This window comes from Cervus canadensis, chromosome 20, assembly GCF_019320065.1.
Source record: "Cervus canadensis isolate Bull #8, Minnesota chromosome 20, ASM1932006v1, whole genome shotgun sequence".
Lineage (NCBI taxonomy): Eukaryota > Metazoa > Chordata > Mammalia > Artiodactyla > Cervidae > Cervus > Cervus canadensis.
The window spans coordinates 9,323,705-9,395,793 of record NC_057405.1 but is presented as its reverse complement, the minus strand read 5'-3'; positions in this window follow the sequence as shown (position 1 = coordinate 9,395,793).

Sequence of the window (72,089 nt, the reverse complement as noted above, 5' to 3'; positions counted from 1 at the left end):
GGCTTCTTTTCATGTATATTTTATTCAACTTGTTTAAAATTACCATCAGTATGAGTGTCTCTGGCAGCTAACAGGTAGCCTGGCGCATCTGAAATAGTGCTGGTGGGAAGAACAGGTGTCTCTACCTGCATGATGAGTCTGTTTGCTGGTATGATTGGAAGCAGTCCCGCACACTTGTTTCTGGGGACGGCTGATCCAGTCCTTATTAATTACTTAGTCCTCCTAACTGCCTCACTGGTTATCCTCATTTTCTGAAGTACTTTGGAGAGGCAAATGAATAGCCTGGCATACTTTCCAATGAGAAAAAAATGCAGCTTGGGCAACAATGATGTGGCTAAGGCCAATCTCTTTCTATAAGTAGAATGCTTAGTATAGAAACAATTTTTTGTATGTTTCAGTGTTCATAATTATTTAGAAGTGAGTGGTACACACATTCATGTGGATGCATGCTCTCACATGCACACATACACATATAGATTCCTTTCAGAATATTATAGAAACTACATGGTACCAAAAGATACTTATATTTTTAAAACATGCTGGGGCTTTTGGCATTAATTGTTTTTGTACAGATGATGAGAGTGGACTCTGAATTCCCTATCAACACTGTAATGTCACTTGTCTTTGGTTAGAAGGGATAAATTTTCCCTCTGGTGCTGATTGACACAATGATGTTTTTATTGCTGTGTTGACTGTTTCAAAAATATGATTTCTAGGTTGGCAAATATTATCACAGGTGTACTAATGTTACATGGAGCACTTGTAGAAGTATTTGAATAGCTAAACTATTAAATCTTTTTTGGTTTATTGGGGGAACTGGCTCATTACCTTCGGTTTTCTAAGCATTGATACTTTTTGAGTTACTTTTTATACTCTGCACTGGTTGTGAAATGATAACCAGGCCTGACTTTGAGATTTCAGAAATGGTGCTCAGTTCAGTTCAGTTTTCATTCCAATCCCAAAGAAAGGCAATCCCAAAGAATGCTCAGACTACCGCACAATTGCACTCATCTCACACGCTAGTAAAGTAATGCTCAAAATTCTCCAAGCCAGGCTTCAACAGTACATGAACCATGAACTTCCAGATGTTCAAGCTGGTTTTAGAAAAGGCAGAGGAACCAGAGATCAAATTGCCAACATCTGCTGGATCATCGAAAAAGCAAAAGCTCCAGAAAAACATCTATTTCTGCCTTATTGACTATGCCAAAGCCTTTGACTGTGTGGATCAGAAAAAACTGGAAAATTCTTCAAGAGATGGGAATACCAGACCACCTGACCTGCCCCTTGAGAAACCTGTACGCAGGTCAGGAAGCAACAGTTAGAACTGGACATGGAACAACAGACTGGTTCCAAATCGGGAAAGGAGTATGTCAAGGCTGTATACTGTCACCCTGCTTATTTAACTTACATGCAGAGTACATCGTGAGAAATGCTGGGCTGGAAGAAGCACAGGCTGGAATCAAGATTGCTGGGAGAAATATCAATAACCTCAGAAATGGTGCTAAACATTATTAATTTTATCCCTATGTATTATTGTTTTCTCTGTCTACATCATAGCTTCTGTTATGTTTCCTGAATATTTCTATACTATGTACTTTTCCTTAACCCATGATATTTTTCAAATTTGTAACAGAAATAAATGAGATACTGGGGGAGAAATGAGCTCTAAAAAATTTTGCACTTCTCAAAAATTTCTGCCCCTGAGCATGGATACCTGATGTCAGGTGAGCGGTCTTTATTCACCTTTTAGAGAACAGTTTTCACTCCTCCTGTTATGCACTGTGATCTGTGGGACTGAACCAAGATTTCAATCCTGATTTCTTTTCTGGTTGTAAACATGATTATATAGTACTAGCTGTTCATACAACCTTTCTCCTAACTAACACAAAAGATTTTCCTATCCCTCACCTCTGTTATTACCTATGAGCAATCACAGCTGTACATATTTTTCCATGTCACAAAAAGGGAGAAATGCAGAGAAAATGATAAAAGGGTTTGTTTGTCATCATAGTGACAGTCTAGGTTTGAGCCTTGTTCAATCCCTGGGTCGGGAAGATCCCCTGGAGAAGGAATTGGCAATCCACTCCAGTACTCTTGCCTGGAGAATTACATGGACAGAGAAGCCTGGCAGGCTACAGTTCGTAGGATCGCAAAGAACTGGACACGACTGAGCAACTAACTTTCACTTTTTTTAAAAATTTTTATTGAATCTCATACCCTTCCTTCTATTAAACAACTCCTCAGTAAGAGAGTAGATAAAGGGGGATAGGAGTGGGAGGAGAGTGGATGTAACATGATAGATTGGAAGATATTCTGATAGGTCTCCCGGAATGCCATCTGTAGAAATCCCTCCTGATTCGGAATGATCCTGGTCTAAAGTTGTTGCAGGAAGAAGAACCCTCTTCTGGGACCCAAGAGTGGGCTCTTGTCTAACACTTGGAAATAAATTTGTCTGAGGAGACATACACGCTGACAAAGCATGATAATTTATTGGGAAGGGGTGCCAGAGAAGAGGGCCGCAAGAGTAAGGGGACTAAGGAGGACTGCTTCGCCACTTGGCCTGAAGTCTCAGGTATTATGGTAATAAAGTTAGTTTCTGTGTTGTCTCTTGCCACTTATGTCAGATCTCACTCTTGCTGTGTGTGAAATGGCAGGATTAGGTGTATGCATTATTAAAACTCTGGATTCTTAAAGATTACTGTAGGGAATAGGAATTTATGTCTTGATCATAAGGTGAACTATCAATCAGAAGCCTACAGAGATGACTTTTATTTATATGGGTTAATTTTTTAACCATAGATTGGGATTTAAGTGCTCATTTAATTTCAAGTTCTAATTCTAACCAGAACTTCCCTTGATATTTATTGCCAAAAGTGACAACTCCATTACAGAAAAGCATACATTTCTTGATATATATTTGTTTTGCTGTGTTTTGCAAACCAAACTCCTTTATAAATATGTTTTCCCTATGTTTACTGCCTGCGGAGCCATCTGGCAAGGTGTAAACAGACTCACAATGCACATTGACGGAAGCTTGGTATGTCAGCAGAAAATTAATAGTTGTTTTGTTTTTGTTGCTAATACAACTGATCATATGAAGCTATGTAATTTTTTGTTTATCTCCAAGGTTTTCCACGTTATTAACACCTTGGTTTTCCTTTCTTTTAATTATAAAAATTAATGAAATCTATAATAATCCTTTGTGTGAAATACTGCTTAATACAGCAAGGATGTATCAGGGCATTATTATCTCTTCCTTGTGTCTGTACCATGAAAATAACTTTTAGTACATTTCTATTTTTTGATCACAGAATTCTACACATAAAGAGCACAATACACATGAGAAGTACCAAAATCAGGAATAGATGATATCAGTGAACCTCCAGCACTTACAAAATATTGTCCAAATTGTCCTTTAATACTCATTGGACATTACTGTTTGAGAGAAGAAAACAATCAGGTCTAGAGTATAAATTATGCAGTGAACAAAACAGATGAAATCAATAGTAGAAAAAGCATTCACATATTTTTATTAGTAGATACTCATAGCATGCTGGGAATTTCTACTACCTCTCCTCTTTTAAGGTTATTCTTTGGCCCTATCATTTTAGGAAAGTTTGACAATGGCGGGACAACATTATAATTGAAATAATCTCTTCTCAACCCTTAAAAAATTGGCAGAGTAGTCATTTTTTCCCAGTGGTTAATGATATTATTTGGTAGAGCCTTATCTGAAGATACTGATTTTTAGCTTTGATGGTCTATATGACTTCAAATATCATTCATTTTCTCAACCTCCCAAAAGTGATAAAAATTTCCTCCTAAAACTCTCTGATTAAAGATGATTATGTAGTAACACCTTTTGTCCTCTATTTTTATAAAGCCTACTGCCAAAAAAAGGAAATAAACTCTCTTCAGCAAAGCAAGAAAGTAGCTATAGCTGTCAAACAAACTATAAAAGCCCACTGCAAATATGGCAATGTTCGAAGTAAGGCTGGAAAGGACACGAAGGGTCAACAGAGCTCTGGTGAACGTTTAAGTTTCTCCAAGAGCCAGTGGAGCAAGAGATCCAGGCCGTGACCTGGCAATGGACAGTGTGGTTAAACTGTCATGGACATAATGCTGAAGGAGACCCCTGGAGCCGATGAGGGAGGAAAGCAGAGTGAGGGGCAGTCCCTGCTGGAGCTGTGACTTAAGACACAGAGACTTTTTTTTTGCATTTTTACGGAAGCATAGTTGATTTACAATGCTGTGTTAGTTTCTGCCATACAACACAGTGAGTCAGTCACACATGCATATGAGTGAAAGTCGCTCAGTCGTGTCCGACTCTTTGTGACCCCATGGACTATACAGTCCATGGAATTCTCCAGACCAGAATCCTGGAATGGGTAGTGTTTCCCTTCTCCAAGGGAGCTTCCCAACCCAGGGATCAAACCCAGACCTCCCACATTGCAGGCGGATTCTTTACCAGCTGAGGCACCAGGGAAGCCCAAGAATACTGGAGTGAAGAAGCCCACTGAAGCCCACTCCAGTGAAGAAGCCTATCCCTTCTTCAGTGAATCTTCCTGACCCAGGAATCGAACTGGGGTCTCCTGCATTGCAGATGGGGTCTTGACCAACTGAGCTAACAGGGAAGCCCTATGTACACATCTTTTTTAAGGTACTTTTCTCATATAGGCCATTACAGAGTACTGAGTGGAGTTCCCTGCGCTATAAATAGGGCCTAATTAGTTATCAATTTTATGTATAATAGTGTGTATACATTGAGCCCAGTCTCCCAATTATCCCTCCGTTCCCCTTACTGTTACCACATGGCAACAGTAAGTTTGTTTTCTACATGTGTAATTCTATTTCTGTTTTGTAGATAAGTTCATTTGTACCTTTTTTAGATTCCACATATAACTGATATCATGTATTTGTTTTTTTCCTGTCTGATTTCACTCAGTATGAATCTCTATGCTCAGGAACATTTTGAATGAAGAAAACCTAGATATATACAATCCCAGGTAAAAGGAAATAACAGATTTAATAAGATACTAATCCTGATAGTGTCTAACTTGAATCAAAGCTCCAAGTTTCCTCTAGTTTGTTCTCAGACTCCCCTACTGGTCTTCAGTAAATAATCATCTCAGCTCAATGACAGGCCATATAACGAATTTGGCCTTTTAAAACTGCATTCAGCAAAGGACAGTCTGAAACAAAGACTGAAGAACATATATCACAAGAGGATTTACACAAGCCAGTAAGTGAAGAATTTTAAAATAGGGTTCTATTTCTCAAAGAATCATAGTTGACATAATCTCTCTTTAGAAGGTTTAAAAAGAGGCTATAAGGAGACACTGACAAGTAAGGATAAGTACATATAATAAATAAATAAAGACCAATGAACACTGAGCCACAAAGGGCATACAGCAAAAAGAGAATTTTCATCAGGAAAATAGACAATACATCTGAACGTTCAAATTCCTTTCTGATTGTTTGCAATGAAAGCAATCTGCTTGGAATAAGTGATTTCAGTTGATTGGGGGGATTTATGGAGAGTATGTTTCCATAAAATGCACAATTCCTGAAGTACTACATTTAAAGCTAAGATATATAAAGCCATAAAAAGGTAAATTTTCTATTCAAAACACATTTTAAACTTTATAGGGAATTTTCCATGTGTATTAGGAAAAATTATCTGTTCAGATTGATTACATTATTAAGCTCACAGTGCAATAGCAGTAGCCAAGGGATAAGCTTTTTTTTTTGAAGTAAACTTCCAAACCTCAATTCCTGCAAGATGGCACAAAAAGGACCAAGTGACCCCTGTGCCTGCAATGAATTGCACGACAGTAAAGGAACCCTGAGCTTAGTGACCATGAAACTTTAATAATGGATAAGAAGCTTGTCTTGTGTTTACTTCAGAGGAAGACACTCTATCTTCCAGGACCGCCCGCGACGCTGTTCGCTATACAGACACCTGTGAACAAATAATCTGGAAGAAACACTAGTCAGTCTTTTGCCCATAAAATCTGCAGAAAACCAAGAGGCCTATAGAGAAATGATGCCAACAATGATCTACCCCTCATTTCTTTGTCTCTTGACTTGTGAAATTTCCCATGAGTACATCACACTGCAAGCTACTCTAATTATTCTGGCTGATGAAATGGGGCCATATTTGTTCAATTTGTCATTTAGGGTTTGGCACAAGTGGGACCTCTATCAGTCAAGGGGTGCAATGTGACAATGCTTCCAATGTCATTTCTTGGCTCTCTGATAAGCCTTAGGGTTCCCAATCAGTTTAAATAATCATGTCTAGCCTTTGCTGCTGAAGAAACCACTTGAGGGTATCCATGTTAGCAGCCAGGCTGTGTTAGTCTGTGCTGTGGAATGACTGACCAACAGTTACAGAAACGTGGGATGGAGAAGGCATTCAGGTGTTTTGCATGAGAGTTGCAAATACAGAGGCTATCCTCTGCTGTTTGTGATACATTTTTCAGGAAGTCTAAGAGTTATGGCAGTCAAATTTTTGTCAGAGTTGTTTGTCAGGGAATGGCAGACCTAATTCCAAGGTGGTTCAGTGGTAAAAGAATCTGCTTGCTGGTGCAGGAGACACAGGAGATATAGGTTCAATCCCTGGGTTAGGAAGATCCCCTGGATGAGGAAATGGCAACCCACTCCAGTATTCTTGCCTCGAGGATCCTGTGGAAAGAGGAGCCCGGGGGGCTATAGTCTATAGTGTCACAAATAGTTGAATGGAAGTCAGTCGGACTGACCCAAGGGTCAGTTTAATTTAAGGTGTTTGCAATGGTTTGGGAGAGCAATGTCAGGCATAGCTTGAGTGAACAGCTGCAGAATTCAATTCTGAACGATGAAAATTATTAATGTTCTTTCCTCTGTTCCCAGGTCCCAGGGTCACTCTTACCCCTCCACTGCCGCAAAATAAGTGTGTTGCATCTCCCAGTCTAGTGGACATAGTTTCACCTTTCTTGCAAGCATCCCCTACTTACTCTATTGGCTGGGAGGATCAGGTGCAAGAGGGACAAAGACACTTTTCTAAAGCTTACAGAAATCACTATTTTCTTACTTTAGCCTCCACGAAGCACTGTAGGGGGCCTCAACAAGAAGTGTCCTTGGACAAGTGGTTATTATCTTGTGGTCAAGCACCATGTCAGTCCAAATAGAAAATCCAGGTGACTGAACCAGAATTAACCTTGAATCCTCTAAGCCCATTTTAAAAGAGTGTAGCAATACGCTGGCCTAAAGTTGCTGGATTCTGGTGAGAGCTCTTCTCCTGACTTACAGATGGCTGCCCTCATGCTCTGTGTTCAAATAGCCTGTCCTTGGTATCCACTCAGAGAGAGAGAGAGGGAGAGGAATCTCTTTCTCTGCTTAGAAACCCACCAAATCTAATGGCTTATGACCTTACCCATGTGACCTTATTTAATCTTTATTAGGTCCTAAAAGCTACATCTTCAAAAACCGTCACATTGAGAGTGAGGGCTTCAACATATGAATTTGAGGGGGGGTGGGGGACAATGTAGGCCATACTACAGAATACATTTTTATTAAATAGTCTTAGCTTTGCTGTGTTAGCAAATATGTCCTGAAACCTCAGTGAACTGGCACAGTAAAACTTTATTTCTCTGTCAGACGCAGAGATCTAGACTTCTTCAGTCCTGTGATTCATCCATCTCAAATGTGATTTTCAGGGACACTTCAGCAAGGAAAAGACAGTGTGGAACTGGAAAACCAAATATTGAATAATTCCTTTATAACCATAAAATTATAAAACTGGAGGGGGAAATAGAATCAAGTCCAATATTTTTATCTATATTTTATAGGTGAGTAAAAGGAGCATAAAAAGGATAGATGAGTCACGCAGAACGAGATGGTGACTGGGTAGAAGTTGAATCCAGATGTCCTAGCTTAGTATGAGTTAACCAGTAGTTAACCAGTCTCATCTGGTTGAGATATTAGGTCCTGGAAATCAGAAAAACAAAGTAAATATACTTTTAAGTCTAATTCTAGCCTAAAAGTATTATAGAAAAATTTACATTCAAGAAATTTAACTAATTTACAAATTTGTTTCTGATGTAGGTCTTGGTAATGATTTTTTGAGTCTGACACCAAAGGTAAAAAAAATAACAAAAGCAAAAAACAAAAACAAAACCCAGAACTACATCAAACTAAAGGACTTCTGCACAGCAAAGGAAGCCATGGGAGGAAATGTTGCAAATCGTGAGTTAATATTCAAAATATAGAGGGCTTGCCAGGTGGAGCAGTGGTAAAGAATCCACTTGCCAATGCAGGAGATGTCGGTTCGATCCCTGGGTTGAGAAGATTCGCTGGAGAAGGAAATGGCAACCCAACATAACTAACTCATACAACTCAATAGCAAAAAAAAGAAAAACCTAACAAAGTGGTGAGAAGATCTGAAGAGATTTTTTTCCAAAAAGACATACAGATGGCTAACCAGGTACATGAAAAGATGCTCAACATTGTTAACCATCAGGGAAATGCAAATCAAAACTACAGTGTGATTTCACCACATATTTTTCAGAAAGGTTGTTGTCAACAAGACAAGAAATAAGTTCTGGCAAAGATGTGGGAAAAAAGGGAACCCTTGTTCACTGCTGGTAGGAATGTAAATTGGTGTAGGTACTATTGAAAATGATATGGAGGTTCTGTGAAAAATTAAAAATAGAGAAATATGTGATCCAGCAATTCTACTTTTGGGCATTGATCTGAAGAGAAGGAAAACATTAACTTGAAAATATATATGGTCTCTCATACTCATTGCAGCATTATTTACAATATCCAAAATCTGGAAACAGTGGATGAATAGGTAAAGAAATAGTGATATATATATATATATATATATATATATATATATATATGTACATATATGTGGAACATTTCCTCTATATGTAATATTCAGTCATTAAAGATTTAAAGGAATAAAATCTTGCCATTTGAGACAAAATGGATGAACTTCAAGGGCATTTCATTAAGTGAAATGAATCAGACAGGGAAATAAATGCTGTATTATTTCTGTTATATGTGGAATCTGAAGGGAGAAATGCTCATAGAGTCAGAAGAGAGATTAGCAGTTGCCCCAGAAACAGTGGAGTTGGAGGGGAGAAATAGGTGAATTTTTTTTTTTTTTGATTTAACTATATTGAATTACATTTTAAAATTATTTGTCCCCAGATTTCCATAAATTTAACAGTATCATACAAACAAAAACTTGGGTTGATATATTATCATCTGGAAAAAATTTTGTTGGTCTTATTTTTTCAATAGTTTTGTTTTCTGATTTCTAGTTGCAGAATATATTTAACCACAGTTTCTTTCTATCCTCTGTGTCTACAATATGCTTTGTAAGTAGAAACTTGACCTTGTTAGAGCTTTCTGAAAACTTATAATGTACCATAATAGCAAAAATTCATTTCTAAGACAAATTCTTCTAATAAATGGAACTCAAGGTAATTCAATTACTTATAAAATATATTCATTATTATTTCTAGTATGTATGGCATATTGGATTTCTTTTACATAGGAAGGGAAATGAAATCAAACCCACCAATTCTGTATCTATTCAACGATTCTTAATTGTGTTCTCCTGTGTTGCCGTTTTAATCATTAAAGAAATAATTCTAAGACTCAGGCATTAGACATAAATATCAAACCCATTTCAAAGACTTTTTGTTGATATAAAATAATTTAGAATTTTATTCTGTTGCTATCTTTTGACTAGCAAGAAAGGAAACTCTTGTCCTTGTGAATCACAGATATTTTGAATATTTTATAAATTGAGTATGGATCATCTCTGAGCAGAGAGTTGAACCATTTCTTCAGCATGACCTTGGAGCAGAAAGACCAAATGGGCCTCAGTTCAGTTTAACTTCAGTATTTCCAGAGTTTGTTAGCTGTGTGACTGTTTTAGACTACAAATGTTGCCATAACAAAATAACATAAACTTGGTGGCTTAAACAACAGAAATTGATTTCTTATAGTGCTAGAGGCTGGAAATGCAAGATCAATGTTTTGAGCAGGCTTAGTTTCTCCTGAGGACTTTCTTCTTGACTTGCTGGTGGCCATCTCCTAGCTGTCTTCACAGGGCCTTTTATGCAGATATACATCTCCAGTCTCTTCTCATAAGGAGACTGGTCCTGTTAGGTTAGAACTCTACCCCACAACCTCATTAAATGTTTATCGTCTCCTCAAAGGCCCTATCTCCAAATATAGTCAACACATGAGTTTAGAAGTGACAGAGTTCAGTTCATAACAATGACCCTAGGCAAATAATCTACCCATGAGCCTCCTTTTTCCTGGTGTGTACAATGGAGATATTAAAAATTGCTATGCAGAGTTATTATTAAATGGCATACTATGTATCAAGTTACTGACACAATATCTATGCTTAATAAATAATATACATATGACTGCTATTCTAATTGTAAATTTGCTATGTCCACCCCTGATTTTCCATCTACTACTGGTTGTTGCATGGGTATTAAGGAAGCAAAAGACAATAAAGTTATGGTTTTGTCTTATTAAAAATATGTAACTTATGGCATTTGAGACAGTGGTATTTATAATAAAAAGGATATTTTATTATAGGTATACAGATGAGATTTATAGTGACTGGAGATTTGATAGGTCATGACATTATAACATTTGCAGTAAAAATTAAAGGATGAATATTATTTTGATATATACAGAGATATGGGAAATGGGGTATACATTGGGAGATTGGAAGGGTATTCTACAACAGCTTTATCAAAGAAGCATGAAAATAAAAGCAATATGCAGGTATCGTGGGTATGAAACTTACAGACTTTATGACTATCTTTAAGAAAAAGAACACACATTTGAGAGTAAAAATTAGAGGCAAAAGTAAGTATTAGAAAAAAAAAAAGTAAATCCTACTAAATTACTAGAAGCTTATAGATCATGACTTTTCCCTAGTAGGCAGTTTATCAGAAATGGTACAGAGAAATCCCTCCTGATTGCAACCTGAATTCCAGATCCTCTCTTGAACTATTTATAACTCCCAGCAACTTCTAGTCTTGGAGATGCTTGTGCAATTAAGAGTCCGTGGTATATCAAGTTCATCCGGGTCAAGGTAAATCTCAGTGTGGTTAGGAATGGTAAGGCTATATACGTAGAACAGCAGGGGCAAAGGCAGGAGGGGTGGGGAGAGTAGGCTATCTAAGATAAAATTGAAATGGGGATAAATGAGGCCAATCATGGGATGCCTTAAAAGCTTTCTAAGATCTTTTGGCTTAAGATCTTTTTCTAAGATCTCTTTTCATTGAAAGAACCTATCAGGAGTTTGGAGAAGGAATTCTTATATTTCAGGACTATGTTCTTATAATACAAAGCTCAGAAAATGATTTGCAGATTTATCATTCTTTCATGGCGTTAAAGTGGAATATGTATTCACATAGGAATTGATTTGACCTCTACTCCAATCTAATGTGTGCTATATATAGTAAGATGACTTATGATGGTGTTTTAAGGTCTATTTTCAGTGCTTATAAAAATATATTTTTCATTTTTATGCCTTTAAAAGACCAAAGGTACTCAGCAAAAAAGAAATTTGATGAAATGTTCATTATTTCCTTATTTTCTTTAAAAGTGATTTTACTTTAATGATAGTTTTAGATAATGGGATTAAACAACTGAATTTCATGATATGCTACTTTGATGGAGACAATTGTTTTCATTATTAATCTCCCATGCATAAGAGCAGATAAATAGTAAAGAAAGATGACAAATTAGCAAGTAATTTTTTTCTTAATTAGAAATAAGAATACAGTTGCATATTTGGGGAAAGTGAAAGAGCTAAAGCTAAGCAAGCTAAACTTTATCTCTTTCCTGTTGAATGCCCCATTTGCTCTGTAGGAATTAAAGATCAAAGTCCCTATGGGATGACACTCAAAATACTTATGTAGCTTGGAAATTATCTGTCATGATGAATCATTAAAGGGAAACTTTATCCTAGTAGAGTCGATTCCTGCCAAGTGAGGATAGCTCGTGGGTGTTCACATTCTCTATAGATCTAAGACTCTTCTGTGTAAGGAGGGGTGGGGTGGGGTGGCGTTTCCACAATGGGCATCTATTTTGCACCAAATTGTTGGACAGGAAATGTGCAGCCTATCTCCTTCCGGTCTGCACCAGCTCCCCTCACATATCACAGCTTGCTCTCCTGCTCACATAGGTCTTCACTCTTCCCAGGCAGGCTGTCCCTAGAACCTGATGCTGTCTGCTTTGATTTTTAGAGTGTTATATTCAGACCTCCGAAATCTTAATGACTGGGAGAATTTGTTAAAATGGAGACTATCCGGGACCTGAGTCCAGAATAGGATCTAGAAATCTGTACTTTTCACAAGCAACTTGGAGGTTTTTTGAGTTTCAACTTTGAAAGCCTCTGTTCATGACTAAAATGCCAAGTTGAAAGTCAGAAGACTCAAATCCTACCTCACCAATATTCATCAGTGGTGTACATCACTTTGAGTTTGTATGACTCGTTTTTCCTATTGGATAGAGGCTTATACACAAGCACTGTGAGTTTTCTAACACTAAAGATCTATGTGCTAAGTCAGGCTGTGGAACACTCTCTTTTAGTCCTTCCTTATTACCCTTTCTACACCATTTCCTAATCCAGTGGTTCTCAATGTGTATCCTGAGACCAGTACTACCAGCATCACCTGGAAGCTTACTAGAAATGCACATTTTTGGACCCCATTCCAATTCATCTGAACCAAGAAAACAGGTGTGGCACACCCTCCCAAAGATTTTCATACTGCTAAAGTTGAAGAACCACTGATCTAGTCAGTTCCTTTGAGTCCATCTCAGTGCCTACTGATAGGGGGGGAAAAGGAATCTGTTAAATTAATTCACATTGAGTTTTAAGGATATTTGTATTTCAATAGAAAATCCTGGTAAAGAGAGTGTTGAACCCACAGAAATCTAGTAATAGAAGAATTCATGTTATAGATCCTGGAAGGAAAGTACTTTAATGAGAGGTTGCTTGGGAGTGCTATCAAGCAATTATATACTCTATAATTAAACTACACCTGAGGGCATCCTGTTTCCAGTACCTATTTCTGTGTAGATACATCAGAATCTGTTATGCTGTGCTTAGTCACTCTGTCGGGTCTGACTCTACGACCCCATGGACTGCAGCCCACCAGGCTCCTCTGTCCATGGGATTCTCCAGGCAAGAGTACTGGAGTGGGTAGCCATGCCCTCCTCCAGTGGATCTTCCCAACCCAGGGACTGAAACCATATCTCCTGCGTTGCAAGCAGATTCTTTAACATCTGAGCCACCAGGAATCCTATGTTACCTTTCCTTGTTCTCTTCTCTATACAGAAAAAAATTAATGGATAAACTAATCCATGTTGATATACAAATATTTTACTGGCCTTAAGTAACTTCTGTTTTCACAGGGGTCTTCTGGAGATCTCTTAGTCTCATGAGCTGGAAAGATCTAGATAACATGGTAGATTGACGAGATAGAAAGATTCCATTAAGTTCGCTCTATCTCCTCGTGACTCTGATATTTTCTTTCTTCCTTTAAAGGAGAGTTTAGATTTGTGTCTGGTATATTTACCATAAAAAAAAAAAGAATATAGGAAAATCTAACTGCTTTATTACCTTATTTGATGTGCAGTTAAAAAGTATTAAATTTACTCTGAAATTTATAGGAATGCATATTTCTACTCAGTATAAGGAAGAATTTTCTAAGAACTAAAGTTGTTCATCTGGAAAGCTCAAAGACACATAGCTTAGATATTAAGAGCACATTCTTTGAAAGCAAAAGGAACTGAGTTCATATCAATTCTTTGACCTTGAACAAATTAGTAAGTGTTCTAAACCTCAGTTGTCTAAAAAAATGATGATAATGTCTTCTTCATAAGGTCATTACGAAGATTAAATGGGATAATTATGAAGTACTTAATACAGTGACTACTTAGAAATGGTAGCTCTTTTTAAAAAAAATGTTATCTTTTAATTGGAGGGAAATTGCTTTACAATATTGTGTTGGTTTCTGCTGTACAACAATGCAAATGAACCGTAATTATACATATATCACCTCCCTCTTAAGCCTCCCTCCCCTCCCTGACCCCATCCCCCCAGGTCATCACAGAGTGCCAGACGGGGCTCCCGGTGTTATATCGCAAATTCCTACCAGCTATCTATTTGACACATGATAGTGCATATATGTCAAGGCTACTTTATCCATTAGTCCCACCCTCTCCTTCCCCCACTGTGTCTACAAGTCCATTCTCTACACCTGCATCTCCATTCTTTCCCTGCAGATTGACTCATCGATACCATTTTTCTAGATTCCTTATATATGCATTAATATATTTGTTTTCTCTTTCTGACTTCACCCTGTATAACAGGCTCTAGATTCATCCACCTCTCTAGAACTGATTCAAATTTGTTCTCTTTATGGCTGAGTAATATTCCATTGAATATATGTACCACAGCTTCTTTATCCATTCGTCTCTCCATGGACATGTAGGTGCTTCCATGTCCTTCCTGGCTATTGTAAATAGTGGTGCAATGAATATTGGGGTACACGTGTCTTTTAGAATTGTGGTTTTCTCAGGGTATATGCCTAGTAGTGAGATTTCTAGGTCATATAGTAGATTTATTTCTAATTTTTTAAAGGAACCTCCATACCGTTCTCCATAATGGCTGTATCAGTTTACATTCCTATCAACAATGCAGGAGGGTTCCCTTTTCTCCACATCCTCATCAGCATTTATTATTTGTAGATTTTTGATAATGACCATTTTGATTTGTTGACATGATTCCTCATTGTACTTTTGATTTGCATTTCTCTAATAATTAGTAATGTTAAGCATTTTTTCATGTGTTTATTAGCCATCTGTATGTCTTCTCTGAAGAAATTTTTTGTTGTTGTTTTTCTGGTATTGAACTGTGTGAGCTGCTTATATATTTTGGAGACTGATCTTTTGTCAGTTGCTTCATTGGCAACTATTTTCTCCCATTCTGAGGGTTGTCTTTTCATCTTGTTTATTTTTTCCTTTGCTGTGCAAAAGCCTTGAAGTTTAATTAGGTCCCTTTTTTTTTTTTTAATTTCCATTACCCTAGGAGGTGGATCAAAGAGGATCTTGCTGTGACTTATGTCAAAGAGTGTTCTGGCTGTGTTTCTGTCTATGTAAATAGCAGTGCTGTGAACAGTGGGGACTTCCCAGGTGGCGCTGGTGGTGAAGAACCTGCCTGGCAATGCATGAGACACAAGAGATGTGGGTTCAATCCCTAGGTCAGGAGGGTCCTCTGGAGAAGGGAATGGCTACCCATTTTAGTATTCTTGTCTGGAGAATTCCATGTCATATCATCTCCAAACAGTGAGAGTTTTATTTCTTTTCCAACTGGATTCCTTTTATTTCTTTTTCTTCTCTGATTGCCATGGCTAGGACTTTCAAAACTATGTCAAATAATAGTGGCAAGAGTGGGCTGGTACCTCTTATTTTCATAGTTTCAAGAAGAAGCTGAATCACTACCTTGCAGAGATGCTATAGAAGGTGAGGTGAAAACACTGCTAATGTCTATTTCAAATCTATGAATCTCACACCCTAGAAAACTATACATTCTTTAACTCCTCCATTTTGATGAGAACTATATTTGGGAAATAATTAAATAGAAAAAAAACCCTCAGTGAAATCTTAACCTGCATTTTGGCTGGTTTATTTTTACAATGATTTATAAAGCAATCCTAAATCCTCCTCAGTAATATTTTTCCCATTATGAGACACTTCCATCCTTAAAGCACATTCTCTTTGATGGCATTTCCATCTCTCACCGAAAAACTCAGACATAGGTGTACATTCACACTCACACACGTGTATCTATGCCACTTGCATGTCTCATGAAGCCCATTGAACACACTCTGGCTTGGCTTCACATGTTAACTGGTCTCTGGCAGAGAATTTTTTTTTTTTTTCTTTTTATCTAGTCTGTTTCAGTATAGTTTTCAGGGACATAGGTTTCGCTTTCCCTGGATTAAGTGATGAATAAAAGTTTTTTTGATATGGCAAGTTATTTCTTACCATTATTCAAAGAATTGACATTGGATGGTTTTACTTTGTGATTCCTTGACTGAGTTTGAAAAACATCCAGCAATAAGCAGTGTTCTAAAAACTTTTAAAGAGATTTTCTCTGGTGTCCTTGGAAAATGTGATTTTAAATGAACACTGTATGGATAAAAGCATTTTCAAAAAATGGGAAAAACACTTAACCTCATAAACAAAGGCTGTTTATAAGGTAACAGCCTCATAAACAGGAGGCTTATTTTGTTTGTTTTCCAAATGAAAACAAACCTGAGACTTTAATAAAAATTTTAACTGTTTCACTAGCTTTGTTTAGAAATTTCATATCTTGCTATTCATTCTACAGACTTTTTGGCAAAAATTGTGTTAGAATTAAAGCTAGAAATGCAACTTGAAAAAGTGAACACTTTATCACTTGTGACAATCTTTCTTGACTTCATTCCCTGCCAAATAGATGCACTATTAATAATGTATTTATTTCACTATTGCCTACATTTGCTTTCACACTTGGTAAGGGCCCCTTGGAGACCTAGAATGCCAATAAAGTAGATTCCAGCTGGAGATTTATGGAGTCAGTGATCCTGGGTCCATGGCAACAGTCTAACAATTGATTTAGACAGAGGTCCTGGGCATTCAGTCAATGTCAGTGACTTTGGCAGGCAATACATTTATGGGAATCTGTGATCTTAACACCGACTGGGGCCTCTGGTTTGGACTCTTCACTTTGTTTATCATCAACCTACTTTGGTAAGGGAAATAGAACTACTGCATGTTCTATGTAATTATGTATCAGGATTATGAAATTCTTCCACTTACATAAAATTCCAAGGGCAGCATGGAGTCAAGAGGAAAAAATAACTTAAAATCAGACATTCTGGGCAGAAATTATCTTCTATGTATTAGCTGTATGGTTGCAGACTATCTTCTAAGATTAGTAATTATAATTTTTACTGATCTTATTTTAATATAAATAACTATATAATAGTTTTATATACAATATTTTTATCAAACAGGTACTTTCATTGTCCCAATTTTACAAAAAGAGGAATCAAAGCATATGGAAGTTTAGTACTTGTCCAAAGTCACATAACTTGTGTGTGTCTAGGGTTGGAGTGGAGGGGTGACTGAAATTTAAACCAGGGAATCTAACTTCAGGGTCCATATTCTTAACAATTAAACCTACTACCTTAGTTTTCTTATCTATAGATTACACAAAGAAAATAATAACATCTTTGATATCAACAGCTTGAGGTTTTTGTTGGTCCCCAACATAATGATGTTAATAAGTGTTCACATTGTTAAATTAAACATAAAATAGTATTACATAGAATTATGTAAAGACAGGGAATAAACTATTATTATTATTTCAGTACCAAGTATTCCAACATAATTTTTCAAACATGTCTATAAGTTAAGATTTATAGCATTAATCATTTTTTAAAGGTGAGGGAAATAAATTTCTAAGAGGTAAAATGATTGGCCAAATTCCTCATAGTTAAGAAGTGGTAGAACTGAGATTCAACTCTAAAATCCAATTTGAGTCTGTCATATTAACCTTAATAATCATAAATAATATTTCTACCTTTTAGAATTTAATGCTTTTATTCATTAAAAGTACATATGGTTCTGAAAAACTATTGTGTACTTTTTTAAAGCATATTGATAAATTGTTCAGAAAAATAAAAACATTATTATCTTCCCTCTGTAAATTCCAAAAAAATTCTTCAGGAATAATAGAGTAAGTGTCTGTTCTAGATATTATAAAATATATACTTTAATTCCACTGAAAGCTCAAATTGATTTTTTTTGGCAATCACTGAAAAAAATATGATGCCTATGTGAAATGTTCTTTCCATAAAGCAAGCAATTGGTTTCTGCAATTGTAAATATTGGTTGCTTAACAAAATGTTTATGGGCTATATTAAGTCATCTAGAACGAGGTTTGCATTGTCAATGCCCCTTGGACAAAAGAGTGCTCTCTTGGTAATTGTAAATATATGTGGAGGCAAAGACTCTACTATATGCAGAGAGGAGAAAATCCAGACCTGCTACAGAATCCAAATCCAATTTAGAGACTAAAAGCAAATGAAGTCTGGCTTTCCATGGGGCCCTAGTTTCAAACCCAGTTGAAAGGGTCAGAGGTAATGGCGATTCGATATGCATATATAATGCAGCAATTATATTTTTATAAGGTCAATTGGAGTCATATGGGCAGTTTAATGCAGCATGTCTCCTTTATACCATCAAATAACCACTTGGCTTAAAAAATCCTCAAATCAAATCTGAAATAAGAGGATCATTTTAAAACTGTAGATATCTAGGTGTGAAAGCCCCGAGAATCTGCTCTGTTTTATTTTATCAGATTAATTATGATAATCTTGGACTTGGACTGTAATAGAGATAATAGTATAAACCAGTTAGGGTAAACAAAATAATATTTGAGGTGTGTAACTTATAAAAAGGAGGCAATTGCCAGCAATTAAGTCCAAGAACACCAGGGTAGAGTATATTAAAGTGGGTTTAAAATGACATTAGAACCAAGACCTAAAAATAACCCAAGATTTACCATTCCTCTTGCTGGATTCTTGCTTAGATAAAGGAAAATTACCATTTTACAATGGGTGGACTTTTATCTTGAATCCTCTGTAACTTGCTAATGGGCTAGACTGAGACAATGAAGGTGATCCCTAAACTAGGTAAATTCAAATGGGCCAAAACCAAAATAGGCTGAAAGATTTGTTCCACTCACACCCTCCCCAAACCCCAAACCCAATTTTAAGCTCTAGTCCTAAAAAAGGCCAACTCACATGTGCCCAGATAAGAGTGTGAAAAAAAACTTTAAAAAGATTTGCTCTAATGATGATGGTGGATCCAGCCTAGGTTCCCTGCCTTAGACTTACTTCAGATGTCTTCTGAAAGATTTCCCTTAAGTATGTGGGAGAAGAGAGTGTTTGAAGAAAGACATAAACAAACAAACTAAACCTCACAGATACAGAGAACAGAGTGGTGTTTGCAAAATGGGTGATGGGGTTCAAAAATACCAACTCCCAGTTATGAAATAAGGCATCGGTATGTAATGTAAAGCAGGGCAACCACAGTTAACAACACTGTCACATATTTGAAAGCTCCTAAGAAAGTGAATCTTTTTATTTTATTTATGTTTTAATTGAAGGATAATTGCTTTACAGAATTGTGTTGGTTTCTGCCAAACATCAACATGAATCAGCCATAGATATGCATATGTCCCCACCCGCTTGAACCTCCCTCCCACCTCCCTCCCCATCCTATCCCTCTAGGTTGTTACAGAGCCCTGCTTTGAGTTCCCCGAGTCATATAGCAAATGTTCATTGGTTATCTACTTTACATATGGTAATAGAAGTTTCCATGTTACTCTCCCCATACATCCCACCCTTTCCTTCCTCGCCCACCCCCGAATCCATGTCTGTTCTTTGTGTCAGTGTCTCCATTGCTACCCACAAGTCTGATCTCTGTCTATGTCCGTTGCTGCCCTGCAAATAATTTCATCAGTACCATCTTTCTAGATTCCACATATATGTGTTAGTATATAATATTTTTTTTTTCGGTTTCTGACTTACTTCCCTCTGTATAATAGGCTCTAGGTTCATCTATCTCATTAGAACTGAGTCAAATGCACTCTTTCTTAAGGCTGAGTAGTATTCTATTATATTTACATACCACAGCTTCTTTATACATTCATCTGTCAATGGACATCTAGGTTGCTTCCATGTTTTAACTATGATAAATAGTGCTGTAATGAACATTGGGGGTACATGTTTCTTTTTCAGTTTCGGTTTCCTCAGGGTATATGCCTAGTAGTGGGATTGCTGGGTCATATGGTAGCTGTATTCTTAATTTTTATGTAATCCCCATACTGTCTCCCATCATAGCTGTATCAATTTACATTCCCACCAAGAGTGCAACAGGGTTCCCTTTTCTCCACACCCTCTCCAGCGTTTATTGTTTGTAGATATTTTGATGATGGCCATTCTGACTGGTGTGAGGTGATATCTCATTGTAGCTTTCATCTGCATTTCTCTAATAGTAAGTGATGTTGAGCATCTTTTCATGTGTTTGTCAGCCATCTATATGTCCTCTTTGGAGAAATGTCTGTTTAGGTCTTTTCCCCACTTTTTGATTGGGTTGTTTGTTTTTCTGGTCTTTACTTGTTTGAGCTTCTTGTATATTTTGGAAATAAATCCTTTGTCAGTTGTTTCACTTGCTATTATTTTCTCCCATTCTGAGGCTTGTCTTTTTACCCTGTTTATAATCTCCTTTGCTTTTTAGTTTAATTAGGTCCCACTTATTTATTTGAAAGTAAATCTTAAAAGTTCTTAACACAGGAAAAAAAAATTCTGTAAGTATGTATGGTGATGAATATTAACTAGAATTATTGCGGTGATCATTTAACAATGTATCCAGATGTCAAATTATTATGTTGCACACCTAAAATTAATATACTGTTGTATGTCAGTGTGTTAGTCGTTCAGTCGTGTCTGACTCTTTGAGACCCCATGGACTGTAGTTTCTGTTCATGGGATTTTCCAGGCAAGAATACTGGAGTGGGTAGCTGTTCCCTTCTCCAGGGGATCTTCCCAACCCAGAGATAAAACCCAGGCCTCCCTCATTGCAGGCAGATTCTTTACCATCTGATCCACTGGTTGGTTTGGGTGTAGTTTGCTAAGTTGTGTCTGACTCTTGTGACCCCATGGACTATAGCCCGGTAGGTTCCTCTGTCCATGGGATTTCCCAGGCAAGAAAACTGGAGTGGGTCGCCATTTCCTTCTCCAAGGGATCTTCCCAGCCCAGGGATTGAACCCGGGTCTCCTGCATTGCAGGCAGACTCTATCAACCGAGCTACGAGAGAAGCCCTACACCTCAGTTAAAAAATAATAAAGAAAAACACCACCCAGACATACAAAGCTTTTGAAATTTCTTCCCTTTAACTGTAGCCCATTGTAGTACCTTAAATCTTAAAAGTTTAGATTTTTAGCCTTGAAAACTCTTCTCCCAAAGGATGAAGTTGGGGCTGGATGGTAAAAGAAGGGAGCAGATGAGAACCTTGAACTTCCCCTAAATAACACCATATTTGTGATTTTTTAAATGTACCTTTTATTAACTCCAGAGAATTAATACTAAATCCCATAATCAACCAAGAATGTTAGAATCCCTTTTGGGAGAGGTTATCAATGATTATCAGAGAAGCCCTGTCCACAACTTCTCCAATCCACGCCACTATAATACTTTCTTTTAGATCAATGAATTGGGAACTTTATATGTTTTTATTTTACCTCTAATAGTTTTTTGTTTGTTTGTTTTAATAGTGCAGGGAAGTCAAGCTATTCAAAGTTCACCTTACTGCATAAAATAAGAAAGTCTTCTGAATTTCACTTTGAAATTTTCCATTATCCAATTAGGCTGAAAAATATGGTTTTCCAGTATATTTGAGATAACATCATAATTTGAAAATGCCATCATGCCAAATATAACAGCAGTGTGCTAATCCTCTCTAACAGGTTGCAATAGACAACTTTCTACAGATAGTTTCTTTTTCCCACAGAAAAGTTAAAATCCTGAGTTTGGAATTTCTCCCTTAATTTTTCTCCCAGAAAAATTGAACTCATAAAAGCACCCTTCCTCCCTCATTTCTTATTCTACCTTGTACCAGCCAGATGGGTTTTATTCTGCAGCAGCAGTTGGATCATCTGTTACTGAAACAGGTGGAGCTCCTTCTGTACTTTGAAAGCTGTGCTCCACCGCCAAATAGTTTATGCAGCCAGCATTTGCAAAGATCCATACAGTCAATAAAGCCACCAAGATATCCAAATATTAATCCTACGTCAATGCAACTTAGAAATCACAAGTATTGCGAAGCCCATTAGAGCAGTTTAAACACAAGTCACCAATTTCACTCTGCAATATTATGTTTCAATTAAAAGTAATATTCCCAGAACCCTAACATGTAGACCTGTATTGATTTGCTAGCCACAATCCAAAACAAAGAATTGCCATTTTAGGTAAAACGAAGTAAAAAGGAAAGGCAAACAAAATTATCAAGAGGAAAGATAAGCTTCTTGGTCTCATTCTCTGCTTTGTATCAACAGATATCAGTGGTCAGCAACCCACAATTTATAAAAGTAAATTACAATCACTTATGTCAACCGTAATCTCGACATTCATCCCACTCTCCCCTTCCCCCACTGTCCACATGCCCATTCTCTGTATCTGAGTCTCTATTCCTGCCTGGCTCATAGGTTGATCCCCACCATGTGTCTAGATTTCACATGTAGGCATCAATATGCAACATCTACTTTTCTATTTCTGACTTACTTCACTCTGTATGACAGATTCTAAGTTCATCCACAGCTCTACAAATGACTCAATTTCTTTCCTTCTTATAGCTGAGTAATATTTCATTATACATATAGTATTTCATTGTATATATGTACCACTTTTTTATCCATTCATCACTATCATGTGTAAAATAGATAGCCCATGGGAACCAGCTGCGTAGCTCAGGGAGCTAGGGTCAGTGATCTGTAATGACCTGCATAGGCAGCTGAATGGGGGCTGAATGGGAGGGAGGTCCCCGAGGGAGGGGATATATGCATACATATCGCTGATTCACTTCATGTACAGCAGAAACTAACACAATATTGTAAAGCAACTATACTCCAAAAACTTTCTATCGCTTATAAAGATATTGTGTACTGGTCACAGCAAACACTCTCTTCCAACAACACAAGAGATGATTCTACACATGGACATCACCAGATGGTCAATACTAAAATCAGATTGATTATATACTTTGCAGCTGAAGATGGAGAAGTTCTATACAGTCAGCAAAAACAAGACTGGGAGCCGATTGTGGCCCAGATAATGAACTCCTTATTGTAAAATTCAATTTAAATTGAATGAAGTAGGGAAAACCACTAGATCATTCAGATATGATGTAAATCAAATCCCTTGCAATTATACAGTGGAAGTAACAAATAGATTCAAGGGATTAGATCTGATAGAGTGCCTGAAGAACTATGGAAGGGGGTTCATAACATTGTATGGGAGGTGGTGATCAAAACCATCCCAAGTAAAAGAAATGCAAAAAGGCAAAATGGTTGTCTGAGGAGGTCATACAAATAACTGAGAAGAGAACAGATCCAAAAGGCAAAGGAGAAGAGGAAAGATATCCATCTGCAGAGTTCCAAAAAATATTAGGAGAATTATGAAAGTCTTCCTCAGTAATCAATCCAAAGAAATAGAGGAAAACAATAGAATGGGAAAAACTAGAGATCTTTTCAAGAACATTAGAGATACCAACGGACTATTTCATCCAAAGATGGGGACAATAAATGACAGAAATGGTATGGAACTAACAGAAGCAGAAGATATTAAGAAGAGGTGGCAAGAATACACAGAACTATACAAAAAGATCTTAATGACCCAGATACTCATGATGGTGTGATCACTCACCTAGAGCCAGATATCCTGAAGTGCAAAGTCAAGTGGGCCTTAGGAAGCATCGCTATGAACAAAGCTAGTGGAGGTGATGGAATTCCAGTTGAGCTATTTCAAATCCTACTGATGATGCTCTTAAAATGTTGCACTCATTATGTCAGCAAATTTGGAAAACTCAGCAGTAGCCACAGGACTGGCAATGTCAGTTTTCATTCCAATCCCAAAGAAAGGCAATGCCAAAAAATGTTCAAACTCCCACACAATTGCACTCATCTAACATGCTAGCAGAGAAGGCAATGGTACCCCACTCCAGTACTCTTGCCTGGAAAATCCCATGGACGGAGGAGCCTGGTAGGCTGCAGTCCATGTGGTCGCTAAGAGCCGGACACGACTTAGTGACTTCCCTTTCACTTTTCACTTTCATGCATTGGAGAAGGAAATGGCAACCCACTCCAGTGTTCCTGCCTGGAGAATCCCAGGGACAGAGAAGCCTGGTGGGCTTCTGTCTATGGGGTCGCACAGAGTTGGACACGACTGAAGCGACTTAGCAGCAGCAGCAACAACATGCTAGCAAAGTAATGCTCAAAATTCTCCAAGCCAGGCTTCAACAGTACATGAACTGAGAATTTCCAGATGTTCATGCTGGATTTAGAAAAGGCAGAGAAACCAAATTGCCAACATCTGTTGGATCACAGAAAAAGCAAGAGAATTCTAGAAAAACATCTACTTCTGCTTCATTGACTATGCTAAAGCCTTTGACTGTGTGGATCACAACAAACTTTGGAAAATACTTAAAGAGATCAGAATACCAGACCACCTGACCTGCCTCCTGAGAAACCTGTATTCAGGCCAAGAAGCAACAGTTTGAACTGGACATGGAACAGCGGACTGGTTCCACATTGGGAAAGGAGTACGTCAAGGCTGTATGTTGTCACCCTGCTTATTTAACTTACATGCAGAGTACATCATGAGAAATGCCAGCCTGGATGAAGCAAAAGGTGGACTCAAGAGTGCCGGGAGAATTAGCAATAACCTCAGATATGCAGATGACACCATCCTATGGCAGAAAGTGAAGAGGAACTAAAGAGTCTCTTGATGAAAGTGAAAGAGGAGAGTGAAAAAGTTGGCTTAAAACTCAACATTCAAAAGACAAAGATCATGGTATCTAGTCCCATTACTTCATGGCAAATAGATGGATAAAAAGTAGAAGCTATGAGAGACTTTATTTTCTTGGGCTCCAAAATCACTGCAGATGGTGACTGCAGCCATGAAATTAAAAGACACTTGCTCCTTGGAAGAAAAACTATGACAAACCTAAACAGCATATTGAAAAGCACACATTACCTTGCTGTCAAGGTCTATGTAGTGAAAGCTATGGTTTTTCCAGTAGTCACATATGGATGTGAGAGTTGGAATATAAAGAAAGCTGAGCACCAAAGAATGCTTTTGAACTGTGGTGTTGGCAAAGACTCTTGAGAGTCCCTTGGATTGCAAGGTCAAATCAGTCAATCCTGAAGTAAATCAGTCCTGAATGTTCATTGGAAATACTGATGTTGAAGCTCCAATACTTTGACCACCTGATGGGAAGAGCTTACTCATTAGAAAAGACGCTGATGTTGGGAAAGATTGAAGGCAGGAGAAGGGGATGACAGAGGATGTGATGGTTGGATGGAATTACCAACTCGATGGATATGAATTTGAGCAAGCTCTGGGAGATGGTAAAGGACAGAGAAGCCTGGTGCACTGTAGTCCCTGGGGTATCAGAGAGTCAGACATGACTGAGTGACTTAACTGAACTGATAATAATATTGGTTACCATTTCTTGGAGGAAACAACCTCTATGTATAAAATGAATTCTGTTAGATATTAGAACCTAAAGCACCCCTGGTTTCTGCATATTGAGAGATTTGCAAAGCATACCCCTAGATTTTTTATTTTCTTACTGTCTACTCCTCTAGTATATGAATGTATTCTATCAGTCCCTTAGTTTTTATTTTCTCCTCTCTCAAAAACCCACTTTTGACCTGAGACAAATTATGAAAATTTTATGAAAATTTGTGAACATTTTCTCAGTGTCAGTCAGTTCCCTCATCTATTAAAGGGCATAATATTAATAGCACCCTACCTCATAATGTGGTAGAGGGATTAAAGAAGACGTGTAAGTAAAAAGTTTAGCACAGTGCCTAGCACACCATGGGTGCAGGACATGTTTTCAATAGGCCACTTCCAAATAAATGTCCAGGCCCTGAGGAACTCTGCAGTTCCTCCTGGTGCTTCTTGGTCCTCAGCAAAAGGTGATGATAGTCCAGATGACAAACCCAAAAAAGTGATGGAATAAATTTAGGGATTATGAAGACACCAAGTGCATAGCACCATGAAGGAACATCCCAAGAGTTGTGCCATAGGTTTATACATCACTCAAAGGTTTACTCCAATATACCCCTCACAATTCACATGGCACCCCAAGGTCTAGTATCTATTTATACTTTTGTATGTTTTTCTTAACCTAAAAAGCATGAAAGCTAATAGAAATCAGGATTCTAGGATTTTATTTTTTCAGGACAGAGTGATTATTTTATTTTTGTTGTAAGACTGCATTTTTTTTTCTATTTTTCATGTTTAGTTTATATTGGAGCATAGTTGATTTACAATGTTACAAGTTTATAGCAAAGTGATTCTGTTATACCTATTCTTTTCCATAGTCTTTCCCCGTATAGGTTATTAGAGAATATTGAGTAATAATATTGAGTTGAGTTCCCTGAGCTAAACAGTAGGTCTTTGTTGATTATCTATTTTATATATAATAGTGTGTATATGTTAACCCCAAATTCCAAATTTACCCCACCCTACTCACCTTTCTACTTTGGTACCTGTAAGTTTGTTTTATTATTCGGCCATAAAAATGAATGAAATAATGCTATTACATGGATGGAACTAGAGACTATCATACTAAGTGAAGTAGGTCAGACAGGGAAAGACAAATATCATGTGAAATCTTATGTATGGAATCAAAAATTGATACAAATGAATTTTATTTAAAGATGCAGAAACAGACTCACAGGATTCTCCCATTTTAACTTCTTTCTGTAATTTGTATTACCTTCAATATTTAACATAGTACAGGACATAGTTCACTTTCTTAACTTTGGTTAACAAAAGGAGAAATCAGATTTGATTGTTTTGTGTCTCTCAAAACTATGAAAATATGTGTGAAATCTTGTTTTAAAAAAGGCAGACAAAGGAAGATAACATAGAAGAAATGAATTCAATGAAAAACTTAGTATAATTGTGGACTTCAAATAATTCTAATGTTTTAACACTTTTTTTCACACTTTCAACCTAGCTTGGAGTTGTTCCTCAGGTATTATAATAATGTCATAATTTTATCTATATTAATTCTTCAAGAAATGACTGGACATAGAATGCTTGTCAACGTACTGAATAAATTGGTCAACAAGTGCATTTTCAACATCTTGGCAACAAACAAGACAAACGTAAAAATCCATCATTGTATAAGGCAAAGTTTGTGGAATCTTGTGTATTCTATTACATGTTCTCACAGAGCAAAGGACTTCCTAGTAATGTAAGTGTGTTATAATGTTTGAACATTCAGTGTTCTTTTGCAGGTGACTCTGTGACTTAGAGTGTTTATGAATGAAACAAAATGTAGCCTGTGTGAATTTCTTCTATTTTGATATTTTTCTCTCTTTCATTAATCACAAAGAAGAAAAATTGTCTTTTTATAGTATATCCAGAGCCCACAACTTCAATTTTGTTCTAAGTAAGCAGTTCCTTTCATAAAGATTATTTAACTCACTTTTAGTGACTTCTTATCCCTCAGCAGAGAGCTGGTGTCACACTATTACCACATCTTCTTAGGCAAAGAGAACACAGTCCAGCTCCCATGCTAGTGGGTCACTGGTTTGAGAGAAAAGTCAATTTGTGTTAGGTAAACTCTGTACATCTACACATCCCTGGAGAGCTGAATGAATCATGGTTGATCTCCTTTCAATAAGCAGTGGAGGAAATGGAGAGGCAGTAAGACTTAGAAGTCCAACCAATCTAGTTCTTGTACTTATGTATTTTGATAATTATGCATAAATATTTATTATTGAGAGCAAGAAGATAATTATAAAAAGCATTTTTGAAATAAGAAACCCTCCATTTAAAATCTTGTTGACTGTAAATGGAATTTAATATGGAGTCCTGGTGTTTAAATGCATTTTTCCTTTAGCCAACTGAGCTAAAGACTCAAGGATAAGATGCAATCTTTTTTGTAACCCCTGAAGAAAGCCAATGGTACTATCCAGTAAAACTAAACACATGCCCTTCCCTGCCAAGGGCCTGGAAAATTCTGATAGCATGCATGTGACTCCACTGGAAAGTAGTCACCAGCTTCCAGAAAGGTGAAGGTTGCAGTTGGCTGCTTCAATCACAGCTCAAGCAATGAAAAGAAGGGTGAAATCTATCATGAAGGGGAAACAGTTGTTGAACCAGAGGTAGAGCTGAGGTGTTTTGTCACCTGTCTTTGAAACTCTGCAAACACATACACTTTGGATAATACTGAGAGTTGACAAAGATCAAGTGCCCAAGTCTCTCCTGCCAGCCCAGAAAAAGGAATAAACGTCAGTGATTATAGATGATGTGAGCTCACTTTACAGACCAATGTTGCTTAGGAATCCTCAATACTTTATGCACTCTACACATTTAATTTTTAATATGAATATGTAATCTGTATGTTGATAAAAATCTTAATGTTGTATTATATTATTCATAATAGTGCTTAAACCATATTCTAGATATTCCCAGGAGGGCTGAGGAAAGTTGTATACCTCCCAGCAAGATGACATAAAGCTGATTATCAGGGGGGGATACATGAAAAATCAGCTAGGTTAAATTGCTATGCATACAATATAAACATATTATCAGTAGATATTTGAATATAATCTACTTCTCAATAACCCAATTGACTGTCCTATTCTTCAAACACTTAAAGACAAAACAAATCTTTCTAGTTCTATTATTACATCTTTCTTTCTAGTTCTATTAGTTTATATTCTCTTAAATTATCAATTTAATGTCTTCTGGAGAAAAACTTATTGTCATTTATAATAAGTAATCTTAGAAGCAGAAAAATCTAAAGTTATTGTTTTATTAATCTTAATTGGATTCTGTCATGAACACAATGTGAAACATTCTAAGCACCTAATAGTGGTTTTCTAACATCTGAAATGATATGGTTGAAATGTATAATAAGATGTGCTGCTTTTATGAGAAAAAACTATAAAATCAGATCTTTTGCAATAAAAATAAGACAAGAAAAAATATTTTGAGAGGGGAATTATCCTATGTTACAATGTAAAAATCAGGTTAGAAAGCTCATAAATGATTTCCAATTTTGGAAATTTAGAATAGATATATTCTTCCTTATACCTCCCACTAAGTACAGTTAAAATCTTTTGGCATAGTATATAATACAAACTTAGGAAGACTCTAGAAAGAGAGAGAGAAGACAGCAGACAGTCTAGGGATCTTGTGATTGAAGTAATGACATTGATGTTTCTCTGGATTTTCTTTTTGCTTAGTATTGATTAACCAAGCCAAATTTAGTTCTGGAGAAGCCAGTAATACAGAAATATTGGAAACACCAATGCACACAAACAAAAATAGCCCCAAGGAAAGTTCATTCCTTTTAATCAAATGTCCAAAAAAAAAAAAAGGAAGTCTAGCAAGACAGAAAAATTGTAGACAATAATCACTCTTATCTAGCAAACACCAGAGGAAAAACCATGGCCTTACTCCCATCCTTACTAACAAAGGCTGAGACTGGAACTTTTTTGTCCATTCTTACCAAAGTATAGGCCTTCCCTGGTGGCTCAGCTGGTAAAGAATCTGCCTGCACTGTGGGAAACCTGGGTTCAATCCCTGGGTTAGGAAGATCCCCTGGAGAAGGGAAAGGCTACTCACTCCAGTACTCTGGCCTGGAGAATCTCATGGACTGTATAGTCCATGGGATTGCAAAGAGTTGGACATGACTGAATGACTTTCACTTCACTTCACCAAAGTATAAGATACCCCTTGGCTGACTATCACACTGCCAGTGTGGTATCAAAGAAGCTCAAGTGGAGAGCCCTGAGTTTTTCCTCATTGGAGGCCAGTAAGAGGCCCTTTGCACTAGCTAATAATCCTATGTAATTCAGAATTACTATAGTTTTTTGAAAAATTTTTTGGTTGACAGATAATAAAACTGGACATTTTTAAGTTGCTACAAATGGAATCACTAGCAGTATTTAAGTCTTTGCAAATTTGTGAAATAATTTCTTGTGACATCTTCAAATACTCCAAAGCAAAAGCATAATGGTATAAGCCATCATAAGAGTCTGCTGTGTCTCAGATGGTAAAAGAATCTGCCTGCAACGTGGGAGGCTCAGTTTCGATTTCTGAGTTGAAAAGATCCCCTGGAGAAGTACCACTCCAGTACTCTTGCCTGGAGAATCTCTTGGACAGAGGAGTCTGGTGAGCTACTGTCCATGGGGTTACAAAAGAGTCTGACACAACTGAGCAACTAACACTTTCACTTTTTATAAACCAATCACATTTTCTTTTTTACAATTCATGTCTTCCCTTCATATTACCTGAGGTACCCATTTGAGTGATTTGCACATGGTATATTTTCAATATGTGCCTGCTGAACTGAGATAGCTTGGTGTTAGGGAGACAGCATGGACCTGGGAACATGAACATTTTTTTCTAGCCCTAGATTTAGTAGAACTGGTTGTATGACCCAAGAAAATCATTAGTTGATTTTTTACTTTGATTTCTTGTATAAAAAATTCAGAAATGGAGAAAGAACAAACTAATTTATCTCTAAGTCTTCCTGTATTGTTTTGTGATCCAATAAATACTATTAACTTATTTCCAGCTTCTTATAATAATTTTCTGACTAATCTCTAGTCTTCAAAGTTCACATTGTTAAAACAAAATTCAAAACAAAATTTAGCTGAATGAATTATGACGATATTATTGACCTTATTCAACAATTCATGAATTGTGCAGAATTCCATCTAACATATAGAAGGAGCTCCAAGGAGCTGAACAAAATGATAGACCTAAAGGCAGAAGGGAGCAGGAATAAAAAACATTATGCCAGACAAAAAGTGAGTTGATTATTTCAAGATAACTTTCCTGTAGAAGATAGCAGGAATCTAACAGCAAATGACCTAACTAGTGCTGATCAGGCAATTTCTGATTGACTGGTTTAAAATTTCTTTCCTGGAGAACCAAAATAGTAATTGTTAGGTCTTGGTTTGGTGATTTGGAGTTTAATGACTCCATTTCGGGCTTGTTCTCATTTTCAACAACATCCATTCACTGCTCCAGTTAAATCTTCCTAAAAGATTTTTTTGATCATGACACTTACTGTTAACAAAATTAAGACAAGAAAATCAAACAAAATCTCTCCACTATGCACTAAACAAAACATAAAACCCAGACTTTCAGTTTGGCTTTACAAAATCCTCATGAATCATGACCTGTCATTACTTCCTGCAACATCAGGATTCTAGCCTGACAGCTCCCTGCCAATCAGCAAGCACAGCTGAGCTCTACTTCTGTGTTTTTGACATGCATCATCCCTTCCACCCAGAGTGCCTCTCCTCTCCTTTTCTTTTTCCATTTTTCTGCCTATAATAGCTCACATTTATTGAGTGCTAACTTATACTAGCAAACACAGTAAAACTTTTACTTCATAGTCTCATTTTTGATTCTCACAATGACTCTCTCAAACTGGCCCATTTTACTAATAAGTAAACAGATGCAGAGAGGTTAAATAAGTTTCCCAAGGTCAAGCAGATAATATACTCATAAAATGGAGAAACAAGAACAAAACCTGTGTTATAAGCTGAATGAGTACATAAACTTCAACAGGAGACCAAAGGAAAGGTCATCAGGTTGGTTTCCAGGATAATAGTAATAAGATCTACTTTAAAAATAATTTAAATTTTACAAAGAAATTTTATATCCTCTATCCTATTTTATTTTTTTTTTAATTCATTGTCAACAGAAGCTTGGTTTGAGGGGGAAATGTGTAATGTACTTAAAAGAACACCATTTGAAAACTTAATAATTATTTTTCAATTTGAACACAAAACTTAAAAATGAAATGATTATTTCATATTTTTTTGGTTGCAATAAAAATATTAAAGCATATTTTAAAAAGACTGTAAAGAATTTTATTAGTACACTGATCTCCTTAAAGAAAATATGGAAATTTTGATGTTTAAAATTTTTAAACATAAAATCGTAAGTTTAGTTGAATGTAATAAATCCCTCTTCCTCAACACAAGGCCTGCCTAATTGAAGGGTGAGTTTGGTGTTATTAAGCTTATACATCTATTTATTTTGTTGTTTTTAAATTTTAAGCCTTCAACCAATTGACTAGGGTAGGCTTTCAAAAGATTTAAGAGGCCTTTGTTTGTTGAACAAATACTTTATATTCACCATTGGAAAATAGGTTAAGCCTGCTGTGTCAATTAGCTTAATTGATGAGAATTTCAATTGGTCCTGGGGTGTGTTAATTTCCTGAGGTGAACCTGTTGAGAGAACTACTTAGAGAAACTTTCACAGTTGGGAAAGCTTTCAAATGCACTTCACTTAATCTAAGATCTAGGTACCATAATTTCACATACATTAAATGCCTCCAAATCCTCCTTGCTTCAACATCTTTGATGTCAAGACAATCTTTGCCTCCCTCTTCCTACAGTTTATCAGCCTCCCACTTAGACAAGAAGGACAGGATTTATCTGGATCCCTCCAAGGGGTAAAATTAAGACCAATAGCTTGACTAGTACTATGTAAGAACATTCTCAAGGTTGTCTGTACAATAGCGTGTGTAGTTTAGGACTGGGTTATGAATATATATATGCTTGTGTGGAGTGCATCCACACAGCTGTGTACATCTTTTTTGTATATAATGCCACACCATCCTAGCGGACCTATAAAATACTTATCCATCTTATAAGTGGAATAAGCTTATCCAAGATTGCATAGCAGATCCAGGATTTAATTCCAACATCAGAAACTGATCTCCTTTCTCTATATTGCACTATCTTATGAAAGGTGTGGCTTCTCTGATGGCTCTGTGGGTTAAAAATCTGCCTGCAATGTGGGAGATAGGTGGGTTCAATCCCTGTGTTGGGAAGATCCCCTGGAGGAGGAAATGAGCACCTACTCCAGTATTCTTGCCTGAAAAATCCCATGGACAGAGGAGCCTGGTGGGCTACGGTCCAAAGGGTCACAAAGAGGCAGACACGACTAAGTAAGCATGCATGCAAGGTAGACAGGCAACACATACTAAAAAATATTCAAGCATTTTTTGGAGAGAGAGAGAGATGTTGGGCTAATATGTTGAACATATCTTAGAGTGATTTGACTGCTCAGTCTCTTTCTGAAGCATCTGAAAATTATGAGATCTCTAAATACTTTTAGAGGCTCTCTTCTTCTCTTCCCTTCTCTCCTCCTCCTCTTTCCTCTTCTCTCTTTCTCTCTCTTTCCCTCTCCCTGTCTCTCTCGTAGCATGATGGTCCATGCACACAAAGTGATGAAGACAATAACAAGCAAAATGTAGGCCCCTGTAACCTAATCTTTTTTGGCTTTGCAGATGATTGCCAGGTCTCCTCCCAGCCACCCTTACCCTCCCTGAATAATGAAGCTGTAGATTCATCTAACACCTCGCCTCCTTGCTCATCAACATTCACTTTTACTGAACTTTTACATTAATTTCACTTAAACAATCACACCTTATTACACTCTGAATCTTTTTGTCTCTTCAAGTGCCTGAAATTCTATGACTTTCAAATTTCTGTCTTTATTGTGGACCAGTGTCTTTTTGAATATATCTATTTCCTCAATGGATCCCACTAGCTGGATTTATACTTCTTCTAATCTAAGATCGCCAAAGTATACAGCATAATCTTTATCTTTACACCACTTTCTTCTTTGATTCTACTAAATCCCAGCCCCTGGTATCTTTGAATTTACCTTTGTCTTCTACTTTTTTCTAATCAAAGATCCTGTTGGTCACAATTAGGTTAATTTAATGGGACTTTTACCACTTAAACATTTATTGTCTCATCACCCTTTCTCCTTTTATTCTGAGACATGGCTCTCTACCTTTCTGGCCTGATGGAGAGTAGTCACCCTTCTTCAAGAGTTCTATAAACTTTATGATTATAGAATAGACCTGATAATGTCTCTTCCAAGCTAAATTAATGTAAAATAAATGTTTATATGCATTATTTTTCCTTTTTTAACTTGTAGAAAATACATGTGTCTTATCAAAGTTCACACAGCCAATTAGTTGCAGAACTGAATATCAATCTTTCCTTACTATAGCATCTTTATATTACCCCTAGCTAGGCCATCATAATCAACAAAAGAATCTGAAATGCAGTACTTGGATGTAATCTCAAAAATGACAGAATGATCTCTATTTGTTTCCAAGGCAAACCATTCAACATCATGGTAATCCAAGTCTATGCCCTGACGAGTAATGCTGAAGAAGCTGAAGTTGAATGGTTCTATGAAGACCCACAAGACTTTTTAGAACTAACACCCGAAAAAGATGTCCTTTTCATTATAGGAGACTGAAATGCAAAAGTAGGAAGTCAAGAAACACCTGGAATAACAGGCAAATTTGGCCTTGGAGTACAGAATGAAGCAGGGCAAAGGCTAATAGAGTTTTTCCAAGAGAACGCACTGATCATAGCAAACACCCTCTTCCAACAACACAAGAGAAGACTCTACACATGGTTATCACCAGATGGCCAATGCAGAAATCAGTTTGTGTATATTCTTTGCAGCCGAAGATGGAGAAATTCTATATAGTCAGCAAAAGCAAGACCAAGAGCTGACTGTGGCTCAGATAATGAACTCCTTATTGCCAATTTTGCTGGACCATCAAAAAAGCAAGAGAGTTCCAGAAAAATATCTATTTCTGCTTTATTGACTATGCCAAAGCCTTTGACTGTGTAGATCACAATAAACTGTGGAAAATTCTTCGAGAGATGGGAATACCAGACCAGCTGACCTGCCTCTTGAGAAACCTGTAAGCAGGTCAGGAGGCAACAGTTAGGACTGGACATGGAACAAGAGATGGGTTTCAAATTGGGAAAGGAGTTCATCAAGTCTGTATGTTGTCACCCTGCTTATTTAACTTATATGCAGAGTACATCATGAGAAACGCTGGGCTGGATGAAGCACAAGCTGGAATCAAGATTGCTGGGAGAAATATCAATAACCTCAGATATGCAGATGACATCATCCTTATAGCACAAAGTGAAGAACTGAAGAGCCTCTTGATGAAAGTGAAAGATGGGGAAATAGTGGAAACAGCGGCCGACTTTATTTTTTTGGACTCCAAAATCACAGCAGATGATGACTGCAGCCATGAAATTAAAAGACACTCCTTGGAAGGAAAGTTATGACCAACCTAGGCAGCATATTAAAAAGCAGAGACATTACTTTGCCAACAGAGGTCCATCTAGTCTTTCCTGAAGTCATGTATGGATGTGAGAGTTGGACTATAAAGAAAGCTGAGTGCAGAAGACTTGATGCTTTTGAACTGTGGTGTTGGAGAAGACTTTTGAGAGTCCCTTGGACTGCACGGAGATCCAAGCAGTCCATCCTAAAGGATATCAGTCCTGAGTGTTCATTGGAAGGACTGATGTTGAAACTGAAACTCCAATACTTTGGCCACCTGAGCGAAGAGTTGACTCATTTGAAAAGACCCTGATGCTGGGAAAGATTGAAGGCGGGAGGAGAAGGGGATGACAGAGGATGAGATGGTTGGATGGCATCAGTGACTCAATGAACATGAGTTTGGGTAAACTCCAGTAGTTGGTGATGGAGAGGGAGGCCTGGTGTGCTGCGGTCCATGGGGTCACAAAGAGTCGGACACAACTGAACGACTGAACTGAACTTAACTGAAGTCCATAAAAGACTCCTCTTTATGCAAAAAATAAACTTATGGTTACCTAGGGGTAAGAAGTAGTGGGATAAATTGGAAGAACAGGATTGATATATGCACGCTCTGTTCATGGGACTCTCCAGGCAGGGATATTGGAGTGGGTTGTCATACCTTCCTACAGGGGATCTTCCCCACCCAGGGATTGAATCCACATGTCTTAAGTCTCCTGCCTTGGCAGGTAGGTTCATTACCATTCGTGACACCTGGGAAGCCCATATACACACTACAATACATAAAATAGATAACTAATAAGGACCTACTGTATAGCCCAGGGAACTCTACTCAATACTCTGTAATAGCCTATATGGGAAAAGAAGCTAAAAAAGAGTGGATATATGTATGTGGAAAACAAATTCACTTTATTGTACACCTGAAACTAATTCAAGATTGTAAATTATACCTCCAACAAAATTTTTTAAAAAGACTCCTTTTTATATGTAGGCTGAAGCTCAAATCCCTTTAAAATTATCCACCTTTAAAATTTCACCCTTTTTACTCCCACACACTTAGCTTATACTTGTCTTCAAATTACTTGTCATTTCTCTGAATAAGCAGATCTTCATAAATTCATACATGCTCCACTGATTGTCATTAGAGTGGTTGCTAGTGTCCAGTCATTAAGGATGAAACTTCTCTGTAGGACTTGGATTTTCCATGAGCAGGTTTCCAGGGGTACCCCAGAATTATGCAACCCCAAAACTTGAGATCATCAAGAATGATCACTACATTGTGCTCTTTATTTATTCCTTTTTGTGTCATTACTATAGAAACCCTAGTCTTCTACATTAATACTCATCACTTAGAACTTTGATTCCTTTACATTCTGTAATTACCTTCTGACCTCAACTCCCACTCCTCTTCTGCTAAGGGGAAATTTAGATTCCCTAAATCTCTGAATCTTTTATCACTAATCTGTCAACACCCCTCTCTATTGGAGTCAATTGTCATTTCCTAGAATCAATATTCCTCCTCCTTTGATGTCAGGGCTGGATTCCCTATAGTCTTCTCCAGCAATACTGCTATCATAACTCTGAGATTTTGCCATCCACGAAGATCCTTCCAATATTCAGATGGCTCAGTAAGTTGATCTCTTCTACATTATCATAGCCACACATTCTCATGGTTATATCCTAGTACTTATGACCAATAACAACCTCCCATCCAAAATTTCAACATCAAACCTCCCACTTTTTCTATTTCTTGCTCACTCCCTCCAGTATTCCAACTCTAACAGTTCTCCAAACATAAGAACATATTTGATTTTCTGACTCCTCAAAAATCTGTTAGCTCCTTAAATTCTCACTTCCCTCCTTGTTTAGATTAAATTTCCTAGTCAGTTATTACAATGGTTCTGCTTCCTTTAATACACACTCAACCTCCTTGCCCTCCATGCAAATGAATATGTCTGAGGAAAAATACACAGTCATGCTGACTGGACATTCTTTATAATTATGATCATTAACCTCAAGTGGTTTCTTAATGCTGCCCAGTAATCATATTTCATTTTGCTATTACCATTCACACTTCCACTCAACCATAGCATCTCTTTCCTCAAACTTCCAAAATCTCCTCTCTCATCATCATTCTTAGCTGATCATGTGCTTGCTGTTTCAGAGTCAGCCACATAATTTGCAGGATGGAATATGAAATAAAAAATGAAGAGCCTCTTATTTAAAAAAAATAGGAAATAAAATGACAGTAAAAGTACTGAGATATAAAATTTTTCCCTTTCATGGTCCCTTTCTCTCTCACAATATCATGGCAGTTTTTTACTTTGTATTTAATCTTGTCCTAAGTAAAGAAAAATTTAAAAAGTTTAATTTATCATCATGGATTTTACTGTTAATCTTTATATTATGCAATGTCAGTTTTCAATGCAAATATAAGAAAACTTGTATGCAGAACCAGCAAAATTACAAAACTTACATTTTGTGTTTCGTATATGCACATGTATCTTGTTTCTGCCAGAATAGAGGAAATGTTCTAACTTCTAGAAACCTAACCAAACAAAACTAACCAAACATTTTCTTTTTCCTTGTTTGTTCATGAACATTCTATTTAAACTCTCTACCTCCGCTTACTGCTGAGTGAGGAAAAACTGAAAGAGAAAGAAGTACAGGTTGCCCTGTGTTTCCCTTTCATGTCATCATTTTCAGTAGAAGAAGTCAGCTACTACAGGGAAGTATTATAACTTGAATAAGAAAAGATATAACAAATTCTGGAGCTGTTTTGTGCTTCTTGGATCACTATTGCCTTTTTTTTCTGAGTTGCAAGCAAGTTCTTGCACAACTGAAAGTGTGGCTTCTTGGGCTGTCGGTGTCCCAGGTATTCGTAGTCATCGGCTTGTCTATCTTGTGCTTGCTCTGAGTCTTGCTGAATTCCCATGCCTAGCAGATCTGTTGCAGTTCTGTGTTCACAGGGCATCGTGAATGCCATATGTGAAAGTGACAATAAGAAAGAGAAGATACATCTATTGTGTCTATCTCCTCTGCTCACACTCATGTTGCTTTGTCTCATTGGACTTTACAAAAGCGCAAACATAAATCTTTTAAGAATTATATAACATCAACAGCAGAGATTCAAAATTCATGGGACTCTTCTGAGCACTGGGTCCTGTGCAGTTGTATGGGTTGTACACGATAAAGCTGGCCCTTTATCATTAGAAATAGAAAGAGAACTTTCACAAGCACCTACTACTACACCTCATCATAACTTACCTCTCTGCCCATACCTTCAACTTCCCATCTATATGATTAACAGTCCACACTCCTGTTTAAATTCAACCCCTCCATGTCTCTGTTGGAGCTTTCCCATTCCAACTATTCAAAATGTTGCATTTCTCTTTTTTCTTCTTCATCCTCTCTGCTAGATTACTCTCTTTAGCAAATATATTGCTATCTATCCCATATTTAAAAAGTAAAATCTTCTCTTGACTCCATCACAGAAGCTACCATGTCATTTTTCTCCTCATCTGTAAAGTAAAAATTTCCTCAAATGATTGTTTATTCTTACTGCATCCAATATCTCTCCTCACATTCTCATCTGGATTCGCTCCAATCAGGTACCACCATCCAAACCATATGTAATCATTCAGTTTGATTCAGTTCAGTTGCTCAGTTGTATCCAAATCTTAGTGATCCCATGAACTGCAGCACGCCAGGCATCCCTGTCCATCGCCAATTCCCAGAGTTTACCCACATTCATGTCCATTGAATCGGTGATGCCATCCAACCATCTCATCCTCTGTTGTCCCCTTCTCCTCCTGACCTCAATCTTTCCCAGAATCAGGGTTGACAAAGTAATGTCTCTGCTTTTTAATGTGCTGTTTAGGTTGGTCATAACTTTCCTTCCAAGGAGTAAGCATCTTTTAATTTCATGGCTGCAATCACCATCTGCAGTGATTCTGTAATCATTAGTGGCATTGTTTTGCTAATTCCGATGGTCAGTATATAGCCAAATTCTCATTTATTTTATCTATTGCAGCATTCTCTTGGCTTTGATGTCCTCTTTTTTAGTTAGCTTTTGTGATGGATAGTTTTTGTCAATTTGGCTGTACAATGATCTCTAGCTATTTGGTTAAATAGCAGTTTCGATGTCACCATAAAGGTATAATTTTAGGTGAGACTACCATTTAAACCAATGGACTTGAAGTAAACTATATTACCCTTCATAGTATGGGTGGGCCTCATCCAAATAGTTAAAGGCCTTAGAGAAAAAATGATTAAAGTTCCCCTAAAAAGAGAGAACTCTGCCTCTAGGCTGCCTTTGGACTCAAGCTGCTGTTCTCTGGGTATCCAATCTGCTGTCCTACCCTACAAGTTTTGGATTTTCCAGGCTCCATAATTTTGTGAGCAATTGCATGGATAGATATAAATATAGAAATAGATATAGGTATTTTCTATTGGTTCTGTTTCTCTGAAAATTCTAATAAGCTGCTAAGATTTCAAAGTTTTCCATCTAATTTTGATCTTACCTCTCAATCTAGTTCAGCTGAGCCTTTTTTTTTTTTTTTCATTTCCCCCCATTTTCCCTTATCTCTAAACTTTGGGATACTGAAGCATTTTTCCTTGGCATTATTCTCTTTGCTATTTACACTCATTTTCTTGGTAATCTCATCCAAATATATATTTTCTCATATTGACTTTATCATTTCCTCTATGTATATATTGGGGGGGAGGAGTATATTTAATTTTTTGTAATATTTTACAGTAATTCACATACCTTATTCCACTTCCTCAAAACACTTCAGTGTGTATTTCCTAAAATCAAGGTTTTCTCTTATATAACAATAATACAATTATAAAAATTAAGATTGATATATAATAATACCATTATTTAATGTAATAACTTCTTTAACATTTCATCAAATGTCCTACAAATGTCCTTTACCACAACAGGATCACATATCATATTTACTTCTCAAGTTTTTTGAGTTTCTTTTAATATAGAACAATTCCTCAGTCCTTCTTTGTCTTTTGTGATATTGATATTTGGAAAGTACAGGGAATTAATTCAATAAAATGTCTCTCAATTTGGGTTTGTCCAATGTGTCCACATGATTTTACTCAGATTATATATTTTTGGTAGGAGCACCATGAATGACGACTTTCTGATTTCTAGCCTAAGCTTTTTGCTTTTCAGCAAAGTCATTTTGTTCTATGAGAATGATATCATATTGGAGTAGTGTGGACCCGAATCCAATATGACTGGTGTCCTTATAAGAAGGGGGATTTTGGACACAGAGGAGAATGCCATGTGAAGATGAAAGCAGATATCAGGGTGATGCTGCTACAAGCCAAAGATGGCCAGCAATCCACCAGAAGCTATGATGGAAACATAGAACAGATTATCATTCATAACTCTCAGAAGGAACCAACCCTGTTGACAAAATTAGTTGACGTCATTGATCTCCAACATCTAGAACTGCAAGGCATACGTTTTGTATTTAAGACATGCAGTTGTGTTACTTTATTATAGCAGCCCTAGCAAAATAATAATCAACCCATTCATTCCACTCTAGGTATTTACCTAGGAGAAATGAAAGTTTATGTCCAGCAAAGAATTCTACATGTATGTTCACCATAGGTTTATTTATAAATGCCCCAAACCAGAAGTAACTTAAATATTCATCATCAGTTAATAGGTAAATAAAATAAATTTTAGCATATTTATGTAATGAAATATGCAGTAGTTAAAGGAACAAACTACTGATAGCCTCTACATGAATGAAATACATAATTTTTAAAAAACTGCTGGATGAAAGAAGTCAGGAACAAAAAACACATCCTATTATAAAGATTCCTATTGAATGAAATTCTAGGAAATGCAAAACTAATTTATATAGTCAGAAATCTCATCGTTTGAGAGGATAGAACTTGAGGGATTGGTTGGGAAAAGGGACCAAGGGACTTTTTGTGGTGATGAGACTATACTTTAATTGTACTGGTGCTTATATTTGTCAAAACTTACTGAATACTACACTTTAAAATGGCAATTTTTATTTTGGAAATTATACCTCAGTAAAGTTGATTTTTAAAACTGTATGGTTAGTAAAAATACAGTTAAAAATACTTAAGATGGAAATAATACATATAGAAACAATAGCAATTCCTTCTTTGATTTTAATTCTTAACGTTATGGTGTTCATTTTTGTAAACAGTGCAATAAAACATCTAGCTATAGAGTCATTATTTTTTAATGGACATTCTCAGGATTTCTGGCATTGTCTCAAAGCTGTCACTGAGAAGGTTGTTCGGTGTTTTGATAGTAAGCTAGAAAACTGGAAATTAGGTTGGAAATGAACTCAAGTATAACTGAAAAACACATTGCAGGATTTGGATTATTGATAAGGGCTGCTTTTCACATAGAATTTAACAACAATGCACAGTATTTACTATTTTTATGAAGTATTTTACCTATCTAGATTTATACTTAAAATGGTATGTTTAGGTGTGGCCTCTTACTTTCAAATTTCCATCCCTTTGGCTCTGTATATTTTTAGGAAAGTTGGATGAGGTAGATTATCTAAGAGCAACTTTCTGATCAACAGGGAAATTAACAGTGTTGAAAACCATTAAAAACTTAATTAGGTTTATATTCAGGTGCTGTCTGTTAGAATGCTTTAGTATTCCCCAACTTGGTTACACATGCAATCACCTTAAAAATACCTACACCTGAATCTCATACCTATTTCTTTTTAATTGTCCATGAAGTAAAATTTAAAAAATAGTTCCAGTTGATTCACATGGGAAACCAATATCCCTGAATGACTGGGTAACTTTCCATGGTTGCCATTTGACTATATATGTATGTATGTATGAATGTGTGTGTGATCAGTCGTGTCCAACTCATGTGACCCCATGGACTGTAGCTCATCAGGCTCCTTTGCCCAGGTTCGACCCTGAGTCTCCTGCATTGGCAGGCAGATTCCTTACCACCAGCACCACCTGGGAAGCCTGACATATAATTGATAATCTGTAATAAATTGGGAAATCATGGTTTCATGGCTCTGGTTGACTCTAGTCTTCACCTTTGAATCAATTAATTTCTGTGGATGAAGGACACCTTGAGGCTTTTGCTATTCAAATTACCACCTTTACAACACTTTATCTGAAGTTTCTACTTTGAAGTTATAGAGATGTGGAAATGGTTACTTTAGAGATAAAGCATTATCAGTTAAAAATGTTTTAAAAAAAGTATTCCAGTACTGTGAATTTCTAAACTACATTCTTGTTCAGTATAAAAGCCTCCAGTTCAGTTTATCATAAAGGATTTAGAAGTGTGTAATAGAATTCATAGTTTCAAAAGTTTTAGTTGTAGGTTATCCATTCTTAACTAATCACTTTCTAGATGAGTTTTTTCATGGACTGGATTGTGTCCTTGTCAAAGTCACATATTGACATCTTAAAACCCAGTACCTTAGAACATAACTCTATTTGGAGGTAGACCCTTCTTAACTTAATTGGCTACGTGGAGCCTTATTTGCAGCTCCCGGGTCGGTCTTGTGTGAGTTCGTTTGTTGCGTCACATGGGCTCCAGAACAGCAGGCTCAGTAGTTAGTATGCAGGTTTAGTTGCTCTGCAGCTTGTGGGATCTTAGCTCCCCAACCAGGGATGGAACTTGAGTTTTCTGCATTACAAGGTCATTTCTTTACCACTGGACCATCAGGGAAGGTCCTGGAGTGAGGTTGCCAGGGTGGGCCCTGATCTAGCATGAGTGGCCTTCTTATTAGAAGAGATAAGGATAGAGCTGCACAAAGAGACGACCAGGTGAGGGTATGGGGAGAAGATGATTAGCTACAAGCCAAGGAGAGAAACCTCAGAAAAAACCGACCTGCTGACACCTTGACCTCAGACTTCTAAGGGTAAGTATTTTGAGAACACACATTTTTGTTTAAGACATCTAGTCTGTGGTACTTTGTTATGGAAGCCCTAGAAAACTAACACAGTCCTTTTCAACATCGGCTGGTCAGCAGAACCACCTGTAGCTACAAGAAAAATTTAAAAATGATGTGCATACCAATTAAATTATAGTTAGAGGGGAGAAAATGTAGGGTGAGTGAACATAGATTTTTTTTTTTTTTTAGTAAGGTCTCCATGTGATTTTTTTTGTCATTGAGGACAGGTTTACATTTAAGTTCTTTCAGTAACAATCTGCTGCAAAGCTGCTTAGTAAGGCTAACTTGAAACCTGATAAACAAGTCATAAATTTTTTACAATCTACCCAGGTTTTATTTGTTATTTTGACAAGTATGTTCCTTAAATTATTTAGTATTTGTTCCTTGTGAGATATAAAACAAAAGTAAATGGGTTTAAATTTTTGTTATCTGTTATTAAAATAAATTCTTTCTTGTGTGGTTTATGCAGAGATGTTATTTATTCTATTGTAATATTTCCCTTAAGATTCAGATCTCAATATGTTCCTGTTTTCTCTATGTGATATCATAGCCCCATAGAAAATATAGATGCCAAGATTTTAAGCCATTTCATGAGTATTTTGAGGATTAATTATTAAGTTATAGCTTCTAAAATGCTTTGGTTTTATTTCTTCAGAGAGAATGTGCTTTATCACAGGTAAAGAAAGGGAAAAAAATTCCTGCAACTGGAAAGAATACAAATAAGAAAACTGCAGCAAATAACCATTGCAGAAACTGTGTTCAGAAATGCCACCTAAAATTTGGTTCTTTCCAGACTCTTTCCAAACAAGTTCTGTTGCTTACTAAGCTAAAAATAGCTACCACATATTAATAATTATCTGCACATGGGGATTTTCCAGGAACTGACCTCTATAATTTGGGATAAAAATCACCTGGAGACCTTTGGTTGCTTCTGATAATCAGTTCTGACACAAAGTCAGAACTTAAGATTAGAAAATCAAATGCTAGAATACATGGTCTGTACTCAAATCCTAGCTTTTATTTTTCTTGGCTTTGTAAACTTGGGTAATTAAAAAAACATTTTTAATCTCTGTTGGCTTATTTTGCCACAGACTTTTTTTGTGTGTATGTGTCCATTTATTTAAGGCAGTAGTAAACAATGTTAATTTATATCAGAAATCATCTATTACAATTATATACTAATCCTTGCATCCTTCTCTATCTGCCTTTGTATTTTAGTAGTTGATGAATATTTTTCTTTTCTGCCTTATTTCTCTCTTCTCACTGTCTTTTACACTGGTAATTTATGTTCCATTTGTTCTTATTCTGTATCAACCACACAGCAGTATGGTTCTATCTTAGTCTTCATGAGAAATTACTTCATTGGTAACATCTAGAAAAGAAGCTCTTGCTATTGTCAATCACACTTATCTTGCTTGTCATCCCCTACATCACCTTACAAGGAAAAGATAACTCTGAGATGATTGGTTGTTAAGGTAAAAGAGGAAAATTGAAGATGGTAGTGTCAAAATATCTCAGAAATCAGAGCAAAAAGTCCCCGCTTATTAAAGAAACTTCCTTTTTACCAACTTTACACACTCGGGCAGTTCACCCTAATAAGCCTTCAGTTTTTCCCATTAGGTCATGACTTGATTCATCATCTCATGAATCAGGGACACTAAAACCCTACCCTAGACTAACACCAATGTCAGCTGCTTAATTGCTGTAAATCATAATCTCTCTTAGTTTTTAGCTCCTTTGACTATCTTGTTATTCCTACTTGCTTCTGGACTTTAATATTCCTGACTTTCAATTATCCTTTTTAAAATCTGTAACATGCTTAACACTTGAGTATCTTACATGTGGAACATAATGTTATATAATCATTTGTTTTGTACACAGCTGTTGCAGTTATGTCTTTTATTTCTCAGTTGGTTGTATACTCATGAGGGAAGAGACTATACTTTTTTATATATTATTAAAAGTCATTTGTGAATATTAAAACCATTAGATGAAAGACACTAGAGAGCAGAATATCCCTACAGTGTTCATGAAACAATTGATCCTTGAATAATGTGGGGGTTAGGGGGCACCACTGTCCCTTCGGCAGAAAGTCCTCACGTGACTTGACAGCCCTCCACATAAGCAGTTCCTCCATGAATGTGGTTTCAATTCTGTGGATTCAATCAACCACAGATCATGTAGCACTGTAACAGTACCTATTTAATGAAAAAGTCTCTGTGTAAGTGCTCCTGAGCTGTTCAACCCCTGTTGTTCAAGGATCCACTCTAATTGAATGGGCAAAAACACACACAATTTTACCATGAACAATTTTGGGAGGTTTCCACCTTAAATGATCAAAATTAACATTTAAAATAATGGAGCAGTATGATATTGGGACATGTCATTTCGTGCCACCTGATTTGATCCAGAATGAAGTGTACAGCATCACCCACATAGTATTACTGGAAAGAAATGTATGAATTTCATCAAGGGGATAGATGTAATTTCCAATTTACAGGAAATGTATGAGCTAGAGAAAATCATTAAATGATGCCACAAGGAGACATTCAACCAAGTGCAGAGTGTGGGACATTTTATAAAAATACTGACCTAATCTTTTAAAAAATTCAGTATCATGGGAGAAAATAAGGTAGGAGGATTGTCCTACACTAAGACTACAGACACATATTTAAGAGTAAGGCATAAATTTAAACTATGATTTTGAAAAGTAACAAGTGTTTAAGCAGAATTGGAAAAATCTGATTATAATCTGGTTGATATATAATATTAAGAAATTGTTAATTTTATCCAAAGTGTGTGTTGTTATTGCAATATACATAGATGTTCTTATTCTAAGGATCTATGCTCTAAAGGATTTAGGAATAAAGCATCATGTTGTCTGTAACTTACTTTAATTGTTTATGAAATATTTTTATTTATGTGTTTATATATATATATATAGTAAGGAGAGAATGCATATTTGAAAAATGCTAACATGTATACAATTTTTTTGAGTATTTCTTCACTGTATTATACTTTCAAACTTCTGTCTAGAATTTTTATAATAAAAGTTGGAGAAATGTATAGTTTTGTGAAAAGGCAATTGCAGCTGTAAAGATGGTACCATTTTTTATTTCAATCAATCTTTATTCATTAAACACTTATAAGAGTCAGTCAGATTCCAGCATTCAAAATATAGCCAACTATTGAACACTGTTAGTGGTAATGTAAATTGGTGCACCCACTGTGGGAAAATGGTATGCGGTTTGTTGAAAAACTAAAAACAGAATTCCAATATAACCCAGCAATTCCATTTCTGGGCTTTCATCTGAAAGAAAAAAAAAAAGCCTAAAAACACTAATTTGAAAAGGTACATGCAAATAGTCATAGCAGCATTATTTACAATTGCCAAGATATTGAATAAACCTAAGTGTCCATAAACAAATGAATGGATAAAGAAAATGTGGTACATGCATATACAATGGAATATTATTCAGCCATAAAAAGGAACAATATTTTGCCATTTGCAGCAAGATGTATGGACTTGGAAGGTATTGTGCTTATGAAGTAAGTCAGAAAAAAAACAAATATAGTATGATTTCACTTATACATGGAATGTGAATAATACAACAAACTCAGTTCAGTTCAGTCGCTCAGTCATGTCTGACTCTTGGCAACCCCATGAATCGCAGCACGCCAGGCCTCCCTGTCCATCACCAACTCCCGGAGCTTACTCAGACTCATGCCCATCGAGTCAGTGATGCCATCCAGCCATCTCATCCTCTGTCGCCCCCTTCTCCTCCTGCCCCCAATCCCTCCCAGCATCAGGGTCTTTTCCAATGAGTCAACTCTTCGCATGAGGTGGCCAAAGTACTGGAGTTTCAGCTTCAACATCAGTCTTTCCAATGAACACCCAGGACTGATCTCCTTCAGGATGGACTAGTTGGATCTCCTTGCTGTCCAAGGGACTCTCAAGAGTCTTCTCCAACACCATAGTTCAAAAGCATTAATTTTTTGGCACTCAGCTTTCCTCACAGTCCAACTCTCACATCCATACATGACCACTGGAAAAACCATAACCTTGACCAGATGGACCTTTGTTGGCAAAGTAATGTCTCTGCTTTTTAATATGCTATCTAGGTTGGTCATAACTTTCCTTCCAAGGAGTAAGTGTCTTTTAATTTCATGGCTGCAGTCACCATCTGCAGTGATTTTGGAGCCCCAAAAATAAAGTCTGGCACTGTTTCCACTGTCTCCCCATCTATTTCCCATGAAGTGATTGGACCGGATGCCATGATCTTAGTTTTCTGAATATTTAGCTTTAAGCCAACTTTTTCACTCTCCTCTTTCACTTTCATCAAGAGGCTTTTTAGTTCCTCTTCACTTTCTGCCATAAGGGTGGTGTCATCTCATGGATATAACAAAAAAGAAGCAGACTCACAGAGAGAACATATTAGTGGTTATTACCAGTGAGGGGTATTCAATACAGGAATGGAGAAGTGGAAGGCCCAAACTATTGCGTGTAAGATAGGATCATGGAGGTATTGTACAATACGGGGAATCTAACTAAAATTTTCTAATAACTGCAAGTGGAAAGCAACTTTTAAAATTGTATAAAAATTTTTTTACAGTTTTTGCAATAAATTATTTTTTTAAGTTTGGTTAAATCCATGAAAATTGCATTAAAACAAACAAATACATCTCAGAGGAATAAAGAAGGTAGTATGACATAAAGTAATAAAATATACATCTCTAAAATAATACAGATTTCAAAGGAATACAAGATTATTTACCTTTAAGAAGCAAATTTAAGGAAATCTTTCTATAGCAAGTAAGATTAAACACAGGAAAAATTAAAAGTCTTTCAAGGTCACTAGAAATTCTATTTAAATAATAAAGAATATTTGATAATTAAGCAACTCCTAGAAGTGCTTCCTGTTTAGATATTGTTTTGGGCAGCCAGTACACTCTATAGTTTTTGTAGAGCATAAAATTTCATGGTCTTGTTAAAGGGAAAAAGGGTGGCATAAGAGCATGAACATGTAGTCAAAGGGATCTAGGCCATTTAACTTTTAGTAGTGGCAATTCCTTTCATTTTTATAGTGCTTTAGTTTTTTTCAAAAGGGCTTTGCCCTGCATTGTCTCAATTTTTTTTTTCACAATACTCCTGTGGGTTAAAGGAGTGAATATCATGCTTCTCTATACTATGCAAAGGGCTTCCCAGGTGGCTCTAGTGGTAAACAACCTGCCTGCCAATGCAGGAGACATAAGAGATGTGGGTTTGATCCCTGGCTCGGGAAGATTCCCTGGAGGAGGGCCTGGCAATCCACTCCAACATTCTTGCCTGGAGAATCCCACTGACAGAGGAGCCTGGCAGGTTACAGCACATAGGGTCACAGAGAGTTGGACAAGACTGAAGTTTCTTAGCACACAGGCACATACTAGCAAAAATCAAACAACAGAGATCTTTATTTAGGTTGTGCCTTGCAGAAATATTAACTTCCTTTATGTAATGGGAATACAAAGAATAGTGCCTATCACATGGTAGATAATCAACAGAATTCTAAGTAAATGAATCAATAGGAGAATGAATGAGCTAATTCTTGAATGTTTGAGTTAATTGGGGAAAAATGTAGGAACTCTTTCACAAATCTCTCTACTTGTCTGCCTTTAAGGAGTGGTTTATTTTCTATGTAAGTCAAGTTTTATGAATGAGTGAAATTTTTCTGCTCTGGAAAGACAAGTTGCCTTGTAAATTGTTTTTATTTAATTGTACATAGAAGGAAAGATTAAAATTTACGTAAAAATTTCCCAACAATGCTTTCAGACCATAGGGCAGTAGTCTAAAATAGTGCTGACATATTTTAAAATTTAAATTGAGTAGGGACATTATCTAAAGACTAAAGAAGTAAAAACTGGTAAGCTTCCGTTTATGCAGGAAATCTTTCCAGTGTAATCACCTTAGAAAACTTCTTATTTCATCAAAAGACACGTTTACAAACACGTTTTAATGCAATGGTTATATTTATTTTTGAATGGGGCTCAGAATTAATTTTATTTCTTTGCTATTTAATGGCTCATTTCCCAGCTTGCTTATAAAAATATAGTTTTTAGGTAGGTGCAAATGCAAAAGTATTGTTATAGAAGCTGTCATGAATCACATCACTAAATGAAAGACACGTTGAAGGATTATCGCTGTGTTTTTCAATGGTCTTACCCATTAGCAACCTACTAAAATTTTATGGCACCTTGAATTCTGTTATCCTCAGAAATTTGTTTTCAAGAAACATAGCTACATTATTTTCAACTCAGTTATTCTGGTACCTAAGAAAAAACTGAGACTTTCTTTTCTTTTTTTAATTTGCTTATATCCACAATATAAAGCAACTGTAAATTTATGAAAGTATTTTTAATTAAAGGAAGAAATGAAGCATATATAGTGGAAGGTTCATAAATGCCCTCTATACCCCCAGCCTCACACATCATAGTCTCCATCATAATCAACACCCCCCACTAGAGTGATAAATGTATTTTTCTACTTTGACACATTGTTATTACCCAAAGCCCGTAGGCCTTGGATTTATACTCTTGGTGTAGTATATTCTATGGGTTTGGAAACATAGACTCATATTTACCATTATGGTACCATGCAGAATAGTTTCACTGCCCTAAAAAATTCCTCTGTGCTCTACCTGTTGATCATTCTCACTCCCCTAACCCGCAGCAGTCACTACACTTTATGCTATCTCCATAGTTTTTATTTTTTCAGAATACCATATAGTTGGAATCATACAGTATGTAGCCTTTTCAGACTGGTATCTTTCATGTAGTAATACGTATTGAAGATGCCTCCATAGCAATCAGTAATATTCAATTGTCTGGATGCATGACAGCTTGTTTATCCATTCACCTATTGAAGGACATCTTGGTTGCTTCTAAGCTTTGGCAGTTATGAGTAAAGCTGCTGTAGTCATATATGTTGACATTTTTGTGCGGATGTAAGTATTCAGGCATGTGTATTCAGTTGCTCAGTCGTGTTTGACTCTGTGATCCCATGGACTGTAGCAGGCCAAGTACCTCTGTCCATGGGATTTTCTAGACAAGAAGCTGGAGTTAGTTGCCATTTCCTTCTCCAGGGGGTCTTCCCGACCCAGGGACTGAACCCATATCTCCTGAATTGGCATGTGGATTCTTTACCACTGAGCCATCCGGGAAGCCCATAATTTTTCAACTCATGGTTAAACACCAAGGAACAAATTTCCAGATCGTATGATCAGAGTACGTTTAGGTTTGTAAGAAAGAGTCGAGCTGTCTTCCAAAGTGGCTATGCTGTTTTGCATTCCCACCAGCAATGAATAAATGTTCCTGTTACTTCACTTCCTTGCTATTAATAGCATCTGGCATTGTTGTTCTGGATATTGAACATTCTAATAAGCATGTGGTAGTAACTCATTGTTCTAATTTGCATTTCTCTGATGATATGTGGTATGGAGCATCTTTTCCTATGCTTATTTGACATTTGTATATCTTCTTTCATGAGGTATCTCCTAAGGTCTTTCATCATTTCTCAATTGGTTGGTTGTTTACTTATTAATGACTTTTAAGAGTTCATTGTATATTTTGGATAACAATACTTTCAAACAGTACTTTCAAAACAATACTTTTCAAATGATTCTTCTGTAAGCATTTTCTTCCAGTCTCTGGTTTGTCTCTTTATCCCCTTGACAGTGTCTTCCCAGAGCAGAAAATTTCATTTTTATAATGTCCAGCTTATCAATTCTTCCTTTCATGGATTATGCCCTTGGTGTTCTATCAGAAAGTCATCACCATACCCAAGATCATCTAGATTTTCTTCTATGTTTTCTTAAAGGAGTTTTATACTCTTGCAATTTGTGTTTAGGTCTGTGATTCATTTTAAGTTAATTTGTGTGAAAGGGGTAGGGTCTGTATCTGAGTTCACTTTTTTACATGTCAATATCCATTTGTCTAGCATCATTTATTAAAAACACTGTCTTTGCTCCACTGTACTGCCTACCCTCCTTTATTGAAGATCAATTAACTGTATCTATGTGGATCTATTTCTGGGCTCTCTATTCTGTTCCTTTAATATATTTTCTGTTCTTCAACACAACAATGTCTTGATTATTGTATCCTTATAGTAAGTTTTAAAACTGGGTATTGTAAATCCTCCAAATTTGTTCTTCAATATTCTGTTGACTATTCTGAGTCTCTTGCCTGTTCATATGAATGATTTGTCACTATCCATGAAATAATATTAGGATTTTGATTGAGATTGCATTGACTATATAGAGCAAGTTGCAAAGAATTAACATCTTGACAATACTGAGCCTTCCTATACTTTGACATGAAATATCTCTGCATTTGTTTTGTCCTTTTTTGTATTTTGTTCATTGGAGTTTTATAGCTTTCTTCTTCTTTTTTTTTTTCATTTATTTTTATTACTTGGAGGCTAATTACTTCACAACATTGCAGTGGGTTTTGTCATACATTGACATGAATCAGCCATGGAGTTACATGTATTCCCCATCCCGATCCCCCCTCCCACCTCCTTCTCCACCCGATTCCTCTGGGTCTTCCCAGTGCACCAGGCCCGAGCACTTGTCTCATGCATCCCACCTGGGCTGGTGATCTGTTTCACTATAGATAATATACATGCTGTTCTCTCGAAACATCCCACCCTCGCCTTCTCCCACAGAGTTCAAAAGTCTGTTCTGTACATCTGTGTCTCTTTTTCTGTTTTGCATATAGGGTTATCGTTACCATCTTTCTAAATTCCATATATATGTGTTAGTATGCTGTAATGTTCTTTATCTTTCTGGCTTACTTCACTCTGTATAATGGGCTCCAGTTTCATCCATCTCATTAGAACTGATTCAAATGAATTCTTTTTAATGGCTGAGTAATATTCCATGGTGTATATGTACCACAGCTTCCTTATCCATTCATCTGCTGATGGGCATCTAGGTTGCTTCCATGTCCTGGCTATTATAAACAGTGCTGCGATGAACATTGGGGTGCACGTGTCTCTTTCAGATCTGGTTTCCTCAGTGTGTATGCCCAGAAGTGGGATTGCTGGGTCATATGGCAGTTCTATTTCCAGTTTTTTAAGAAATCTCCACACTGTTTTCCATAGTGGCTGTACTAGTTTGCATTCCCACCAACAGTGTAAGAGGGTTCCCTTTTCTCCACACCTCTCCAGCATTTATTGCTTGTAGACTTTTGGATAGCAGCCATCCTGACTGGCATGTAATGGTACCTCATTGTGGTTTTGATTTGCATTTCTCTGATAATGAGTGATGTTGAGCATCACTTTTCTACACATACACAAAAATAAACTCAAAATGGACTAAAGATCTAAATGTAAGACCAGAAACTATAAAACTCCTAGAGGAGAACATAGGCAAAACACTCTCCGACATGAATCACAGCAGGATCCTCTATGACCCACATCCCAGAATATTGGAAATAAAAGCAAAAATAAACAAATGGGACCTAATGAAACTTAAAAGCTTTTGCATAACAAAGGAAACTATAAGTAAGGTGAAAAGACAGCCCTCAGATTGGGAGAAAATAATAGCAAATGAAGCAACAAAGGATTAATCTCAAAAATATACAAGCAACTCCTGAAGCTCAATTCCAGAAAAATAAATGACCCAATCAAAAAATGGGCCAAAGAACTTAACAGACATTTCTCCAAAGAAGACATACAGATGGCTAACAAACACATGAAAAGATGCTCAACATCACTCATTATAGCTTTCTTCTTATACACTATGTACATATTTTAAATTCATGTCTATTTCATTTTACTGAATAAAGTGTAATCAATATTGATTTTGAATTCCACTTGTTTATTGCTTATGCAGAGAAAAGCAATTGACTTCTGTATATTAACCTTGTATCTTGCAACCTTGCTATAATCACTTAGTTCCAGGAATTTTTGTCAATTCTTTTCAGATTTTTTACATAGGTCATCTGTGAACAAATGTCATCTGTGAACAAAACCAGTTTTATTTCTTCTTAATTTGTATACCTTTCATATACTTTTCTTGTCCTGTTCATTAGCTAGCACTTCTGGTACAAGTTTACAAGCATTTGTGAAAGGGGATTTTTTTTTTCCTGATGTTAGCAGGAAGGCTTTGAGTTTCTCATTATTAAATATGATGCTAGCTGTAGGTTTTTTGGTATTCTTTATTAATTTGATGAGGTTCTTCTTTATTCCTAGTTTACTGAGTGTCTTTACAATGAATGGGTATTGCATTTTATCAAATGTTTTTTTTGCATTTATTAATATGATTATGGGATTTTTTCCCTTTTGTTGATGTGATGAATTACATTGATTGATTTTCAAATGTTGAACTAGTCTTTTATACCTTGAATAAACCTCTTTTTGGCCATGGTATATAATGTTATTCACAGTGTCAGATTTGATTTGCTGAACTTTTGTTGATAATTTTTGCATCTATGTTAATGAAACATAATGGTCTATCGTTTTCTTGTCATATCTTTATGTGCTTTGGTTTTAGGCTAATGCTGGGCTCAGAGTTAGGAAGTATTCCATTTGCTTCTCTATTCTAAAAGAGACTGTAAACAATTCATATAATTTCTTCCTTAAATATTTAGTAGAATTCACAAATGAACACTTATGGCCTGGTGTTTTCTGTTGTATTCATTAATGATTCAATTTCTTTCATAGATATAAGCCTATTCAGATTTTCTATTTCATCTTGTGTAAGTCTGGGAAGACTGTATCTCTCAGGGAATTGATCTTTATTCATATACATTATCAAATTTGTGAGAACAAGGTTGTTCATCATATTTTTAAATAAAATTTTAATGTTCAAGGGATCTGCTGTGATCTCATTTTATTTCTGATCTTAGCAGTTTATGCCCTTTCTCTTTTTTTTCCTTACTTAGCTTAGCTGGAGTCTTATTAGCTTTGCTAATCTTTTCAAAGAAACAGCTTTTGCCTTCACTAATTTTCTCTATTGATTTCTGCTCTAATTCTTGTTTTTTCCTTTTGTTTACCTTGAATTTGTTCTTTTTTATATGTATATTTTCCTAAGGTGGACACTTAGATGATTGATTTTAAGTCTGTTTTCTAATATATCCATTCATTGCTATAAATTCCCCTCAAAGTGCTTCCTTTTCTGTATCCCATAAATTTTAGGTTGTGCTTTCATTTCCATTGAGTTCAAAATATATTTTAAGTTCTCTTAAGATTTCTTCTTTGACCGAGTATTATTTAGAATGTGTTTAATCTCCAACTATTTTAGACTTTCCAGCTTTCTGTTATTGATTTCTAGTTTAATTCCACTGTTGAATGAGAGCAGATGTCGTAAGAATTCTCATCAAACATCTGCTGTTTGATGGTGCAGAATGTGGTGTATCTTGGGGAGTAATCTGTTGCACTCTTGTTGGATGAAATAGTTTGTAGATATCTATTATATCCCATTGATTGATGGTATTACTGAGTCACCTATGTGCTTACTGCCTCTCAGTCAGCTGAATCTCTCAATTTCTGATAGAGGAGTGTTAAAATCTCCAGCTGCAATAGTGGATTCATTTCTTTCTTTTTGCGGTCCTTCTCACTTATTGCTTCACACAATGTATGCTCTATTGGGTACACCACACATTGAGAATCGTCATGTCTTCTATGAGGGTGCACTCCTTTATTTTTATGTAATATCCTTCATTATTCCTGATAACTTTCCTTGCTCCAAAACTGACTTTGTTTGAAATTAATATAGCTGCTCATGCATCTTTTGTTTAGTGTTAGCATGGTATATCTCAATCTATTTACTTTTAATCTATATTACATTTAGACCATTAACATTTAACATAATTGTGGATATAATTTGTATTGATATATTCTATATTTGTTGCTGTTTTCTACTTGCTGGTCTTGTTCTTTTTTCCAATTTTCATATTCCAATCATTTCCTGCATTCTGTGTTTTTAATTGATCATTTTATATGATTCCATCCTCTCTTTAGCATATCAGTTACATTTCATTTAAAATGTGTATTAGTTACTGCTGTGAAGATTGCAATATGCCTTTACAACTAATACAATTATACTTTCAAAGAGCACTATATCACTTCATGGATAGTACCTTATTATTATGAAATAATTCTGATTCCTCCCTCTGACACGTTTATTCTGCTGTCATTCATTTTACTTGTCTGTAAGTGTATATATATATATATTTGTGTGTGTATGTATATTTAAATACACTGTTACTCTTTTATTTTGAAGAAAGCATTTTGTTAGATCAAATAGAATAAGAAAAATAAATTTTTATCTTCACTTATTTCTTCTTTGATGCTCTTACTTACATCATGCATCTTATCTATATTGTTTTCCTCCTCTCTAAAAATCTTCTTCAAGCATTTCTTGCAAGACAGGTCTACTGGCAATACATTTTCTCAATTTTTGTTTTCCTTAGGAAGTCTTTCTCTTTCACTTTTGAAAGATAATTTTATAGGGTGCAGAATTCTAGGTTTTTTCTCTCTCTCTGCACTTTAAACGTTTCACTACACACACACACACACACATATTTGTTTTTTGGCATGGATTCTGAAAAGTTACAAATATTAGCTTTTTTCCTGCATAGGTAAGGGTTTTTTTTTGTTTTTTTTCTTTTGGCTTCTTTCAGGACTTTTTCAGTATCTTTGATTTCCTTTAATCTGAAAATGATATGCCTTAGGCTTAATATTTTAGCATTTATCCAGCATGGTGTTCTCTTGGCTTCCTGGATTTGTAGTTTGGTGTCTGACATTAGTTTGGGAAAATTCTCAGTCTTTTGGACGAAGCTGTGCGCTCAGTCATTCAGTATTGTCTGACCCTTTGCAATCCCATGAACTGTAACCCTCCAGGCTCCTCTGTTCATGGGATTTTCCCAGCAAAAATACCAGAGTGGGCTGCTATTTCCTTCTCCAGGGGATCTTCCTGACCCAGGGATCGAACCCACATCTCCTGCATTGGCAGATGGATTCTTTACCACTGAGCCACCTGGGAATCCCGGGGGGCTTTACACTTTGTTGTAATTTTTTCTCGATATCTGTACATGAAGAGTTGGGTAAAAGAAATTGCTGTAAATAGACCTTTAGTAACGTGGCAGTATGCTATGGGGGCCGGCAGGCATTCTATAGTCCTATGTTTAGGTGTCAGTCTTTTAGGAAGCCTGTACCTCTGCCCTCAGAACTTCACAAGTATTTCTCAGTACGCCCCTTTAAAATGGGCTGGAATTGTGCGTTTTTGTTCTTTTTCATGGAAGCTGGTGGAGACTGGTATTTCTCATTTTCTTTTCTCCATGCAGGAGGCTACAGCCAACTGGAGTTGGCTATTTCCCTTTCCCAGGTTACTTAGGCTCTAATAACATCCCACATGGTCAGGCTCTAGTTAATGAGTTTCCAGTGAGAGCAGATCTTATTAAGAATCATGGATTGCTCTACTGTATTTTAAAATGGCTGTTTTCCTCTCCTCATGTGGAAAGCGCAAGGGTAGTTTTCTCTGGGATTCACTGTGAGAAACTAATTAAGCTCCTGGGGTGAAATTCACAAAATGTGGGGACCTCCCTGTGAGTTGGTCACCCTGAAGATTTTACTTCTCAGACTTTCCACCCTGAGCCTCCCAACAATTCTTCAGCTAGAATTAAGATTTTCTTACCCCACACTATTTTCCATGGAGGTTTCAGATCCTGGTTTTCTGTTCTGGTAAGTTGTGATTTCCTTTTTCTTTTTTAAAAAGTATAGTTTATCTGTTTGGCTTCACTGGGTCTTAGTTGTGGCACATGTGACCTTCAGTCTTCATGCAGCATGCGGGCTGCTAAGTTGCAGTCTGCAATACATAGGTAAGAAAATTTCCCCAGAGTGCTGAAGTGAGTATACCAATCAGTATCTATCCGAAGGAATGAGAACTAGAAATTGACTGTGGAGGTAAAAAATACTTAAACAAAAAAGGGACAACCTGAGGGGAAGGGATTATACAGACTTGACCCAATGAGAAGAAGAGAACGGGAGTGGGGAATCTTTTGTTGTGGTGCTAAAATTTTGGACTAAGTTTAAAACAAATCCACACATGCAAATGTAGGGTTCAAACTAATAAAATAGAGGAAACTTAATCTCCACAGTTACATATGATTTTTTCACAATTCCCAGGGCAAACAAGCAGTTGTGAATACAACTCACATCATATAAGAAATTAAACCATTGGGATGGGATTGGAGAGCATTGACCTCTAAGCATAATCAGTGTTTGTGATTTCAATTCAGTTGTAACACTACATGGATCACTATAAAAATTTGTATAAAGCTGGGAAATCTATTCCCAGGAGTTTCATATATAGTTAATATAACAACTACCTTGAGCCTAAAGGATTAAAGTAATTCAAAGTATATTAATCCCTCCTGAGCCATGCAAAGCTTTGTTTGGTTTACCCCAGAATCACCAGAGCTTTCTTGAGCTTTCAGAATATTCATTGGTAGTTGAATATAGTTCCTCATCTTTTTCTTCTTTTGGGGGGGGGGGGGCATCCAAGATTTATAAAACTTTGAAATTAAAAGATTACCGTCAATATTTACTATTCTATAACTCTAAAATATTACTTTAAAAGTTTAGCAATTCCATTAGAAATAATTCTCCTTCTCCCACTTCTATGTCTCCCCCAAACACTGTGTGTACCACATAGCTTCAAAATAAAAGAAATGGAGCAAAACAGAAATAAATCTCTTAACAAGTATAATAAATATGCAAAATAAATCATTTTATAAACATCAGACCTGCATGTTCTTAACTCAGATGTGAATTTTTTTTTTAATGAAATCTGATAGTCTTGGTACAAAAGATTTAATTAGAGAGTAATTCAAAATGGAAAATATTGATAAAATGACTTTTTAAATATATGTCTCTACATCAAAAACAATAATATATTTGTTTTACTACTTGAAATTCTGTAATTTTTGCTTTTTGAGCCCATGGCTATGTTCTTACACATTAAACTTGCCAGAAAAATTAAAGATCATGCTCACTGGCAATTTCTAATTCCTCTTGAACTGTTGTGTTGTATGAAAATTATCATACACCTCTGCTTATACCCTGAAGAAAAAGAATATTATTGATATATCAAGCTGTTAGAAACCTTTTAACTGGGACCCTCAGGATATAAAGTTTTAATGAAATGTCAGAAAATGATATGATTTAACAAAATGTTATTTTAATAGGTGTTTTTTTGGGGGGTATCTTTTTTATTTTTTTAACTGTTTGGGTTTGATAAGGCCAACAGGTCAGAAGATAACTGCCATTGAATAGTTAGTTTATACTCTCAGGTTCAAGAGAGGGAGAACACATCACATCATGAAGGGCTACACTGGGAATCACCTGTGGTCAACTGAGGGGCGGACCATTATCAAGAGCCTATATTGTGGTTTCCAAGGGAAAGGCAGGCAAGACAGGGCAAGCAGGCTTAGAATTGGCTAAGTTTGAATAATTTTTGTGGCTTTAAAGAGTAGGATCTGTCTATGGTTGCTTAGTACCTGGCCCTGGGTTAATTAGGGTAGGTGGATATTGGTCTAGGATATAAGAGTCCAATAGGCAAGGCAGTGGTGGGTATGGACTAAACAGGCTGCTCAAGAAAGCGGCTTGTCAGGGATATAATACTGGGTCAAAACAGCATTATAAAAGTGAAAGTCACTCAGTAATGTCCGACTCTTTGTGATACCATGGTCTATACAGTCCATGGAATTCTCCAGGCCAGAATGCTAGAGTGAGTAGCCTTTCCCTTCTCCAGGGGATCTTCCCAACCCAGGGTTTGAGCCCAGGTCTTCTGCATTGCAGGTGGATTCTTTACCAGATGAGACTGTTACAATTGTTTCCTCAATGTCTTAACACCAGTTTGAACTTGTTTTTTTGGGTATTTGAGTGGCCTGAATAGTAGAGACACCTTCAAAGAGTAGGACATAGTTAGCCTAAACGGCATAGAAAACATTATAAGAGAAAAAGGAAAGAAACAAACAGAAGTATAAGGGGTCCTTATAGGCTGCTCATAACTTCAGTTTCTCACTAGGTGACTACTAGTCAAGAAAAAAGATTTGAAATTTCTGTGGTATCTGATAGTATCTCCAAGGTATTATAGTGTGATAAAAGTATTGAAGCTATGCCCCATAGAGTTAAAAAACATATTTTGAAACCACACCCCAAAGGGTGAACAGAAACTGGTGACTAGTTGAAATCCTTGAGTGCGTCTTACAGTTTGTTAAAACCCCCTTCACCTTGGACTACCTTCACTGAGCAAGCTCACCTTAATTATTTTGTTGCAAATCGCATACCCTCCAAGCTTCACATAACCTAAACAGGAAGGGGTCTGTCACAGTTGTTTCCCAGGAACCTGAATCAGCTGCGTCTAGTTCAAGCTTGAGCGGGCTGAGGCTGGCTGGGATCACCAACCTTAAAACTGGACCTGTGCAGGTTCCAATAAATAACCTTCTGACATTAGAGGGCCCCAAACTCTACCCTCAGATCATGCTAAATCCCACCATTTTTGAACACACATCCCATACAGAAGCAGTGTAACTGAGACTTCACAGAATACTGATTATGTCACCTTTTCTCTGTCTCCAATGGTCTTACCCCATGCCTAAGACCACCTGCTTCTGTATCCCATAAATAGCTTAAGCCCCTCACCTTCAGGAGGGAAGACCTGAGACTGGCTTTCCCATCTCCTTGCTCAGCTGCCTTGTGAATAAACCCTTTCTGCAAACCTTGGCGTCTCTGTTTTGGCTTGCTGCACATCAAGCAAATGAACCTGGTTCAGTAATTGTGTTATGTATTTTTTGACGATATTTTGGTGTATCCTTGTATGGAAACAGTGACAAAGTTTATTTTTGGGGGGCTCCAAAATCACTGCAGATGGTGACTGCAGCCATGAAATTAAAAGACACTTGTTCCTTGGAAGAAAAGCTATGACCAACCTAGACAGCGTATTAAAAAGCAGAGACATTACTTTGCCAACAAATGTCCGTCTAGTCAAAGCTAGGGTTTTTTCCAGTAGTCACGTATGGATGTAAGAGTTGGACTATAAAGAAAGCTGAGTGCCAAAGAATTGATGCTTTTGAACTGTGGTGTTGGAGAAGACTCTTGAGAGTCCCTTGAACTGCAAGGAAATCCAACCAGTCCATCCTAAAGGAGATCAGTCCTGAGTGTTCATTGGAAGGACTGATGCTGGAGTTGAAACTTCAATACTTAGGCCACTTGATGCAAAGAACTGACTCATTTGAAAAGACTCTGATGATGGGAAAGATTGAAGGCAGGAGGAGAAGGGGATGACAGAGAACAAGATGGCATCACTGACTCAGCGGACATGGGTTTGAGTAAACTCCGGGCGTTGGTGATGGACAGGGAGGCCTGGTGTGCTGCAGTCCGTGGGGTGCAAAGAGTCGGACACGACTGAGCGACTGGACTGAACTGGTGTGTCCCCCAGGGCGAGGTGGCAGGCAGAGCAGCTATGTTTGTTGAGGGGTATGAACTGATAGATGAGTCAAGTGTACTCCCTTAGGTAGGGGTACACGAGATGGCAAGAGCAAGGAGTGTACCAGAAACATGGATTAAATGGACAGCAGACCCCCAAAATATAATCGAAACTAATAACAAAACATCCCCTGGTAGCTCAAATGGTAAAGAAACTTCCTACAGTGCAGGAGATCTGGGTTCAACCCCTGGGTCAGGAAAATCCTCTAGAGAAGGGCATGGCAATCCGCTCTAGTATTCTTGCCTGAAGAATTCCATGGACAGAGGAGTCTGGCAGGCTACAGTCTGTGAAATCATAAAGAGTCGGACAGGACTAAACAACTAACATTTTAGCTTTCTTTCCAATAACAAAGGAAGAATAGAAATAAATGTTTCATGTCCAGTTTGTCAGCCTCTTTGGAGAGGTAGCCTCTGGTAGCTAGAGGCTAGAGGTAGCCTCTAAGCATCTCATCCAACCATCTCATCTGGGTGTCTGTGTGGCAGAGATTTAGTGTCTGGGCAAGTCGTCACAGGGAACAATGTCATCTCCAGTGGTAAACTCTTGAGCCTGGTGGTACTGTCTAGGGTGAGGGGCTGGGGATCCTATTAAGAGGATATCCCCCAAAGTTGAAGTGTGTCTCATGTTTGTGACTCTGATTTACAGGCAGTCCATAACATGTATGTTAGTACATTTTAGGTGTAATACTTTTTTACTGGTTAAAAGACCAAAGCATTTTTAATGTAGCAGATAAATTAGACTAGAAACTGACAAAGTTGTTGATAAACATTTCCCTAAGTGGGATTTAAAAGAAAATTTTAATGAATAAAAGTTTGGTTCCTGGTCGGAATTTTTTAGCCTTAGTCTTTGCCAGTTGGGGTGCCAAACTTAGACTGTTAAGAAATACAATATCACTTAGGAAGATACAAAAACATTGTGAAGATACAAAAAATATTGTAAATGAATTATTAATATGGCTTTGTTTAGAATCATGTACCTAGATTTGCTGCCTTTAGGTACCCAAAGTGGTAGAATGTATAGTTTGGAACTTCAGTGAGATTACCATGTTGATGAGGATGGGTTGAAATATCTTTATTCATGAAACCGTGAAGCAAAAATTTCAGACAAAAAGCAAATACATGACAGAATGGTGTGCTGTGTGCTGTGCTTAGTCGCAGCTGTGTCTGACTCTTTACGACCCCAAGGACTGTAGCCCACCAGATAGAGTGGTAGACAACTCATAATACTTAGAAAACCTTAAAGCAAAATAGAATATTACTGAGAGTCCTTAAGTTGGAAAAAGCTTGATGGGTATTAATACATTTACCTATGACAATCTATAAGAAGGAACAGGGTGGATGAGAAGATAGATATCTTTTTATTTATTATTGTTGTGGCTGTTTTGTTTTTATCTGATTAAAACTAAGCTTGTGTAGGGATGTAGCAGACAGAGTTCAGATACATAGAGTGAGAGACCAGCTTTATGTTCTAGGTTGCTCAGATTTCCTGGATAGCTGCTCAGAACAAAAAGACTTTGGATCACTAACACATCAAAGGGAGGATGAAGAAAACCATTCAGAAAGCCACTGACACTCAGGCACACATCCAGCTTGCAAATGAGAGCTTGCAGAATATTCATTGAGTGCCTGCTGGACACTTCACTTACCATTTGCCTAGACCCACTTTTTTAAATGAAAGTATAGTTGAATTATAGTATTATGTTAACTTCAGGTGTACAATAAAATGATTCAGGAGTATATGCATATATATTTCAGACTGTTATCCATTTTATAGGTTATTATGAGTTATTGAATAGTTCCCTGTGCTCTACATAAATCCTTACTGCTTATTTATTTTATGTATAGTAGTTTATATCTGTTAATTCCTAATTTATCCATCCTCCCTCTAATGGTTACCCCTTGGAAACCATTAGTTTGTTTTCTGTGTTTATGGATTCTCTGTATTATATACAGATTCACTTGTATTAGTTTTTGAATTCCATGTGCAAGTGAAATCATATGGTACTTGTCTTTCTCTGACATACTTGACTATGTGTAATATTCTCTAGGTTCATCTATGTTGCTGCAGATGGCAGTGTTTCATTTTTTATGTGTAAGTAATATTTGATTATGTTTATATATACCACATCTTAAGTTAGTCATCTGTTGATGGGCACTTGGGTTGTTTATATGGCTTAGCTATTATAAATAGCACTGCTATGATCATTGGAGGTGCATGCTCTTTTTGAATTAGAGTTTTAATCATTTCTGGATAGATGCCCAGAAGTGGGATTGGTGGATCATCTGGTAGTACTATTTTTATTTTTTTAAGGAACCTCCATACTGTTTTCCATAGTTGCTACACCAACTTTCATTCTCACCAACAGTGTAGGAGGATTCCCTTTTCTCTCCAGTGTTTATCTCTTGACTTTTTTGGTGATGGCCATTCTGATAGTGTGAGGTGATACCTCATTGTAGTTATTATTCGTTTTTCTCTAGTAATTAGTGATGTGGAACATCTTTTGGCCATCTGCATGTCTTCTTTTGGAGAAGGAAATGGCAGCTCACTCCAGTATTCTTGCCTGGAGAATTCCATGGTCGGAGGAGCCTGATGGGCTACAGTCCTTGCAGTCACACAGAATTGGACTTGACTGAGTGACTAACACACACACTATGTCTTTGGAGAAATGTCTAATTTGGGTCTTCCTCTCATTTTTGATTGCATTGTTTGTTTTCTCAATATTGAGTTATATGAGTTGTCACATATTTTGGAAATTAACCCCATGTCAGTTGCATCATTTGCAAATATTTTTGATCATTCTGTAGGTCTTTTCACTTTGTTGATGGTTTCTTTTGCTGTGCAAAAGCTTTTGAGTTTAATTAGATTCCTTTATTTATTCTTGCTTTATTTCTATTGCCCCAGGAAGACTGATCTAAGAAAATATTGCTATAATTTATGTCCAAGAATGTTTTGCCTATGTTTTCTTCTGTGAGTTTTATGGTTTCATGTCTTATATTTGTGTCTGTAAGTCATTTTGAGTTTATTTTTGTGCATGGCATGACGGAGTGCTCTAATTTCATTGGCTTATATGTAGCTGTCTGGCTTTCCTAACACCAGTTTTTTTTTTTAATTATTATTTGCTGCTTTGAGTCTTATTTTATGAGTTCAGCTATTTTGTTTTCTTAAGAGACTATCTTTCTCCACTGTATATTCTTGCCTCCTTTGTCATAGATTAATTGATTATAGGTGTCTGGGTTTATTTCTGGGCTCTCTATTCTGTTTATTGATCTATATGTCCTGTGTGAATACCACACTATTTTGATTACTATAGCTTTGTAATATTTGTCTGAAGTCTGAAAAGTTTATGCCTCAAGTTTTGTTCTTTGTCTTTGGGATTGCTTCAGCAATTTTGGATCTTTGGTGGTTTCATATAAATTTTAGTATAATTTGTTCTAGTTCTGTGAAAAATGTTATAGATATTTGATAGGGATTACATTAAATCTGTATATTACTTTGCGTAGTATGGCCATTTGAATAATATTATTTTTTTCAACTCAAGAGCATGGGCTATCTTTCTATTTCTTTGAACCATCTTCAGTTTCATCAACGTTTTACAGTTTTCAACATGTAGGTCTTTCACCTCCCTGGTTAAGTTTATTCCTAGGTATTTTTTAAATGCAATTTAAATGGACTTTTTTTTTTTGCTTTCTCTTTCTGATATTTCATTTCATTTTTAGTGTAGAGAAATACAAAAATTTCTGTATATTTATCTTGTATTCTTTTACCTTGCTGACTTCATTTATTCAAATAACTGGTGTGGAGACTTAAAGATTCTCTTTAGAGAGTATCATGTCATCTACAAATAGTGAGTTTCATCTCTTCCTTCTGATTTGGATAGCTTTTATTTCTTTTTCTTGCTGAATTGCCCTGGCTAGGACTTCAATTAGTATGTTGAAGTGATGAGAGTGAGCATACTCATCTTCTTGCTAGTGGGAAGGCTTCTGTCTTTTCACTGTTAAATATTATGCTAGCTGTAGGCTAGTAATAAGTGACTTTTATTATGTTTAAAAAATTTTCCTTCTATACCCATTTTCCCAAGGGTTTTTACCAATAATTGATGTTGAATTTTATAAAATGCTTTTTCTGCGTCCATTGAGATGATGTGATTTTTGTCTTGTCTTGTGTTGTGGAGTATCATAATGACTGAATTGCTTATGTGGAACCAGCATTACAAACCTGGAATGAATCCAACTTGACAGTGGCATATGATCCTTCTTACGTATTGTTGGATTTGGCTTGCTAATATTTTGTTGAGGATTTTTGCATCTGTATTCATCAAAGCTATTGGCTTATAATTTTCTTTTTCAGACCCATTTTTAATAATGATCTTCCACTTGAACATATTATTATCACTTAGATCCCAAGATGTTGAAAATAATATTTTATCCTAAGCCTAAGCTTACCTTGAAAAATAGCTACGAGGCCTAATCTGGGTTCTGTCACTTAGAGATCCTGGGCTGCTTTCCTTCTTTTCTAGCTCTTTCTTATCTGTGCAAATGCAAAATACAAATCAGACAAGATAGACTTACATGATGAAATATTATTCCTCAAAGGAAACCTGAAAACATTTACACTGACTTCTTTATTTTAAAGCTCAAGTTACAGGCCAACTCAACTCACTCTTGGAAGTATAGGACTCTGACTATTAAGTCATACCACTGGACAGTGGGGACCAAGCAGAGATGAGAGCTTAATTCTCTGGATCCGAATCTAGCCTTTCTTTTCTTAATCCAAATTCTTTTTAACCCGTCTCCCCAGTCTACAGTGGCTAGGCATCCACTGCATGATTCCACTTGCGCATCCACCGCTGTAAAGAAAACAATATTTTGTTTCAGATCTGAAAAGCTGTTCAAATGAGATAAATAAAAGAGAGTTAGTGAATTTACCTAAATGCAGCTGAATATAATAGAAAATGAAAAACCAGTTCATAATCACAGACGTGGTTTGTGAGTTACAAAAGAAGCTATCCTCAGCCTTCACTGCTTCATCACGGTGCCCGTAGGAGAAGTGTTGTACAATTCTGACCACTGTGCTGTGCTTACTTGCTTCAGCAGCGTCTGACTCTCTGTGATCCCGTGGACCGTTGTCTGCCAGGCCCCTCTGCCCGTGGGATTTTCCCCAGCAAGAATACTGCAGCGGGTTGCTATGCCCTCCTCCGGAGATCTTCCAGACTCAGGGATCAAACCCATGTCTCCTGTACTGCGGGAGGATTCTTTACAGCTGAGCTGCCAGGGAAGTCCACAATACTGACTGAACACATATTTTACAATGGGTACGGTTCAGTCTATAAAACTAATCATCATCTCCACATACCAACAATTTGTCTCATCCCCCTAAATTAATTACAGGTGCAGATCAAGCTGTTAACCTTGTCAGGTCCCTGCAGAGCACAAATTTTGTGAACTATGTTTTCATGGTAGAACATCAAGGTCCAGATAAACTTAGATCTAGACTGAATTATATTTATTAATAAATGAGAAACATTCCAAGATCATCTCTGAGAGTGACAGATTCCATTAACACCTAAGAAGGAATTTATTTTCTCTAATCAACTCTTAAGCAGGCATAGGCTTCCACTTGCACTGTAGTAACCCAATCTAAAGTCTTTAGTTCTTCTTAAGCATAAGCTTTGAGCATTAGAATCATTAATCAAATTTATCTTCCTTTCCACAAATACCGACAAATTAGAGTAAAATAAGAATAATAGTATTACTTCAATTTTACAGTTTTTATTAAAAGCCTATATGTGAAGGAAAATTCTTATTCTTTGGGTAAGCCAGTCTGTGCATCTAGCATCTGCTCACCCACTTAAATCTAGATTTTATTTAGGCAGAAATGCTTTTAAGCACAGTCTACCTGAAGATATCTGAGTATATACATAGGCATAAAGTTTATGAATTCAGCATGCAGTCCAGGTGTGCACATTGTAATAAGTTGTTCTTGAATTTCTTAAAATCTATTTTCCAACTGCTCCTTGAGTATTGTAGGTCTTATCATTCTTGGCCAGATGCTAATTTTCCAGATCAGTGGACCTGAGGTCAATACCGAAAATACAAGTAGACCTAGTCTTCAATTTATTTTTTATTATTTCTGATAGGATTTATCTAAGAATGTCAAATATTACATTAAATGTTTCACTTTTTGTAACAGTTAGCCTGTGCTTAAGCCCTTTCCTATATTCAGAACCTCTTTTAAACTTGCAAAACTGGTGAAGGAACACAGGTTTAAAAAGTTTTTAATTCACCCTTTGTTTGAATTAAACATTGACATTGAAAGTTGAAGGCATAGTACCAACTTATTTATATCAGATATTAAAAAAGTTGTTGATGAGTCAAATGAAAAAAAAATTGAAACGATCTTCTCAAAGAACTTTAATGTGGAAAAGATATACATTTCAAAGTTTGTGTCTACTTCTACATATTAAACATTGGAAGGTATGATTTTTAGTGAATATTTTTACTGAATATAACTTTTATTAAGGTTAAAGTAGATAGCAGATAGCAAAGTTAGTAGGAAAACACATAAAATTTAGGAACTCTGGCAGATTCATGAGTGCGGATGTGAATAATTTTCTAAAGAAAGATTTCACTCAAAGAAGAGCTTAACTTGAGTATGACCTTCAGAAAGCATCATATCTAGTTTCTCCATTTGAAAAGCCATAGGGATTCAGACTGAGGGAAAATACACCCTGACTGATGTGAAGATAAAGCAGACTTGATAGATTCATTGTTTTCAATATAAATACTCCATGGCTTTGAAATTGGGAATTCTTCTAAACTTTACTCATTCATTTGGCATCTAATTTAGATAAATTTAAGAACTATAAGTTTGTTTTTGTACATAACGCCCTCTATAAAACATGTTTAAAATGATTTTTATTTGGTCTCACTTGGTGAAGATGCACATGCATACAGATATACACATACACAGATATACACAGACAACTTTTTGTTACACAGAAAATATAGTAAATTCTTATACACTACTTAATATAATGTGGGCATCATCCTAAGTTTTTTTTAAATTGTCCAACTTATTAATGATTGTGCAAATCAGTTTGGAGATGTATAGTGAGTTCTTATCTTTCAGGAATCACATACATATGACATATATATTTAAAGTTTCCTTTTTTTATATTTACATATGCTAGAATAATTACTTATATAAGAAGTACTTATATAAATACTTATATAAGACAGACCTGGGAGAATAAAAACCATGGACTACTAAATTTTAAAGTAACAAGTCATAACCATTTACTTCAGTCTTACAGATAGTGACATTTCTATTAGAGTTATGATGTATATTTTAAAAAATGTTGAAAAGCATTCCTCTTCGATAGCCATTTGCAACTTCCAAGCTTTCCACAACATGGAAACATCAGCCCTGTCTTAGACTTGAATCATCAGCAAGCTTCACTCCTCATATTGTTCTTCCTGATTTGAAAACAGCTCCTTGAGCCCCATTAGGTTTCTCCTTTAGAGAAAGCCTTACTATGAGGCCATTTTACAGAAATTTAGCCACTCAACTCAAGAATGACTATCATCAGAATGAACACAAATAACAAATGTTGGCAAGGATGTGGAGAAAGTGAACCCTTGTATCCTATTGGTGGGAATGTAAGTTGGTGCAGCCACTATAGAAAAGAGTATGGATGTTTCTTGAGAAATTAAAAATAGAACTATCATATGACATAGCAATTCTACTCCTGAGTACATATCTTAAAAAAAACCCAAAACACTAATTTGAAAAGGTACATGCTGCAGTGTTCACAGTAGCATTATTTCCCATTGCCAAGATACAAAAGCTACCTAAGTGTAGGTAGCTTTATCAACAGATAAATGGATAAAGCAGCTGTGGCAGAAAAAGACATATACTGCATTATATCACTTACATGTAGAATCTAAAAATACAGCAAACTAGTCAATGTAACAAAAAAGAAAGACTTCAAGGCAGAACAAACTACCAGTGGGAAGAGGGAAGGAAAGAGGGACAAGATAAAGGTAGGGGGTTAAGAATTAAAAACTATTATGTATAAGCTATAAGGATACATTATACAACACGAAATATGAAGTGAAGTGAGGTGAAAGTCACTCAGTCATGTCCAACTCTCCAGTATTTTATAATAATTATCAGGATCAAAGGGCTTCCCTGTTGGCTCAGACAGTAAAGAGTCTGCCAGCAATGTGGGATACCCAGATTCACTCCCTGAGTTGGGAAGATCCCTGGCGAAAGGCATGGCTACCCACTCCAGCATTCTTGACTGGAGGATTCCATGGACAGAGGAGCCTGGCGGGCTACAGTCCATGGGGCTGCAGAGAGTTGGAAACAACGGAGTGACTTACACACACACACACACACACACACACACACACAGGGACCAAACCCTGGCTTCCTGTACTGAAGGCAGGTTCTTCACCATCCGAACCACCAGGGAAGTCCTCGTTTTACTTTCATATATTCACCCATCTCTTTGAAAAGTACTGTCAGGTCAGTAAATTCTGATTCATGTCTTGTATAAATGAAAGATTAGGCTTTGAAGATAATATGTTACATAAGATACCTGGTAGTGCTTAGGATTCCAAGGATTATTTTCTATATGTGTGTGTATATAAATAAATATCTCCAGTTGCTAACAGAGGTAAAATGCTTAGAGTCAATTCAAGTTTATGAATCTCTTCAAACTACCATAGACTGAGTTTATATATTTTGTGATTTCATTTGGTTGGTTGATCTTTTCTAATGAAGTGAAATCCACAATGAAACATCTACATATAAAATACAGACAGGAATTTAAAGCACTATCTGGCAATAGGCCAAGTGCAGATTTTATCCTTTTTTTACATGACATAATGTCATGTAATCCACATACTTGACAATGTCTCCATGTATTACATTTATTTAAACATGAATCATTTAATCATGAATAAAAGTGACTGCTTACACTGCTGCTATTATATTATCATTTCCTAATTTTATTATTTATAAGCCACTGACCACAATTATCTTTTCAAGCATGAATTGTGTTCACTGACATTCCTTTTCAGTATTTCTCTTAATAAATTCATGTACACATTAGAGCAAAATCTTTTGAAACAAGTGAAATATTTATATTTGAAAATGAATAGCAATGGCAATGATTTCTTCCCAGATTTTATTTCCTTTTGCAATAATGTTTACCACTGTTTATTGGAATTCATCTATAAAATTACAATGAATACCAGAAAAAGAACCTTACAGATTTTTGGTGTTGAAGAGTAAATAAACTGTTATTTAAGGTTTAAGATGACAATGGAGAAATTTAAGGTCATCTAGAAATGCCTTTCTGGAATTATCCAGAATGATTAGGTCTGGTGTCACAACTTCATTGTCTTTATTCTTCTCTTTTCTTGGGTTAAAGAAGAGTTTCTCTGCAATGTGATATCCAATATTTATGGACTTAAAACATATACACACACTCACACATCCACTCAATAGACTTAATCACTTCCCAACTTCATGTTTCAAGATATTCCCACATATACTAAATTCTTTTTAATTAATTACATAATGATCATAGCCCTTTAAAATTCTAGATTTGAACTTCAAAGTAATTGTAGGCATAAACAAAATGATGAAAGTACTAGAAATATATACTGTTTCTTCAAATGGTGAAAGTTGGAATAGTTTAGACTTGAAGAAGAAAAATGCTGCGATATGACCAAACAACTGAAGCAGGGGAAAGGAATACATCCATGGTGATGCCATTGGATGAAGAGACAGTTCTCATTTTAAGCTTGTGGCTCATTTGCCAAAATCACAATAATGAGGTCTTAGAACCCTGAGCTTTCTGTGTTCTCACCTGGAGGCCTGGCAGTGTACGTAACTGAAAATGACATGGAGAAATGACAAATGCCATGATGTCTTGCTTTCCGTACTATATTTGGCAATATGAATATTTTAGAGCCCACAACACCATTCAGTTGTGCCACAAGATAGTAGCTTAAAATTTGGAGACAGAGACCAGAAGGCTGATAAATTATCTCAATGGTTGCATCAAAATTACTCTTCACTTTACCCAAAATATTCTAGGAATTTATTACTTTTAAAAATATCTTGATACTAACATGAAGATTACACCTTGATCTTATTTTGCCTCCCTCAAGTTGTGTGATGTATGAACTTTTTAAAAAGTTGCTGATTCACTGAAGACTGAACAAGTGGAATGACTGCATACACACTGAGGAAACCAGATCTGAAAGAGACACGTGCACCCCAATGTTCATCGCAGCACTGTTTATAATAGCCACATGGAAGCAACCTGATCAGCAAGTGGAAGCCCATCAGCATAGCAACCTAGATGCCCATCAGCAGCTGAATGGATAAGATATAGCACCATATACACCATTGGAATTTTACTCAGCCGTCAAAAAGAATCATTTGAACCAGTCCTAATGAGATGGATGAAACTGGAAGCCCCTTATACAGAGTGAAGTAAGCCAGAAAGATAAAAGAACATTACAGCATACTAACACATAATATGAATTTAGAAAGAATGGTAACGATAACCCATATGCAAAACAGAAAAAGAGACACAGAAATACAGAACAGACTTTTGAACTCTGTGGGAGAAGGTGAGGGTGGGATGTTTCAAAAGAACAGCATGTATACTATCTATGGTGAAACAGATCACCAGCCCAGGTGGGATGCATCAGACAAGTGCTTGGGCCTGGTGCACTGGGAAGACCCAGAGGAATCGGGTGGAGAGGGAGATGGGAGGGGGGATCGGGATGGGGAATAAGTGTAAATCTATGGCTGATTCATATCAATGTATGACAAAACCCACTGAAATGTTGTGAAGTAATTAGCCTCCAACTAATAAAAAAATTTAAAAAAAAAAAAAAAAGTTGCTGATTCACTGAAGACTGAACAAGTGGAATGAATTATAGATAAGGTAGATAATTTTTTTAAACTAAAAGGCCCAAGACAAATAGTCCAGACATATTACTTGTACAGATTTTTTAGGGTCTCTTAGACTTTCTTGTCTCCTTCTTTAACTCTCACATTAATGAAACATATTTTTACTTCCTCTTCTAGTAAATGAATAAAATCTAAGAGCTAATTGTATCCTGCTGATTGATGGTAACACTAGAAAAAACAGACAGCTGAAAAATCCCCAACAACACAGAGATTAAAAAGCATACTTTTACAGCAAGATCCTCTGTGACCCACCTCCCAGAATATTGGAAATAAAAGCAAAAATAAACAAATGGGACCTAATGAAACTTAAAAGCTTTGGCACAACTAAGGAAACTATAAGTAAGGTGAAAAGATAGCCCTCAGATTGGGAGAAAATAATAGCAAATGAAGAAACAGACAAAAGATTAATTTCAAAAATATACAAGCAACTCCTGCAGCTCAATTCCAGAAAAATAAATGACCCAATCCAAAAATAGGCCAAAGATCTAAACAGACATTTCTCTAAAGAAGACATACAGATGGCTAACAAACACATGAAAAGATGCTCAACATCACTCATTATCAGAGAAATGCAAATCAAAACCTTAATGAG